This window comes from Vigna unguiculata, chromosome 9, assembly GCF_037176805.1.
Source record: "Vigna unguiculata cultivar grain cowpea cultivar isolate G323 ecotype 2 chromosome 9, ASM3717680v1, whole genome shotgun sequence".
Classification (NCBI taxonomy): domain Eukaryota; kingdom Viridiplantae; phylum Streptophyta; class Magnoliopsida; order Fabales; family Fabaceae; genus Vigna; species Vigna unguiculata.
In genome coordinates this window covers 17,216,173-17,288,261 of record NC_140800.1, presented here as the reverse complement: position 1 = coordinate 17,288,261, position 72,089 = coordinate 17,216,173, and the positions used below count along the sequence as shown (strand labels likewise).

The following is a 72,089-nucleotide window of genomic DNA, read 5'->3' as shown; positions in this document are numbered from 1 at the left end:
TATGTCTATCAACTTTTTTTTTTCACTTTTACTAGGTGCATAAAATATCGGTTCTGACTAGACCAATTTGTCCACCTTACGTTAGTTCACCAACCAATGTGAAATGTGTTGAATTTATTATATCGGTGATATCTAAATGAGATTCATAAATAACATAAGTAATCTTAAATAATCATGTAAAAAATAATTGTTGTACTAACATATCCAATCCAACTTGATAATATGTTCAAATTTATTTTGGGATTTTTCAAATTCAATCGAATACCCACTTTTTCTCAAAGTAAAATATATTTAATTAAACTCTTGTTAAGCTTCTTCTTATATGTTTTCTTCATATCATCTTTTGATAACATATATTCAACAAGGTATTAGTTTCTTCACATATTCCCTTTAATAACTACCAATTCATTAAATTTTAACTTCTCTCATAATATAGTAATTCCACTAATCATAATTCATTAAAAACAAGAAAATGTTATGAAATAAAGCGAATAACAGAGAAAATAATAGATAATAGAAAAGAGAAGAAACAATGGAGAATAGAGAATGAGAAAATAGGAAGCAACTCATCTGTGTATTATTATTGATAGGAAGAGTCCTATTTATAGATACAACATGTAATCCATAAACGAAACAAATCAACTTAGCTAATACAAATATTTACATAAAGAGTAATGAATCATATGGGTATCAATCATATGAGTAAATGTATCAAATCAATGGACAATCATTAATTCATAACACTCCCCCTTGAGTGTCCATTGATAAAAGAATGTACCTCGTTAAAACCTTACTAGAAAAAACCCTTTAGGATAAAAAACCTAGTGAAGGAAAAAGAGTACAACATTCTGTATTCTTTAATATAATATTGTTCATCACATATTCTATTTCTCCCCCTCATGTAAACTTACATCATTAAGGTGATGGAGTCCGAACTTATGAATCATTTGCTCAAAAGTTCTTCTTGGCAATAACTTCATAAATACACTTGTCATATTTTCACATGAATGAATTTTTGGATATCTATATCATCCTTTCAACTGAACAATACACTATTGTCTTCATATATGATTGTTGATTCCATCTTTGTCGGGGATAGTCACAAGTTTCTTGCACATGTTCAATTATAGACCTTAACCAAACATATTCACAACTTTCCGCGTAATTCTATATGATTAGACGATGTTGCTACTATGGTTTGTTTCATATACCTTCATGAAACCATTGTGCTACCACATGTGAACAAACATCTTGTTTGTGATCAACCATTGTGACATTGTGAGAATATGTAAAATAACATGCATATACATAACCTATTGGTCTGAATCTGAATCATTTGGATGGAATAAGCTTATACTCGTAGTACCCTTAAAGTAATGAAGTATATGTTTTACTCCAAACCATTTTCTTCTTGTAGTTGAAGAACTATATTTTGCTTAACAAATTTACAGCAAATGCAATATTAGATCGAGTATAATTAGCAATATTCATTAGTGTTTCTATGACACTAAGATATGGTGCTTCTGGACCAAGAAGATCTTCATTATTTTCTTGAGGTCTAAGAAAAGTCTTTATCAACATCTAACGACCTCACAACTATTGGAGTGCATAATGGACATGACTTGTCCATTTAGAACATTTTAAGCACCTTAATTATATAAGTCTCTTGATGTATAAAAACACCTTTATTTAAATACTCAATTTCTAATTTTAAATAAGACTTTGCCCTTCAAAGATCATTCATCTCAAATTATTTCTTTGAGTAATCAATTGTCTTTGTAAGCTCATTAGGAGTTCCAACGGTGTTTATGTCATCTACATAAACAATAATTATGGCAAATTCATTTTTGGATCTTTTCATATAAGTACAAGAACAAATAGGATCATTTCTATATCTTTCTTTTAATAGGTACTCAATAAGACGGTTATGCCACACACAACCTGATTGCTTTAATCAATAAAAGAGCATGTTCAATTTTATTGAATAACCCTCTTTGTCTTGTTGGGCAAATAAAATCCTTTAAGGATTTTCATATAAATATGATTCTTAAAAGAACCGTATGAATAGGTTGTAACATCATCCATTAGATGTAAATGCAAATCTTGTTGTGCAACTAGGATAATCGAATATTGTAATGTTGTTGCATCCAATACTAGTGAATATGTTTTTTCACAAATCAATACAAAGTTTTGTGAACGACCTTGAGCAACCAATTGTGTTTTGTATCTAACAATTTCACCATTCTTAATTTGAGTTTTTGCGCAAAAACTCATATGTACCTAACGGATTTCACAACTTCAGGTGTGCGAACTATACGTCCAAAAACCTTTCATTTAGCAAGCAAATATAATTATGCTTCTTTGCATATTTTCATTTTGGCCAATTTTTTCTTTGCCGACAATCTTCAATGATTATTGCTTATTGATCCACATTGTCATTTATAGCATTCATCGCTATATTATAAGTAAAAGTTTCGACAATGTTAACTTCATTTTGGTTCCATATTATATGATTCATGACATAACTTATTGAGATCTCATCATTTTCAATAATTTCAAGTACCTGAGGTTCTTATGGAACTGAATCATTAATTATGTCAAATGAATCTTTTGGGATTTCCACCTTTTCGATTAGGTCATCTTGCATTTTAGCTCCCTTTCCTATTCAAGAGTTTTTATCTTTGGAACCAATAGGTCTACCATGCTTCAAACATGTCCACATGAGTTTTTCAACCCTTTTTTTTTGCATCACAATAATGGTCATGTCAAACAAGGCAATCATTTTGATTTGTAAACTTCTAGTTTACCATGACATGCATTTCAATTGTACTAATAAACTTGTGGTACAAATTATAAGAGAATGTTGATAATTTCTCCAATACATTTTCTTTTTCAACTCAATCATAGAGATATAAAGATATTTCATTTTTTTTTCATTGTTTGTCTCAATATAATATTCATTTAGACAAATATAATTGAAACTTAATAAGTTTCTATGCAACTTCTTGGTAGAAGTATAATAGTTCTTCTACAGTCTTCAAATATATTTGTAGTACTATAAATAATACTAACATTGATGTCTCGCATTATCAAACAAGAGAGAAATGTATTACTCTTGAGAATTGTATAAGTTGTTGCACTATCAATAAGACATATATCTTTTGGTACTAGTGCAAACATTCGTTTTTTCATATAATCGTAAATATCAATATGAGATTTTTTTAACACTCTCATAATCAATGAGGTGATCAATGCTTCCATTTGCTTTAGCAAAGAAAATAATAATATCAAGATGAGTAACATACATATGGCCATAATCAGAATCACCATCTTCACAAACAAAGTGTGTTTCTATGTTCTTCTCATTATTTGTAAGATGCTTTATTGTACAATAAGTACAACTCAAATGACCTTTACCACCGTAATGATAATATATACTTTCATCTTTTTGTCAATATTTTCACATTTTCCTTTTCCCTTTTGCACATTATTGTGCCACTTTTGGTGACAAAATGTGTCTTTGAAATTTTCTTTATAACCATGTCCATAATCAATATCACGATCATGAAAATATAAATCAAATGTTACTGCATTCACTTCTGGGAATGGAGCATAACCAATTTGGACAGGTTTCTTGATTTTATATCAAAAGCTCATTGTTTTGTTCAGCCATACAAAGGCATGAAATAAATTCATAATATTTATTGCTGCATTCACTTCTGGGAATGGAGCAGATTAGGCGGATCTCATTATTTTTCATCAAAAACTTTATTGCTTTGTCCAGCCAGCCATACATAGGCATGAAATAAATTCATAATATTTGTGAAATCTCTTTTCACAATATTTTTGTCATGAGCAAATTAGTTGTTTAGATGTTTTTTTTTTCTTTATTTAATGGTATCCCAATATCCATTGCATCTAAATATATTTCAACATTTAAAATTCAATATAAGGAATTCTTCCTTGTAATATCAAGGGTCACAAATCCAAATTTTGCAAAGTTTCGCGTGTTTAGAACTAGCACATAAAATAATAATAATAATAATAATAATAATAATAATAATAATAATAATAATAATCACCATCATAATAAAAATAAAAATAATAAGACGGAAATAAAAATTGATAAAGTTAAACAATTCTTATCAAAAGAGGAAAAAAATAAGGTAAAATTATAATTTGAGAAAGGATTAGAAAGAGCCTGGATTGAGACACGCAGAGCACTGTCGTTAGAGAGAGAAAGCTTCCACTAGTCCTCAATTGGTTGGAACATCGTGTTGATAACGTGTTATGAAATAAAGCAAATAACAAAGAGAATAACAGATAATAGAGAAGAAACAATAGAGAATGAGAGAATAGGGAGCAACTCATATGTGTATTATTATTGATAGGAAGTGTCTATTTATAGATACAACATGTAATCCAGAGAGGAAACAAATCAATGGACAATCATTAATTCATAACAGAAAATATATACTTATACAGTTATTGAAATAAATTAAAAATATAAAAAACAAATTTATTTAAACCATATAAACAAATAGTAAATTTTAAATTTTTTTCATAGATTACGAGATGAAATTAAAATATACTAAGCAAAATTTGGTGAGTATCTATCAATTTATCTCACTTCTAGTCTCCTAAGCGGAATTTTTATATGTTAAGCTAATCTTATATAACGTTGCATTTTATTATATATTTACTATTAAGTATTATATTTAGTGAAAAACATATCTTTTTTTTTCACATTATATTATTGATACAAAGTATTATCAATTTTAATAGAGATTATTTTTATTAAAGAGTATATCCATTTTTATTATATTCTGAAATATTATATACATCCAATATATTAAAAGTGTTTTTGTTATTTTTTTTTTCTATGATAAAAATAATAAAATTATTTTATTTTACCCGTTTTTTTATTTCTTTTAATTAATTTAAATACATTTATTTTCCAATTATTCTCCGCTCCTATTTACGTTTTTCCCTCTTATTTTTCGTGTGCAATCCAAACAAAATATTAAAACTAATATTAAAAGCAATTGATATCACCCAAAACCCTAAAAGCAAATAGGTTAATAAGATGGTCCAACTTTAGAACCGAATATTTTTAAATTATGCTACAATAATAGAATTTCCTTTTTCCTTTATTCTTTTGCTTTACCTTGACGGCAGTTAAAAGCAAATGATATCATCCTAAAGGGACACTAATTATGAGCCAATTAATTTCACAAATTCTCATGGTTAATAGATATCTCTCTTTTCCACCTTATTTTAAAATTTCTCTTTATTTATATAACTGCAATTAAAAAAAACTTTTAAAATTATATGCAGTGTACCAAAAAAATATAATATATGTAAAATATATACTATTTTAGTACAATAATTAAACCCAAACTAAGAGAATGAAAAGGGGGAAAAAAAGTGCTGACTTTGTGGTTATGAAATCACAAGGTATAAATATAAGGAATATATGGGAAACTTCTTAGTACCTTCACAACATAATAAAGTTGGAAGTTTTTTTATGACCTTTTTCATTCTGTTCTTATCCATTCTCCAAGTGTGCTCGTTATTTTGTAATTAATGAAATAATTAAGCAGTTATCCTTAAGATTTAATACAAATTAGGAAAGTTATTAAATGGTTTTGATTTAAGAGTATAACTAGATTTGTTTAAACTGTAATTTTTTTTTTCTTTAACCTGATAAAGATATACATATAATGGATAAGACCAAGATTAAATATAAATTATTAACCACTTAGTGTATATATATATATATATATATATATATATATATATATATATATATATATATTGATTGACACTTGACGACAAAGATAAAAAATAAAAAAATAGTTTAGGAAATGTTTTGCAGATTTCAGTATCTTTAAGTAGATCTAGATCAGAGTTAATTACCCTAATTAATAACAAGTCATTGACTCTCCTAAGCTTTGGATTTTCAATAAATTGCTATTTGCATTCCCTCTTTCTACCACTACACTCCCCTTTCAATTATTATTTCCATGAAATATATATAGAAATCAAACCCCATTTCTTATTCACTTGCACAATGGCTAGGGTTTCACAACTTAAATTGCTTCTAACATGCACAATTTTTTCCCATATACCTTTTTCTATTCTATTCTCTTGCCTATTGTAAAATAGCATTGTCATGTTTGAAAAGAATGTAAACTTTAGGAGTGAACAAAATACATGAATTGAAGTAAATTATTGTAAATCTATACTAAATTTTATAATTGATATGATAATTCAGTTGAATTGTACAATAGTTTAAATAAATTGAACTGAACTACATCATGAGTTTTCTGAATTATTTTTAACTATATAAATTGTTTGAATCATTACAAATAAATATCCTATTTTGAAATATTTTTCAATACTATAAGTTATAATTCAGTTCAAGTAGTTATGTTTAGAATAATTTAATTTTCAAAAACTAAATATACAAAAAACAATTTAGTGCAGGTTTTTTGTTTTAAACTCAATGTAGTTTTCTTAAATAATTTGGTTTTTATGGAAATTAATTTACTTCAATGTTAAGTTGGTTCAGTTAAAATATTTTCTCATCTGAAAACCAACCAAAGTTCACAATAGATAGATAAGTGTGTAAAAAGTGTTACTCTAATCTATTCACATAATTATTAAACAATTGTTGGGTAGGAAGATTGCTCCAACAGGAGAAAGATGAAATGGACACAGTTGTGGAGAAGAGGGAGAGAGTGCATATTTGAAGGTATTTTTGAAAAAAAAAAATAATATATATATATATATATATAAAAGGTGAGTGGATTAGCGAAATAGGACGTGTATAAGCCTGATTTGAAGCAAAGTAAACCTTTCTTCCTGCACCTCCCTTTATTATTTTTGTACCCCATAAAATCCATAAATCACATTTTATTCATGTTTAAAAATTTAATAAAACTTAAAGCCATATTCTTTCTTCTCATCTCCTTATTCTCTTCTCACCTAATGCTCACACTCCTCACCCCATTCACTTCCAAGTACAACTTTCAACCCTTATCTTCCTTTTGGTGAGAAACTTTTGGAGTGAGTATTGTAAATGTTTATCCTTCTTTGCACTTGAAGAAGTAATTATTTCACTTTTTTCTATCCATTTTAGGGTGTGAAGATGGTTGTTCTGATATTAGTGATTTGAATGTCAATATGTATTGTTAAGTAATGCTTCAAAATACTTCATTTTTAAAAGTAAGATAGCTTTGCAATTATTTGTATAACACGTGTACTATGTATCTAACATGTGTGTTGTGTATGCAACATATAGTTCACCTTCATTTTGAATAACGATTCTTCTGTTCTCATTTTATAGAGCATTCTCTCCTATCTAGGTTATTCCACTCCCTTCTATTTGCTTTCTCTTTTATGTTCCAACAATTGGTATCCAAAGCGAAGATTGGAGAATGGGACTTGGTGCTGCTTTTCCTATGAACCTACCGGTTCTGAATGAAAAGAATTGGGAAAGATGGCGTGTGCAGATGAAAGCCATTTTAGGCTATCAAGAAGTGGCAGAGATAGTCAAAGATCACTTTTCGGCGTTGGGCAAGACTTCAACAGACCAAGTTTCACTTCTTACATGATCAAGTGAGCAAGAGGACTATAAAATTACAATACTGCAAGACAAAGTTTGAATTGGCTGACATCATGACTAAGGCTCTAAAATCTGAAAGATTCTTTGAGCTGTGAAGATCCTTGAATGTTTTCAGTTTCAATTTGTAAAATATTTTGAATCGTCAAGAGGGTGTTAACTAGTGCTTCAATATAATTTATTTTTGAAAGTAAGATAACTTTGTTGTTATTGTATAACACGTGTATTGTGTATCTAACACGTGTGTTGTGTATATAACATGTGATTCACCTTCATTCTGAATAACAATTCTTCTGCTATCATTTCATAGAGCATTCTCTCCTATTTGGGTTATTCCACTCCTTTTCTTTGCATAAAACCCTTTGCAACCAACCTTGCTTTGTATTTTGTAATTGTACCATCTGGTTTGAGCTTAACCTTAAACACCCATTTAACGTCTATAGGAACTTTGTCTTTTGGTAAAGTTACCATCTCCCAGGTATTATTCTTCTCAATATTTCTCAACTCATCCTCCATTGCAATTTTCCTTACACGGTTATTCAAATCTTCTTCAAGGTTAACAAGTTTAGCATCTTCCGTGAGTGCAAGATGTTGAACAAAATCTCCCTCCTATGAAACAAGAGTCTCAAAATACACTTGATAGTCTTGAAGAGTCAAAAGAAACCTTATATGTCTCACTAGTTTGCTATTTTACACCTCAAATTTCCTCGCTTCAACTCATGCACCTTGATTTTCCATATACACTTTCACTTTACTTGAATATGTTTTACTAAGTGATTCATCATACCATGTTCTGGACTCATCAAAGTGAACATCCCTACTAAAACACACTTGATTCAGTTGGGATTATATAATTTGTAAGATCCATTAGAGTTATACCCAACAAATATCAGTGGTTCCCCTTTATCATCCAACTTCTTCCTTCTTTGATTTGGTATGTGTTTGAAACACAATGAGCCAAAAACTCTGAAAATCTTTATGGAGGGTTTGACTCCAAATCATGCTTCCTTTGGTACTATTGAACTTAAACTCTAACACGTGTATTGTGTATATAACATGTGGTTCACCTTCATTTTGAATAACGATTCTTTTGCTCTCATTTTTATAGAGCACTCTCTCCTATCTAGGTTATTCCACTCCCTTCTGTTTTGCTTCTCTTTTCTGTTCCAACATGTGTGTTTGAAGAATGTATATCAGAATATACATTTCAAAACATATTTTCAAATTTAAAAATATTTTTCGAAATACATATTCTAAAATGTTCCAAAAACATGCATATCCATATTTCAAACCACCTATACCAAAACCACCACCCCTCTATCAAATAGAAAAGAAAAATCTATTCAATCGACAATAAACAAACACATGGGCTCTCGGAAAACTTCTCAACAACAAAAATGGAGATAAGGGGTTGTAGTTCGAGGTGAAGATGAGTCTCTGCAATTTAGTGACAAAAGAGAACGACGAATGAATATGGTATTTAGGTTATTCCATTTTCTAACAGGGGTAAAACCGGATTTATGGATTATATCGGGTGTAGGAAGAAAAAGAGGGAGGTGCAGGGAGTAATTTTCTAGGAAATAGATGACTTGTATCAGCCCAAACTGGAGTAGAAATATGAATGGGCCAGCTCGGTCCAAGAATAAAAATTCCTCACAAAAAAATTAAAAATCAAAGCATTAATGAACAGCACTACACAGTTTTAATCTTTGTGCTTACCCAAAAAATAAGTTAATTTATTTTCTGTTTAATTATTTTTTTGTCTTGAAACTTTGAAATATTTTTTGCCTCTATAAAATTGTTTTTAGTTTCTGTTCTTATAAAAAAAAAATTCAATGATGATGTAAGGAAGTATAGTCCTAATATTTTTCAAAGAATATATTTATTCACATTCTTTCTCTTTTGGGGTTTTCTATATATAATTTTTCATGTATTATTTATTTTAAAAATAATATAAACAAAATATAAGGTATCGAATTTTCAAATGATTCGGTGCGTGTCACGGTGACAAAATAATTTAAGGCCGTAAAAAAGTTTGACACCAACGTTCCTTGCATCACTAAAGTCAAAACTTGGTGATTTTAGAAGGCTAAAATTATATTTAAGCTATTTTTTTAAATTATCACTGTCACGTTGACTTGTTCAAGTTATTGATTGCAGGAGTTAATTATTTTTACTGATGTAATCATATACACTTGAATAACAACAGTACTATACTTAGCTGTCAGTGTAAAGTTCAACAGTTATGCAAATTTCAACGTTAAAATCAAATCATTGCATTAAATATTTTTAATGATGTAGTTATGTAGAATTAAATGAAGTTGAGAAATATAAAAATTTCTAATGACACACTTATTTTTATGGGTATTTTAACAGGTGTATTAAGGATACCAATTAATAATAATAATTAATATATATTAAATTTTATAAAATATATAATTAAGTGTGATATTTAATAAAATTTGATTTAATAATCATTAATGTAATTTTATTTTAATTAAAGAATAAAAATTTTTATAAGTATTATATATGTGTGTTTAATATTTTATTTAATGTTCATCAATACAGATTAAAAAATAATTAAATTATAAAATAACTATATTTTAATGTTGCTAAAAATTAAATATAATTAAATATAAGAAATTTTAAATTAATAGAAAAATCAACAAAAAAAATAGCGTTAAATATCTAAGATTACAAAAAAAGAAATAATTAAAGTATTAATTTGAGCAGAGACTTTAAAAATTCCAATATTCTTGTTTTGTATCAGAAAGTTATTCTAAAAATTAAAAGAGAATTTTTGTCTTTAACAAAAAAATCTATGATATGCATTCATACTATTTTAATTAATATTTTTAATTATTTCAACTTTCAATGTAAAAATAATGGTACCAATGCACATTAATTATTCCTTAACCAATACCCTTAAAGCACTTGTTAGCATTCTCCTATTTTTATTATCAAATAAGTAAGTTTATTATAAACATCATTGTTGAAGATTTTATTTAGAAAAAAAAACATGGAGGATTACACTATACTCATGATGAAATTACATGACACATAGTAAAAAAAATATTATGAAAAAAGTTTATGATGTTTTCACGAAAATCATTTCACACTTTGAACTCTATATATTAGAAGAAAAAAAAAATTCTTAGTGTATTAAAAAATTTATCATTTGTCAATCCTCTTACATTCCTAAAAACATCTTTAATTTGTAGAGGTTTTTGCTTTGGAAGATTTAGTATTAACTTTTTTTGGCCTGCTCTTACCAAGTTTGCTTGTAGTTTGAACCGACTCATCAACATGTTCAATATTAGAATCTTCTTTCTCATCAAGTATATTAACCAATTTAAAAGCTACTCTCATTTCCTTTAAAAAGTGAATCTCCTTAGTCAAAGGATTAGGAACTACCGTTAAACTACTATGAGTTGAATCTAATTGCTATAAACACTACAAACTATCTATAATGGGAGTGACATCCTTCAAAGAAGGGATACAAACCAAAGAATCACATTCCACTTGCACACCACCATATAGATTCTCAACAAGAGAAGAAGATCCATTCACAACACAAATATTATCATGATTACCCACAATTGACTCAGGTTGTGACTAAGCAACAAGTTGCACTTCCACCACAAGCTCCATCGTAAGCTCCATGACAGACTCTACCACTTGAGGTAAGGAGTCCTTAGTTCCATCTTGTGCACCAACCACTTTTAAAAGATAATGTTGTTGTATATTTGCGCCAACTGTTTTCTCCCTACCAACAATAACATTTTGTAACCGTCTACAATAAGATAGATCATGATCAATCATTTTACAATTTGAACAAAATAGAGGTTATCAATCATACTCCACATCAACAATAAATTCAAATCATAACCTTTCCACAAAGAAATTGATTAGGAAATCAAATAATAAATCAACATCAACCAAGGCACGTGCAAAAAGAAACCTCAAGACTTATTCTTGGTACATCTAAAGCTAAAGGTGTATCAATTCCATGTGCTATTGAGAAAATCGTTTTTGATTGTTAATACTCTAAAGAAAGACCATGAATGTGAACCCAACATTGAGTTTTTGAAAGTTTCAAGGAAGTTGTGACAAGTTTTTGTCCAAGAAAAAATATGAAGAATGTCAAGAGATAAATTCTAAGTTCCAATAGTCAAGCCAATTTACTTCACATGTCTTCTAAAGAAGAAAAAACAAATTTATAGAACCCTTTGCCAAGTGGAATTGCCTTCCATTGATCAAATGCTTCCAAGCTACATCAAGGTTTTTAAAAAGGTCTAAATGTGCAAGCGGTTTATCTCATTTTGTTAACAAAATACGCCTATGCAAAGGATGTTTGCACTCGTCCAAACCAACAAGATAAACTTCTTTAGAAATGTACACATAGATTATATCTCTCTTTATACAAGGAAAAGGTAATTGAGACAAAGGGATATAACACACATTATTAAGAACATAGGAAAATGTACATTTTTGTGCTCACACATTTGAAGAATATTTAGAGAAAGATGATTTTCCGTGATCTTGATCTCGAAAACAACTCTTGGGATATGAAACCTCGAAGAAGTCATACTTATGCCTCACCAAGCACATACAAAACAAGCACTCCATGTGATGCACTATCAATGCTCTGTTGAGTCTTTCGAGAGAGGATCACCGGGGAGATACAATATCAATAAGACATGAGCCCAACCCATACACAAGGGATTGAGACCACTCTCAACTCAAAATCTTAAGGCAATTCACATTGGTACTCCCTCTCTCGAGCAAAAGCATTTTAAGCCATGGGTACCCCTTACTTGTACTGTCGTTCATCTTAAGGGGTCACACTTACCTGACCCATTGTCAATAAGACTTTCAATATAGGAACTTGTCTGAGCCGATCACCACACAAACCTTTGGCTCTAATACCATTGTTGGATCTTTTGAGAGATGATTACCTGAGAGCTATGATGCACGAATACGATACGTGTATCGGATACGACACGTATCTGATACGTCGATACATTTATTTTGAAAATAATAGGATACGATACGTAATAGATATGTGATATATAAATATTGAAAAGTGTACAATAATTTTTAAAATCATAATAAATATATGATTGTAGGCAATAGAGACTATTTTAGTTACCAATTTAGAGATCAATTATATTTTTTTGAACTATTTTAGTAGGCAATAATGTTTAGTTTATAAATTGATACCTAAATTGGTCATTATATTGACTAATTATTTTTTGTCACTAAAATTGATCATTATTCAAAAAAAAATTTGGAGTCTACTATTTATCAATAAGTATCGATAAAGTATCCTAAAGTATCGGACACAGATACAAGTCGGACATAGATACGTGACTTAAGTTGAAGTATCGGTGCATCATTGCCTGGGAGATACAACACCAATGAGACATGAGTCTAACCCACACATAAGATATTGACACCACTCTCAACCCAACACCTTAAGGCAATGAGTTTATGGGTCTTCAACCTTATACAGTGTTTAACTTTCTTATTTTTACTCAATGTGAGACTTAGACTCACTCTGATTCCTAACACGTTCCATATACAAAATCTTCACCTCTTCAAGCCATCACTAAACAAGAGTTGATAGCGACTAACGTTCTTCAAATTCCCTTAGAATACATTCGTTTATAGGATTTGTGTTGAATGCGACATTGAAGGTATCGAATGACCTTTATATACACTTCATTTTTGTTTTACAATACACATATTTTATTAAAATCAATCCAATTTCAAGAGAATACAATTATTACAGAAAATAAAAATTTTCTTTTAATAAATAAGGATGATTACCATTTAATCTAATTTCAATAGAATACAATTATTATAGAAAATAAATGTTTCAGTACACCTAATAAGTCTCACATCGTTTAAGAGTCGAGGTCAAGCACAATTTAAATACTCCTTCCTCCCTCTACCCTCTGATGTGTCTTTTAAGGACAAAATCGTGATAGAGCTCCATGCTCCAATGCGGAAAATACCTCGGGAACACGGTGGTTGTTCCTAACGATGCCAATAAGTCCCACGTCGCTTAGGAGTCGAGGTCAAGTGCAATTTAAATACTCTTTCCTCCCTCCACCCTCTGAGATGCTTTTTAAGGATAAAACCGTGATGAAACTCCACGCTCCAAATTAGACAAGCTGTCAGATTATCCTGGATTGAGGGCTTGTTCCATTACACAATAAGTCCTAGTAGTTGTTCCTAATGACGATGAACTTAGATCGAGTTAGAACAATAAAATATTTCTTCTAATAAATAAGGATGATTTTTGTCTTACTACTTTTTTTTATGTGTATATTAATTTATTAATATTTCACAGTATTGTTTCTGCTTTATATTTTTCATTGCTTTACATAGAACTAAGTATTCATTATGTCTAATATTTATAATTTTACTTTTACAATTTGCATCTTATTAAATATATCTTATATTATTAAAGTAAAATTTTAGGTCGGGTTAAAAATAACATAACTGCTAACTAAAATTATCCTACTATTTAAAGTATTCCAAATTAAATATTAAGTTTAATCACTTATATAAGTATATAATATATATTTATAGCCTTCAAAGTTATAGTTAAATCTCCTAAATATATATAAAAATTTCATAATTTATGTCCACTAAAACTCTAAATAAAAAATTATTTAAAGATAAACAAAGTAAAGCAATGAAAGATTTACAGACACATGTATTATTGTCTAATATTTATAATTTGCTTCTTATTAAATATATCTTATATTATTAAGGTAAAATTTTAAGTATATCGTTAAAAAAAGATTAAATATAGATTTGGTTTCTATTTTTGTTGTTTTTATTTAATTTGGTCATTATTTTTGTTTTGTGTTTAATTAAGTTCTCATTTTCGTCAAATTTTGGTCAATTTAGTCCTTTTCACTAACGTGTTTATATAGTTAACATTTTGAACAGTACATGTCACGTGTAGTTGGCACAAGCAAACTTGAAGCAAAAAATTGATAAAGCTATGTGCATGAAGATCATAGGTGTTTGATGAAGATTGACGAAGATCCACTTGAAGATTAAGTTTTAGTGTGTTAAATATGAAAATAACATGTTAAATGTAATGTTTTAGTGTTATATCATGTTGGTTGGTTATATGACATAGGATAGATGTCTTGTGTGCCTTAGTGTGTCTCTTGTAATCTGTTAAAATGGGTTTTAACAGGTTAAAAGGCTTGTTGTATATAGTTTCTGGTATGAATGCATTCAGTCAGTTGAATTATTTTTCAATCGACTAATTTTACTTAAGTCAAGTGAAATCAGCTGACTGTACGGAAAATTCAATCGAGTGTTTTCACTTAAACTAGACTATATAAGCTCTGTTTTCGCGAGCAGAGGTGCGAATCTGAGTTTTTGAGCACGAAACTTTGTCATTCTTCTCTAGAAAGCTCTCTCTACAATACACAACTGCAACTTGTAGTTTGAAAATCTTGGTTGATCTTGGAGGCATTTTGGCTTGTGAGTAGCTTGAAGAACACATGTATGGTTGGCTAGGGACAACCACCATCAGGTTTGGATGTTCTTGTGCCTTTGGTTGGTTTGCCTGATGTGATTTCAGGTCTGTAAGTGTGATTCTTGCAGGGTGTGTATCTAGATTTTTGTAGGTCAAAAATCTTGCAATTTTCTTTGTTCAAAAGTGTAATCTTGGTGTGTGATTTGTAAAACTTTTGAATATAGTGGAAATCAGACTCAGGTTGTCCTAGTAAACTGGATGTAGCTCTATGATTGAGTGAACAAGTATAAAAACAATTGTGCAATTCTCTCTCCCTCATCTCATTCACTTTGAATCTCTTTAAAAAACTCAAGAAAACCAAGCAAATCGTTCTTTGGTGTGATTTAATGCGTTTTTGTGTAATCTGAGGTTGTATACTTATTAAAAATATTGTTTGGAACAAGTCTTTATGTAAAAGATTGTTGTTTGAGTTGAATTTGCAAATTCTACATTCTGTATAAATCTCCGATATTTTAGCTGACTGATTTGTCTTTTTAATCGACTGTTTCATAGCTTCTTGAACAAATTAGTTTGCTGTTTTATATTTTAATCGACTAAAAGTGTACTGGTCTGATGTATTTACATCCAAACTTTCCAATCTATTTGATTCAATTGAAAAGTGATTTAAGCTTTCGAAAAAGTTTTATAAAGCCAATTCAACCCCCCCTTCTTGGCTAAAATCACCATTTCAAAACTATCACGTGTCAACTCCTTTTTTCTTAAAAAAAAAGTTTAAATTTTTTTAATTTCAAACAAATTATCCACGTGTCAAGTCACAATTGTGCCACATGTCAATGTTAGTGCCACGTGTCAGTTTGTGGTTGTGTTATTTTTTTTTGTTCAATTTAGTTTCTATATTTGTTATTTTTGTTCAATTTAGTCCCAATTTTTGTTAGAATAAATCAATTTTGTTCCTTTCAAATAGACACCAAATCTAATATCTTTCATACAAATTATATTAATATTTTTTCTAACATTGACATTTTTATTAATTATTTTTTAAATTCAATTATAAATTATTAAATTTAATTATAAATTGAATAAAATTCTTATATTTAATTTCTAAATAGAATATAATTATTTAAAATATTATAAGAATATATAAATTTTTTTTTCTAATATTTATATTCTAAAATACTTTTAAAATTTATATTTAAAAATATTTTAAATATTCAAAATATTTTAGAAAAGTAAACTAATATTTCTAAAATTAACATTTAAATATAAAATATTTTAGATTTTAATATCTAAAATACAATAAAAATATTAAATATTTTAGATTTAAATGTAAATTTTACAAATGTTAATATATATTTTTTAAATTTTAATAATTATATTTTAATAATATTAAAATAATTATGTTCTATTTAATAGTTAAATCTGAGAATTATATTCAATTTATAATTAAATATATAATTTATAATTGAATGTCAAAAATAAATAATAATAATGTCAATTTTAAAAATTAAATTCTTTTATTTTAAAAATATTGGGCTAAATTAAACAAAAATAAAGAATATAGAGATTGAATTGAACAAAAATAACGAATATCGGGACTAAATTGAACAAAAAGAAATAATACAATCACAATTGTGACTTGACACGTGGACAACTTTTTTGAAATTAAAATAGTTTAATTGTTTTTAAAATCATTGAAAAAAAGTTAAAAAAAAAAATCAAAAGTTGACACGTGACATGTACATTTAAAAAACGTTAACTATTCAAACACCATTAGTCAAAAGGACCAAATTGACCAAAATTTGACGAAAGTGAGGACCAAATTGAATACAAAACAAAAATGAGGACCAAATTGAATAAAAACAACAAAAATCGGGACCAAATGTATATTTAAGCCTTAAGAAAAACTCATAACAGTTAACTAAAATTATCCTACTACTGATTAATTACTATTACAAATTAAATATTAAACATAATCACTTATAAAAGCATATATATATATATATATATATATATTTATAGTCTTCCATGAAAAATAATAGTTTAATTCTTATATATATATATATATATATATATATATATATATATATATATATATATATATAAGTTTCATAAATTAGGAGAATTTATACAATATAAAAGTTATACAGTGATTAGTCTACTCTCTAAATAAGTCATCAACAATCTACTACTACACATTTCTTCTACATGCACTATCTTTTGTTCATGTATAATATACGATCATTGTAGGTGAAAAAATCACAATACAACAAAAACACAAGGTAAGATAATAAAATTTTAACAATTTATCTGCTCAAATACCCACCAATACAAACATTCAAATTAACAAAGTCATCTATGTCCAATCGTCCAAGGCAACCAAATCGTTACCCCACCAATATCGAGTAGCGTAATCTCAGGCTTCATGTGCAACCTAATTGTACCCTTTAATCTTTGGGAGGTTTAATTGATCTCTTTCGACCATTGTGTCAATGTGAATCTCCCCATGGTGTTGCCACTATGCTCTTCTGTGGTTGCCTCCTTACCCTTGTCTTTATTCCTGTTCTCGATCAAACCCTTATTGACAATATTTTCAGATGTGGTGCTGTTGTTGACGATTGATGTGATCTGTTCGGCCGGCCCCTGACTTCCCAAAGATGACCCGAGCGATGAGGGCAACGAAGTAACGTGTCTATGTATCCCCTACCCTCCTGATCAGAGGAATCTTTCGAGCTGGAAACTTTAATAGGAGACATTATTACCTTAAATGGAAAAAGAATGAATACTGAGCGGTTTGAGAAATGTAGCAAGAAAGGAAAATGTGAAAATGACAGGACCCACACACTCCTATTTATAAAAAAACTTGGAGGACATGTGGCAGCACCTGGATTATCGGATCAAATGCCCTTTAACTGTTGAGGGGACGCAACACTTTGGATTTAACCTTGACACGACTCATGAGGCATTAATGTGACTCGCGAAGTGTCATATCCCCTTATCGCCAATGATCATATTTCTGCGGACGATTAGCGCTTAAACCCTTTTCACTTTCGGTCTCTAATCACGCTTAAGTCTTGGGGGCCTATGTACTATATGTACCGACTAGTACAACCAAACCGTATTGGATAGGATCGACCGAATGATTGAGGAGAAAACTTGTCGATCATCACTAAAGTTAGCTAACCACATAATTAGCCTAAACAAGTAAGTAAACAAGCTTAAAGAGAATTAGGCTGTAATTAGGCTGTTTAATCAAAAAGTTCATGGAGAAAACTATAAGTGTAGGTATAATTTATTGTTGTTGATACATTTGTTATGTATTTATTACAACATTAACTGCTTTGACCAATCGAACTTAAATTGATTTTAGTATTGGAGTATTTTAGCATGTACCCACACTACCCGTCGATTAGTTGATGTCCAAATTACCCAAACAAAGAGAATACAACATCAAAATGAACATTATGAAATTGTTTCAATAGACTTTTGACCTTACACCTGAAACAATAAATATATATATATATATATATATATATATTAATAATACAATATAAATATATGTAAATAATTTAACATAATTATAAAAATATTTGAGATGTTTCAAAAAAAAAATTGTTTCTATCCTTTCAAATTTCGTTATATTTCAATAATAGTTATTCAATTTTGGTAGTCCAAAAACCACTCCTATAATGTTGAAGAAGTTCATGGAAATCGGATCGAGATAGAGTTTTATCATTCTATAAATGGAAAAAATTACCTCTGATTTGATTTGCATTGTGAAGGTATAATTTGGTTGATCATCCACAATTGCGACATGCATGATATCATGTCCTCAAATTCAATTTAAAAAAGGTTGTATAAAGGAAGCAAAAGCAAAAGTGTAGAATACCGGACAATTATTCCTTAAACATAGGCACGATTCTGAATTATATATTTAAGATTTAAATATATTTACATTGTAACACGTGAGCTGCACATGCTGAACGTGACTGACAATGTAACACTATATAAAGCAGAAATTGACAGACCGGTTTGGCAAGAAGAAGAGACAACTCCGGTGGAGAACAGGAAACATACTCAGAGAGATTAAATTTTTACAACAGTAATGGCCACCCAAAACCAAAAACACTCTCTTCCAAACACCACCATCGACCCAAACACCGGTTTCTGTTCTTCTTCTAGAATCTTCCACAGCCTCCGTCCAAACGTCCCCCTCCCTCCGCCGTCTCAGCCGCTCTCCCTCACCGATTACGCCCTCTCCCTCCTCCCCGCCGCCGCCACCGCCACTGATAAATCCGCCATCATCGACGCCACAACCGGCCGCCACCTCTCCTACTCCCTCTTCCTCCGCCAAGTGAAATCCCTCGCCTCCTCCATCCAATCTCTCACCCCTCTCTCCAAAGGCCACGTGGCACTAATCCTCACTCCAACCTCCGTGCACGTTCCCGTACTATACTTCTCTCTCCTCTCGCTCGGGGTCACAGTCGCACCTGCCAACCCGCTCAGTTCCCCTTCCGAGTTGACTCACCTCGTCCGACTCACAAAACCCGCCATCGCCTTCGTCACCTCCGCCGTCGCCTCAAACATCCCCGCCCTCAAATTCGGCACTGTTCTCACCGACTCCCCGCTCTTCCTCTCCATGCTCGACGCCAACGTAGACTCACACTCACGCGCTCCCGGAGTCGAAGTGAGTCAGTCCGACTCCGCCGCAATTCTCTTCTCCTCCGGCACCACCGGGCGCGTGAAGGGCGTGTTCCTCACCCACCGGAACTTCATTGCAGTCACAGCAGGGTACTATCAGCTGAGGACCATCCAGCAAGATGCCGACGAAGCGGAACCGCACCCCGTGTCACTGTTCACACTGCCGCTGTTCCACGTGTTCGGGTTCTTCATGCTGGTCAGGTGCATCTCTTTGGGGGAGACGCTCGTTCTGATGCAGAGATTCGATTTCGAAGGGATGCTCAAAGCCGTGGAGAGGTATAAAATCTCAATGATGCCGGTGTCGCCGCCGCTCGTGGTGGCCCTCGCCAAGTCGGAGCTCGTGAACAAGTACGACCTGAGCTCGCTCCGGATTATAGGTTGCGGCGGCGCGCCGCTCGGCGAGCATGTCGCCGATGACTTCAAAGCCAAATTCCCCAACGTGGAAATTTCCCAGGTGACCTGCACTTAACCTTTTCACCACGTGATTGTTACCCTTCTTCGGATAATCAGGTCCCACTTTTTGGAGATAGCCAAACCTGTCCCACTGTCGTAGGACTCAAAAGGGAACTTCAAAAAATTTAATGCCTCATAAATTGTAAATAAACCTTACAAAAAAGTCCACTATATTCTTCTAACCTTATGGTAAGTAGGAGTAACTTTTTTAAGGAATTTTTAAAATAGTTGAGAATGATACGATGTAGATTTCTTGATATAAATAGTTGATCACAACTCAATAACATAGTTGATCACAAAACAAAGCCATAATTACTGTGTAGAGTAATTTCTCGTGTGATCTATTTTATTTAGACTGTTATATTTTAGTTTTAAATTGTTTTGAACTAATTTTTCTAATTTTTCTTTTTATCCAAAAAATAAACAATTGTGATTTATTGATGATTTTGTTCTACTTAAAACCCTCAAGACTTTTTATCCAAATATTTGTAAAATTACACCATAAAATTCAGACCATTATTATTATTTTTATTATTTTATTCCCTAGGGCTATGGTCTTACTGAAAGTGGAGGAGCAGCAGCTAGAACATTTGGTCCTGAGGAGTTTAAGCGCCATGGTTCTGTGGGTCGACTGTCAGAAAACATGGAGGCCAAGATAGTGGACCCTGTAACTGGAGAGGCATTACCTCCTTGCCAAAAAGGGGAACTGTGGATTCGAGGTCCATCAATCATGAAAGGTTATTTCCTATTTCCTTTATATTTCCTGAGATTGTTCTTTCGGATATAAGCATTTTCCAACATCATGGTATTACAGAATCCAATGTAATCTGAGATAAGGCCTATTCATTTTGGTTGCATTATACTAATAAGCAGTGAAGAAAAGTTCATATCAGTGGAGAAATCTAATTCACACTTTATAATCTTGCTTGTGTAGTATGTGTATGTTTCATTTATGGTGTGATGGTCATGGTGTGGATGCAGGTTATGTAGGAGATGAGAAGGCGTCAGCTGAAACACTGGATTCAGGGGGATGGCTGAAGACAGGCGATCTTTGTTATTTTGACTCTGAGGGTTTCCTCTACATTGTAGATAGACTGAAGGAATTGATCAAATACAAAGCTTATCAGGTGAGATGTTTTCTTTTTTTCAATCTTATTCTGCTACTTTTACATTTTTCTTACTGTTTTCAAGCCATTTCCAGGTTCCCCCTGCTGAATTGGAACACATACTTCTCACCAATCCTGAAATTGCTGATGCTGCAGTAATTCCGTATGGATCTAATCCCTTAATCTTGTGTGTGTTCAGAAGCAGATCGATTTACAGAGAACCAAAATTTCTCTTTTGATTTTAAACTGTTTGTTAATATATATCACTGGCTTCTCTAAAGTGAGCAATTTAAAGTAAATAGTATCAGTTGCACTGCATTGGTGTATATTATTTCAACAGTTCATTTTTTTATCATCGACTGAGATTACTTGCGTTATGCAAGCTGAGCTTAGAGAAGACAAATCCAATCCAAAACCAAAAAGTTGGTGTTGTTTGTGTGGGCGATGCATTTCCCATAACATAAATGGATTGGTCTTGTTACGAGGTTCACTAAATCTGCTAATCTTTTTTTGGTAACAGGTACCCTAATGAAGAAGCAGGACAGATTCCTATGGCCTTTGTAGTAAGAAAACCTGGAAGCAACATTTCTGCAGATCAGATTATGGAGTTTGTGGCAAAGCAGGTCTGCTTCTGAAACCTGGTGTTCAGTAACAAACACTAATAAAACCTAGATGCTCCTGTGAACAAGTCTTAGTTCTTGCCATGTTGCTTAAGTATGCTTATTATGTTAGATTACGAATCAAAACAGAACAACTACAAAAGGAAAGAATACGGAAGAAAAGAAAAGAATACGGAAGCATTGGGGAACAATGAAATATTAGTACCTGATCTTCCAACTATAGTTCCAACTATAGAGTACGTGAAACTTTTTTTATGATTTACTCTTCTTGATGGGAGAGGAAGAGAAAGGAACAAAGACCAGTGTAACTTTTGTCAATTACTTAATTTTAATATTTATAATTTGATTTCTTTATCAAATTACAATATCGCTAATATCTACATAATTAATACACAATTAATATATCATGACATTTAGACTATTAGCTGTAGATTTAATTAATTAGACCAGTTAATACTTTAACTAATAATATAGTGATCCAAATTGCTAACATATTGTTGATGCAGGTTTCTCCTTACAAGAAGATACGGCGTGTATGTTTTGTCAATTCTATCCCAAAATCTCCGGCTGGCAAAATTTTGAGAAGAGAATTAGTTGATTATGCTCGGTCCAGTGGTTCATCCAAATTGTGATCTAGAAAAGAAAAGCATGTAAAGCAGCACTTAACATATTTACTATTTCAAATACTTGAAGATTTTTAGGCTTTATCGGTTTTTAAGGGTTGGTTCTTGAAAGTTATTACAGATAATTGTGAGTTGTTCAGATGCAATAAATGCAGGAAATAGTGCGAAGCACTTCGCCGTACACCATGTACTCATTCACCCCTTTTTCACTTGAGAATTTCAGTGGTTTGGAGAGTTGTGATGTGTTTCATTTGTATCCATTATCCAAAAAAATCAATAATTTTTCTATTCATATACACACACATCACACAAATTTAATCATTTTTCTCTTTACAGATATACACAAATTTTGAAATGTTAAATATATAAAATATATTAAAATTAAGACATTATTTATGTATTGTTCCGGTAATTTTCTTTTCTCTTTGTCTTTGTCTCACTCTCCTTCCACTCTGATGATCCCTTCTTTTTCCTAAATATGTTCTTTTATATCCTTCCTTCATAACCGCTTTGGTACTTTGGTACTAGACTCTGTTTTCCCAGCATTCCCAGTATGCCACTGCTCCTTTATCTACTCCTAAAATTCCGCATGCAACTTCCTGAAATCTAGGGATTTAAACATCAGTTTTCTAAACTTCCCTATGGACTTATGAATTGAATCAGATCACATTACTAGGCTGGGCCCAAATGGACTGTGCTTATGAACTTTGTAAATGACACCGACTTCGTCGAGGTATTTGGCCCCTCCGATCTTTCCGACCTCCCTGAATCTCGATGTCCGGTATACAGCCCTCCAACCTTATTTCGTGCTAGCGTGACATAAGGTTGCTTGCTTCACCTCGAGGTTAATGACAATATCCTGGTAATGAGGTGACGTTCACCACTATTTGTCCTGTCCGCATTTATTACTCCTTACCTACCAAGCCACGTGTACATTCATTAGTTGCGCCAGATGTTCTCTCAATTTCAAATCCAACGGTTAAAATTCAAACCTTAAATAACCGTTCAATTTCCTTTTATTCATGCTTCCTCTTCCATTTCATCTATGCTTGTGATGAGTTCAAATTTTTGCCCTCATTTAATATTTAAATTTGGGGATTTAATTGAATTTTCTGTATTTAAAGATTGATTTAATTAGGATTTGTGATTATTGGATGTATTGAGCAAGTTTGGTAATAATGGCGTAAAAATTGATTTTAGTTGCATAAAATATTATTGGATATTCTAACGTTTGTTAATGCAGTTGGAATTTATTTTTTGTCATTAATAGTGTGGATTTGAAATATTCAAAGTTACAAAATAAATCCAAAATCAGGAAATTCTGGAAAAGAACAAATTAGGAGCTAAATGCACCCCTAGATTTTATTTGCACACTCCTTCTAAAGTGGACCACAAAAACCTGTTCTGCACCCTCAGTTTTCACTAAGTTGCACCCTTCCTACCACTTAAACTCCACTAAACCAGATCACGCCATGTGGCAATCCCCACCTTTCAAATCAGGCCAACCATAAGCTGACACGTGTCATAATCTTCCACTCACCAAATTGACCAATCAAATCTTGCCACGTCACCATCTCCCAAAATGAAATCCTAATCCTAATTTTCTCCTCTCCTTCCATCACCATGGCAGCCGCCGCCGCCAACCTCGCCAGCCACCGCAACTGAACCACCACGCCAGAGCAAAGCACCTGCATTCATCTTCTCCAGCAGCCACCATAGATCTTCATCACCGTCACCATTTTTCCATCCGCACCACCATCTCCGCACACCTGTTCGTCCGCACCAGCAGCAATGCCACTCACGCCGACCACCGCGCTTGCGACGCACTCACCAGCCACCATCGCTCGTTGCCGGAGAAGAACCAGGCGCGGCAGTAGCCACCTCCTCGTCGGCCACCATCTCTGCAGCAGACCGCGAGTTCTTCTTCCTCGCACCCCAGCCACGGCAGCCGCTGCCATTCCCGCACCACCGCGTCGCACTCCACGCATCCAGCAGCAGTTGTGCCGGCCTCCATCGCAATTCCACCTTCGCAGCGCGCAATCACCGCGTGCCACCATGGAAGCGCGAACCAGCGCACGTCGTGAATCTGCACCGGAAGCTTGAATCCACCATCATCCTTGCGCACCAGCAGCCATTGTAGAAGACTCCATCGTGAACGCGAACGAAGCAGATCGGAAACCTACCTCAGTTCACTCACGGACCAGCACACGAGCAGCTGCGGAAGAGATTCACGAACCACCACCGCGCCTTCGCCGGAGCTGCCACCACCGCGCCTTCGCCGGAGCTGCCACCACCGCGCCTTCGCCGGAACAGCCACCACCGCAACGCATTCAGACCATGACGGCAGCCACAAGCCTCCATGAAATCCTAACGCAGCAGCCAAGGGAGGAAGGAGGAGTAAACCCTAATTTTGGAGAGACTCTCTGTGCCACATGTCAGCCTCTGATTGCACAGTCAAATTGGTCAAATCTGGTCAACTAGTCAAACTTTGGTCAACTTCTGGTCAATATTGTAAAAATGATCAAATAAGAGAGGCAGAATTGGAAATTGGACAGAAATTAAGTTGCTAATTAATTAAATAAAGATAAAATATTTTAGCAACTGACAGATAAAGTCCAAGTCCAATTGAAGCCTATTTAAAGAGGCCTAAGGGAGCAGAAGAGGGGGACTTACAGACTTAGCAACTCTCTGGTTTTGGTAAATACCGTCATCCACCACATCTTTCCTTCTTCCTTCATATTTTCTTTCCTTCATCGTATTATTATCATGTATTTCATCAAAGCCATGGAGGGCTAAGCTTTTAGGGTTGACTCTGGTTTTGGTAAATACCGTCATCCACCACATCTTTCCTTCTTCCTTCATATTTTCTTTCCTTCATCGTATTATTATCATGTATTTCATCAAAGCCATGGAGGGCTAAGCTTTTAGGGTTGATTCCACTGTAATTTCTTAATTGGATTCTGAGGTTAGATGAATTAATTTATTTGTTCTTTTGATTCTTGTTGAGATTTATTTTTTTTATCTATGTCTTTTAGTTCTTAATCTAGTTAAAGCAATGATTTTTACATTATAGCAAGTTAGCATAGTGGTAAATATAAAGAACATAACAATCATATGAGTCTATGGGTTTTTGAATTTTAATTAAGAAGTTACTTTGATTAATTTTTAGAAACTTTCATATGATTGCATGAGTTCTTGCTAATAATTGAGAAGTTACTTTGATTAGAGGTAAAAACTTAGATTAGAATTAATCAAGAAGTTACTTTGATTAATTAACTTTTTACTAGATATAAGGTCTAAAAGAATAGACATGATTAGGACTAGTAAAGTTTAATTGAGAAGTTACTTTGGTTAAATTTACTAGGACTAATCTACAAAGTTCTTACTTTTAATTGAGAAGTTACTTTGGTTAAAAGTGAGGACGTCAACAAATTAATTAAGAAGTTACATTGATTAATTTGAAATCTTAAACAAGGAATCAATAACAATAATCTTTAGAAAACTAATGATGAATCCTATTTTGGAAGAACAGTGGAATTGACCTATTTACTATTACTGTTTTTACAATATTTTATTTGCGTATCAATTATTCTTTGTTTATCAAAACCCCATATTTTCATGGTTACTAGTTTTAATTGCATTTTTATAAGAGTCAAATATTTGAAATCAATTCCGTATTCGTTGTGAGACGACTCAGGGTTATCTTAACCCTAACTAGTTTGTTCACTACTAATTTGGCAATACTGAAGTTGCTAAAGTTAAGTAGTGATAATTTGATCGCCTAACGACAGTGATATCAGTTGGGTTCTGCTTCATCCTCTGGTTTCGCTCTGAAAACGCAACGCAACTTTTCCCAAGTATGTACCAATTTATCGGAAGCACTTTAAATTCCTTGGTGGATTCTTTATCAAACTCGCCTGCTGTTTTTGGTAAATCTCTTGATGAGATATGTGCTCTATTTTTTCAGTTGCTTTATTTGTTTGTATGTTCCTAAAAACCTTTCTTGAAACTATCTGTGTTTATGCCCCGTCCTTTATACTTCATATTTTATTTCTAAGTATCTGAATACAAAAATAAGGTTGGGGTTTTCTAATTGTCTGTTTCGGATTCCTTGCTTGTCCCTGTTCGTCCCTGTTTAAGTAATAAGATTGCATAGGATATTTTATCTAGTGAGGATGACTTCTTACGACTCTCAATACCCTTGGGCTCCTTTAGATCTTAAACAAGAATGTACTGGTTTCTGTACTGAAAAGAGATTTCAAACCTTTAGGGGTAAACAATCCTTGTGTAAAAATGACGAGAACGATGTAATTGTGGGGGTATGTGAGTTAGACGAGCCCGTATGTAGAGATGGTACTCTCCCTCCTTGGGAGACCTTCACCTTCATATATGCTACACTCTTCGAGAGGCTTGGGTTTCGACTTCCCTTCAACGATTTTGAGAAGGGATTATTAGCTACCCTAAATGTAGCTCCTGCGCAATTACACCCCAATAGTTGGGCTTTTATACGAGCCTTCCATATCCTCTGCGGGGGCTCGGTATCCGACCTACTCCTGCTATGTTCTTGTATTTCTTTGAGCTAAAAGGCGGTTCTTCCCGATCAGTGTGGACGTCTCTGAGTGGAGTAGGGGGTTGAAGCTTATTTACTTTATACCAATCCTCATATAAGGGTTTTAGGGGAGCCTTTGTAAAAATCTTAGCGCCGGCACACAACCCTACTTTATTAGAAGGGTTTCCTTTATACTGGACGAAAACACCTATCCTAAAGAGAGTTAGACCCAGCGGATCAGAAAGGTTGTGCAGAATTGGAGGGTCTAGAGGTCATTTCAACATCTGTAAGATCTTAGACCTCGAATATCGAGAAGTAGATTTAAAACTATTCATTGGTATATACTTTTACGTTGTATTCGTACTTTCTTAATTTTTAACTTTATTTCTTCTGTCTTTATTGACCCTTATTATATTTTATGATGTTAGAAAAACAAATGGCTTTGTCTCAGAAAGACCTGCTTCGACGCATCAAGCAAAAAGGGAAATCGAAAGAGCAGATTTTCCGAGCTCAAGGTCGGCCTTCGAAGATCAGTCTTGATAGCGATCCCGAAATACTCAAAGTGACTCCCAGCTAAAAAAAAGGAAATTTGGACACAGAGAGAATGAGTGTGAAATTTCCGAGTCCATTGGTCGTATGCCAACTATTGATGTGACTAGGACCAGTACACTTGTCGTCTCAGGGTTAAGAAAAAGCTTTTGGGACGAGGACTTTGAACATCTTGCTCATGGGCGAGCTCAGAATTTCTCTGTAGCCGATGGTACAGTACTTTCTGGGAAAACCACCACCTCGGCCCGAGAAGGTGTATTACGTTATCTGCATCAGGCCGATGCTTAAACACTCTTCTTAATTGATCGTATGGAAGCATTGGAGTTGAATGAATCCGCGCTGACAAACAGTCTTGAAAAGGCTAAGAAGGAAGCAACGCAACTCCGATCCGATGCTGCTGAGCTCATTAAGGTGCGCAAGACTCTAGAGGGAAAGGAAACCGAGTTGATTTCTTTGAAAACCAAACTTGACGAACTAACGCCTTTAAAAACCAAGCTAGATGAATTGACACCAAAGGTTGAGATTTATGAGACCCAGATACAAGAGCTGACAACGAAATGCCAAAATTTGGAAATGAGAAATAAGAGCTCACGGATCAACTTTGTGCCACTCTGAACCAAGGGTTTCAACTAGCTCTAGACCAAGTAAAAATACTCTGCCCTGACGCTGATGTCTCACTCGCGAGTATTATGAAGGAGGTGATAGAAGGTCAGCTAGTAGAGATAGGCGACGAGTAGGAAATAGAGGCATGTAATAGGTTTCATTTTGCTTGAAGAACTATTTGTTTGATTTACCTAAGTATCTTTCGAACGTAATCCATATGGATATTAATTTGCGAATTTCCATGCCTTGTTTAATTACAAGTAACATGATTGTGTTTATAAGAATCAGACAAACTTACAATATATTGGAATAAATTTGGATAATAATATAGATCAAGATGCTAAAAGGATTAGCTAAAATACCTGATTGTTTCCATTGCCACCAATGTTTCGTCAGCGAGGTAGGACCAATATAGACGTTAATCAAGACTCTTTGTTATGTGTAACCTAGATGCAACTGTTAGATGATTTGGAATGCTCGCGAGGAAGCATCGAGACCGAACCAAGGAAGCCATCAGTGTACTGAGTATTGTTCCAAGTGCGTAGTAAAGTCGGACCGAGACGGCCCTCATCGTGCCGAGGTTCGTTCCATGCGTGTAGCAAGATCGGACCGACGCAGTCCTCAGCGTGCTGAGGTTCGTTCCAAACGCGTAGCCAGGTCAAACCGATACAACCCTCAACGTGCTGAGGTTCATTCCAAGCACGTAGCTAGGTCGGACCGATACAGCCATCCGCGTGCTGAGGTGCGTTCCAAGCGCGTAGCTAGGTCGGACCGATACAGCCCTTAACATGCTAAGGTGTGTTCCAAGCGCGTAGCCAGGTCGGACCGATACAGCCCTCAGCATCCTGAGGTGCGTTCCAAGCGCGTAGCCAGATCAGATCGAAAAAATATTTCTATAAAAAAATTTAACACTTAGGTGATGAAAACCCACCTCATTAAAAAACCCTCCCTATTTTCGAAAGGGAAAAAAGTGTGGGGCTTTATTTGAACAATAAAAAATGTTTCGTAATGTAAAGTGATGAAAAAATAAGAACAAATTAAACCAGAAATTAGCTTAAATAGAATTGCAAGTTGGCTGCATTCCATGTTCTGGGAATGGTGGTTCCATCCAGTGTCTTTAACTTGTATGCCCCTCCCAAAAGAGCTTTCTTAACTCGGAACTGGCTGACCCATTTTGGCGACAGCTTGTCTTCTATTTCGATTATGTGAGCTTTCCTTAGCACTAGGTCACTTTCTTTAACGTCACGAGGCCTCACCTTAGTCTTGTATCGCCTTTCCACTTGTCTTTTTGTGACCTGACTTGTTATCCGAGCTAGTTCACGAACCTCTTCTAAAACATCCAAATTAGTGCGTATGTTTTGTTCTTCCTCTTCTTGATTTGTAATGGGCCTTTCTGTGGTATCCCCAAACTCTATAGGAAGAAGAGCATCTGTGCCATATACCAGGTTGAAAGGCGTCTCCTGTGTTGTAGATTGTGGGGTGTTGTGGTAAGCCCAGAGGATGCGGGGTATCTCGTCTGGCCAAGATGTTTTCACTGTCGTTATTCTTCGTTTGAGTGCCCTCAAGATGACCTTATTGGTGGCTTTGGATTGCCCATTTGTCTGCGGATGTTCTACAAATGAGAATATCTGTTTAATTCCCACTTTATTACAAAGTGCTCTAACTTGAGAGCTTGAAAATTGGGTCCCGTTGTCCGATATCAATCGGCAAGGTCTTCCGAATCTACATATTATGTTTTTCCATAAAAATGTTGCCACTTTGGTGGCTATAATGGAAGCCACGGGTTCAGCCTCTATCCATTTCGTCATATACTCGACAGCTACTAGGAGGAACTTCATCTGACGTGCTGCTAACGGGAACGAACCGAGTATGTCTATTCCCCAAGTGTGAAAAGGCCAAGGAGCGTTGATGAAGTGTAAAACTTCTGGGGGGGCTCAGAAAATGTTAGAATGTCTTTGACATTGGTCGCATTTCTGTACGTGTTCCAAACAGTCCTTTTTATAGTAGGCCAGAAATATCCTGCTCGTAGGACTCGTAACATTAGCGTGTGTCCTCCCACATGACTCCCGCATATCCCTTCATGCAACTCTAACATAATTCTTTTTGACTCCGTGTGACTTATGCATGTTAATAAAGGTCGAGCAAATCCAAAACGGAAAAGATGACCGTCTAGCATCGTGTATCTAGAGGAACTCCTTTTAATGCGTTGGGCTTCCTCTGGATCTGAGGGTAACACTCCATCGGACAAGTAAGTCTTTATAGGCGTCATCCATGTTTCTGAGCTATTTGCTATATTGGAGGTCGTGATATCAGCTCGGCCCGAAGTATTTGAGGTCAGAATCTCAGCTCGACCCGAAGTATCTATCCTTGGAGTCTTCAATGTTTCCTTGATCACTGATTTTTGTTGCCCAGGCTTAGTACAACTGGCCAGCTTGGATAAGAGATTCACTCTATTGTTGTCATCCCGAGGAACGTGGATAAGCTCAAAGGTACGAAACACTTTTGATAAATTTGTTATATACTCCAAGTACCGAGCTAGCTGAGGGTCTCTGGCAGCGAAATCACCGTTAACTTGGCCTGTTACTAGCAAAGAATCGCTTCTAGCCACGAGACGTGTGACCCCCATCTCTTTAGCTAATAACATTCCTGCTGCTAGAGTTTCATATTCTGCTTGATTGTTACTGGATTTAAAAGAAAACTTTAGAGACTATTCAATTAGAACACCACCAAGACCTTCCAGAACTACGTCGGCCCCACTTCCTCATTGATTGGAGGAATCATCCACCGATAAAACCCAGTTCGCGCCTATCTCCTCCGGATCGAGTGTTCCCTTGCCCTCAGTTGACGGTAGCGTTAATTCAGCTACAAAATCGGATAATGCTTGTGCTTTAATAGGACCTCGTGGTTCATATGTGATATCATATTCACCTAGTTCAATGGCCCATTTTACCAATCGACCGGTCATATCTAAATTCTTTAGGACTTGTGATAACGCTGTCGTCAAGCGATCAAATTAATACTACTTATCTATAACAACTTCAGTATTGTTAAGAAAGTAGCCAAAATATTAGTATGGGTTAAGTCAACCCTAAGTCGTCTCAATTGGTTACCAGTTGGTAAATAAAACCAATTAATTGTAGCCAGGGATGTTACAAAAGTAAAGTCTCAATTAATTGTAGTAAGAGTAAATACCTTTAACCAAAGTAAAGTCTCAATTATTGGTAAAAACTCATTTAATCATATGAAAGTTTTTAAATAAAATCAAAGTAAAGTCTCAATTCAATTTAAAAACCCTTTGACTCATATGATCAACATGCATATAGATTTAAAATCATTACTTTTTACGTGATTCAAAGATAAAAGACATAGATGAATTAAAACCTCAACAATAATAAAAAGAACAAAGAAATTATTTCATTCTAACCTCAGAATCCATAATGAAATTACATTGGAATCAACCCAAGAAGTTTAGCACTCCATGAAATAAAAAAGAAATAAAAGAAGAATAGAGAGAAGAAAAGAGAGAGAAACAAATTAGGCCCCCCTAAGGGTTCCTCAATTCCGACGTGCCGAGTTTGTCTTTCTTCTGCTTCTCCCTTAGCCTCTTTATATAGGCTTCAATCGGATTTGGACTTTATCTATTCGGTTGCTAAAATATTTTATCTTTATTTAATTAATTAGCAACTTAATTTCTGTCCAATTTCCAATTTTGCCTCTCTTGTTTGACCATTTTTACAATATTGACCAGAATTTGACCAAAGTTGATCAGAGTTGACTGCTGCTTTGACCAGTTGACCCGTTGACCAATATGACTGTGCAATGAGAAGCTGACACGTGGCAGAATGCACTTTCTCTCTCCAGACTAGGCTTTCTCTCACACTTTGGCTGCAAAAAGGTTTCATGGAGGCGCTGGTTCTGCTCCAGGTGGTGCGTCGTTCATGGTGGCTGCGGGACGGTGCTGTTCCGACGTGAACTGATGCAGGTGCCGCGACTGGTTCGTGTTTTCTGGTGAAGTGTTGCAATGGAGGTGATGGAATCTGGTGCATGCTCTCATTGTCACGGTGCAGGTTCCATGGTGGCGCTGGTTCTGGTCTGCGGTGGCTGACGGTGCTGTAGTGGTTGGCCTGATTTGAAAGTTGAGGATTGCCACATGGCAACATCTGGTTGAGTGGAGTTTAAGTGGTAGGAGGGGTGCAACTTAGTGAAAACAGGGGGTGCAAAATAGGTTTTTAGTGAGACCCATTTAGAAAAAGGGGAGTGTATAAGTAAAAACTGGGGTGCAGAAGTGATTTTGCCAGAACTTGCTGATTTTAGCCTTATTTAAAGGTGGTTTGTAACTTCAATAAATTTATTTTCCCACCTTGAATGAGCTTAATCTTAACTTCAGCTGCATCAACAAACGTTAAAATATCCAAAAATAATTTATGCAGCTAAAAATCACTTTTTAAAACATTTTTATCACACAAGCTCAAATAGCCTAATTATCAGAACTGTCAATTAAATCACTCTTTAAGCATACAAATTCAATTAAATACTCAGAATTAAACATTGAATGAGGGCAAAAATACGCACTCATCAACTTGCCTAATTGGGAGATCGGTTTTTAGTATTATTCGGAAGTGTTGGAAATAAGGCCGGAGCTTTCTAGTAGTAATCACAATCGTCAGTGCAGGTTTCTCCAAGGTGGGATAATTTTTTTCTGCCCCGTGCAATAATCGACTTACGAAATAAACTGGTCTCTGGATTCCCTCTCGCTCCTGGACAAGGACCGAGCTTATTGCATGATCGGTCACTGTCAGATACATTTGCAAAGGGGAGCCAATTTCTGGCCGAGAAAGCATTGGAGGTCGGCTCAAGTATTCTTTTAATTCTGTGAAAGCTCGTTCGCATTCTGAACTCCATTGGAACTTCGTATTTTTTTGCAGACATTGAAAATACGGATGACCTCTATCTTCGAATTTTGCCAAGAATCTAGCTAACGCAGCCATCCTTCCTGTCAGTTGTTGAACCTCACGTATACAACTAGGACTCCTCATGTTTATGATTGCCATGCATTTATCTGGGTTGGCCTCAATCCCTCTCTCGGTTAACATGAAGCCCAAAAATTTTCCCGCATTTACTCCAAAAATGCACTTTTCTGGATTCAATCTTAGTTGATATTTGTTGATGGTATCAAATAACTCCAGGAGGTCTTCTGTGTGGTTTTTTCCGCCAGCCGAGGTCACCACCATGTCGTCTACATAGGCCTCAACATTTTTTCCGAGCATGGGTTGCAAAATTATATCCATCATCCTTTGGTAGGTCGCTCATGCGTTCTTGAGGCCAAAAGACATTACTCGGTAACAAAAGTTGGCCTTTATTCCCATAAAAGCAGTCTTGTCTTCATCTTCTGGATGCATCCTGATCTGATTGTAACCAGAGTACGCATCCATGAAGCTAAGCAGGCCGCATCCGGAGACTCGATCTACAAGTGTGTCTATATTGGGCAGTGGATATGAATCTTTAGGACAAGCTGTATTAAGATATGTGAAGTCGACACACATCCTCCACTTCCCACTAGCCTTTTTTAACCATTACAACGTTGGCCAACCATTACGGGTATTGGATCTCCCTGATGTGCCCTGCTTCTTTTAACTTTAGTATTTCTGCAGCGGCAGCCTCTACTTTTTCATCATTAAGTCTCCTTCGCCTTTGTATCTTCGCCTTGTACTTTGAATTCACATTCAATCGATGGCATATAACGTCTGGATTTATACCAGGCATGTCCTGGGCCATCCATGCCAAATATATAAGGTTAGATTGCAAGACTTGGCATAGCTCGGATTCTGTCCGTGGATCTAAATTCGAACCGATTTTTACCTTCTTGCCCGATGAAATCTCTACTTCCTTTAAATCCCCTACAGGCTTCAGTCCTCGATGCTTGCCAAAGGACCTCAGATCTAGTTCTGTTTCGGATTCCCGTATTCCTTCTCTGACTGATCCACTCTGAGCTATGGCATAGGTCCTCCTGGCGTGTAGACTGCTCTCATAGCACTTTCGGGCGATCTCCTGGTCTACTCTCATTATAACTATCCCTTCTGTTGTGGGAAACTTCATTTTCATGTGGGTGGTGGACACTACCACTCCCAGTTTATTAAGGGATGGTCTCCCCAGCAGTAAGTTGTAAGAGGAGGGTGCATTCACCACTATGTACCTGACTACTATTGTTTTTGGTGCCTGATTGTTCGAAAATGTGGTTCGAAGATCGACATAACCATGCACCTCCACTAGTACTCTGTCAAAAGGTTGCAATTGATCCCTAAGGACTTGCAGACCCATAAAAGCGTCCCAAAACATCACATCAGCTGAGCTTCCCTGATCGATCAAGACTCGGTGTACATTTCTTCCCATCATCACAATAGACAAAACCACTGGGTCATCTTCGTAAGGGAACACATCCCTCATGTCTTCTTCTGAGAATGTGAGTGTAGGGCTCAGAGCAGCAGATTTTAAGGTCTCCATTGACATAACCCCTCAGGCATAACGTTTCCTGGCAAACTTAGTAGGACCTCCTCCTGCAAAACCTCCTGCTATCGTGTTAAAATCGCCTAGAATTGGAATTTCATCCATGTCCTCCCGATCTTCCGAACTGACGTATTTTAGAAGTATTCCTCTTCTGGGCAAACTCGCTAGCTGTCCTAAGCAACTCTCCGTATCGTGGCCATGCGTTTTATGAAATTCACACCAGGCCGAGGTGTCCTTCCCGAGTAGCCTCCCTGTTTCCAGAGGAAATCGCAAATATTTCGCGATGTCCTCTACCTTTATCAACTGAGCTTTAGGTTTAGTGAGTGCTGGGCAGGTCGTCCTCACCATCTTCCTGTGAGCGGTACGTTGCGTGGAATAAGGGGAGAATTTAACACTTGATCGTTTGTGCGGTGAGAAAGTCTCCATGACTTGTCGACAAGAATCTTTATTTTTACATTCTAGGCTCAGACGCTTTTCTTTTACCCTTTTCTTCTGCATGGCTTCCTTGGTCTCGATGTGTACTATTGCTCGGCTCCTAACCTCTACTAACGTCATTGCGGGTGATCGGATTAGGGATTCACTAAAGAGGTTGGCTCGTAGTCCTTTAACAAAGGCTCCTACTAGCATTTCTTCACTGGGACTGATGAGTCCCATACTCACGTCGCAGAAGCAGTTCAGGAACTGCTTTAGCGACTCTTTTGGGAGTTGTTTTACATCAAACATGTCGGCAATTTGCAGCTGCTTCGGTCGGTTTACTGCAAATCATTGCATAAAAACTTGGGCGAATGTGGAGAAAGATGTAATGGAGGCGCTAGGAAGTTTGCCGAACCACTTGAGTGCGGTACCTGTGAGTGTTTCGACGAACATTTTACATCGGATGGCATCACTTCCTCCTGAAATCAGCATCTATGCTCGGAATGCCTTGAGGTGGGCCTCCGGGTTGCCTTCTCCAAAAAATGGAGGGACCTTCGGAATGATGAAATGTGGGGCAATCAACTCCTCCATTATCCTTCTTGCGAGAGGATGTCCTTCTTCCTGGTCGATATTCCTGTTTAACATGGCATGATTGCCAAAACTGCCACGGTCTCTCATCCATGTGCGCAAATCTTCGTTGCATTTTCGGAGTTGTTCTTGTTGGCGTAAGGACTCCTCTAGGCGCTGACGGGATTCCATGGTTTCTTTCTGCAAACGCTCACTTTCTGCTTCGAGGTCTGCTCGTCGTTTTGCTTCTTGCTCTTGTCACCGGGTGCGTTCGTCATCTACTTGTTTTTGCATTTCTTCATTTTCGCGACGTAAACTGTCGATATGCTACATGACTTGTTCCATGGTGAGGGTATCTCCCCCATTCTTTCCAGAGGTCGTGACAGTCATTTTCTTCTGTGGGCAAGGGTGCTAGTTTTACCTGTCCCACGGTGGGCGCCAATGTTCCGGTTCAGAAAATGTGGTAGACCAAAATAATATAATTTTCTTTTCTCTTTGTCTCTGTCTCACTCTCCTTCCACTCTGATGATCCCTTCTTTTTCCTAAATATGTTCTATTATATCCTTCCTTCATAACCGCTTTGGTATTGGACTCCATTTTCCCAGCATTCCCAGTATGCCACTGCTCCTTTATCTACTCCTAAAATCCCGCATGCAAGTTCCTGAAATCTAGGGATTTAAACATCAGTTTTCTAAACTCCCCTATGGGCTTATGAATTGAATCGGATCACGTTACTAGGCTGGACCCAAATGAATTGTGCTTATGAACTCTGTAAATGACACCGACTTCGCCGAGGTATCCGACCCCTCCGATCTTTCCGACCTCCCTGAATCTCGGTGCCCGGTACATGTATATTTGTAAAAACAATTGGGAGGCCAAGTACACTAACATATAACCTAGTTTCGTCAGTGCACAAGGGGTTTGCTTAATATATGTTCATACGAAAAGATTGATGTCCTGTCATTGATTTTCTTATTTAATGTTTTAATTTTATTATAATTCAATTCAATCAAATGTAAAACAGTTTTGAAATAAATAAATTTTATTTGTTATTTTTCAAGATAAAAGGTATATACAATACAAATGAAATATTAATTAAAGCATAGAAATTTAATATTATAAAATACAACGCATTAATTTTGGCAGATGATTACATGTTCATTAAAATACATAAATCACAAGTTATTTTGGCATCGTAAATATAAAATACATAAATCTTAGAACATCTTAAATAACAAAATATTTTGGCATCATAAATTTGTCTTTTGGTATGCAGTGATTAGTGATGTCAATGGTTTGGCTACCAATATTGGTTACTTGTCATCTCTCGTGTTCTTTCGCATGTTCTATTATCTGTCGGTTAGATAAAAAAAGAGTTTTGGTATTTATATATATATATATATATATATATATATATATATATATATATATATATATATATATATTAATTTAAATAAAATTATTAAAAAAATAAGTTTTCAAAAAATAAATTTAGATAAAAGAATTAATTTTAAAGTATATTTTAAATAAAACTACGCTAAAAGATTAATGTAAATAAATTTAGTTTTTCTAAACAACATATTTAAATGAATTTGTAAAATATAAATTTTCTCTCTCTTTAGAAATAACTTCTATTTATAAATTCAAATGAAAAAAATATAAATATTTGAAATTAAATTTTAAATAACTTTTAATGATAAATATTTCTTTTTATTAATACATTTTTTATCACTTGATTTTGTAAAAAATATATATTTAAATAAAATTAATTATTTGTGGGTAATTAGTATTTGCGTTTTTGATATCACACATATGTAACTATCAATAAACAAATAATTAAATATTCATATCAATTATTCACAAAATTTATTAAAAATATTTATTTAGTACCTATTATAAATTTAATTTATATTACAGATTTTTTATCGACTCTAAAGCTTAAAAGAAAAAAAAAATCAAGAATTAAAAGAAAAAAAGCTGTAAATGATAAGAAACTTTTAAACTATTGGATAGAACATAATGTATACAAAATTGTTTAGGAGATATCGTAAAAACATTAATCCACTACTAAAGATTTAAATTTTAGCGTCAGTTGATTGTGTGGTTTAGTGGCAGTTAAAATCGCCACTATTTTTATTTCCGTTAGTTAACCAACTGTCACAGAATTTAACGCCACAAAAGTACCATAGTGTCGGTTTAATATAACCGTCGGAATAACCGCCATTAAAAATATTAAAGTCGGTTATAACCACCACTAAATTAATTTAAAGAAAAAGTTATCCGATATTTAGTGGCGATTATAACCGCCAACAAAATCAATTTATTTTAAAAAAAGTAATATATAACGACAATTATAACTACCAGCAAAATTATATATATATATATATATATATATATATATATATATATATATATATATATATATTTAAAATCAACTAATATTTAGAGGCAGTTATAACCGCCGGCAAATCATAACTTTTTTAAGAAAAAAAAATCGTTTACTATTTAACAAAAATCACGAATTTTGAGCTGTGGACAGAATTGTCATCCAATAAGGTGTTTTTAAGCTTCAAGTCTTGATGACATATTTGTTGTAGAAGAAAAAAATTAGAAAGAAAATAACCACAAAGGAAACTAAAAACTAACTGCCATCCGAAACGACTCATTCACAGTATAATTATTCTATTCACCTTGGAATGACAATAGCTAACTCCTGAAATAAGCTGCTGGAAGCAATATCAAGCATAGAAAACTAAGAGATAACCAGAATGAAAATAAAACAATTGAATTTCCAAACACTCAGTTGCCAACAATGAAGTAAGGGAAGGGAGAATAAGTAGTTTCATGCTTATGATGAGTATAGAAGTGGAAAAAGAATTGGTGGATAAATGAAAAGAGAGAAAGCGAACAAACCTCATCTTCATTGAATCTTCCAGCACTACAAATCCTCTCAAAGAGCTCTCCACCACTTGCATACTCCATAACAATACCCAAATGTGTGGAAGTTTAACCCCCCTGCAAACTTGAAATCACATTTAAATAACCTAAACATGATACAAATAGTACTCTCACTAAGATCATATCATTTGTCCAGACTACATACCTCCTTGAACCGAATAATATTGTGCTGGCGAAGACTTCTATGGTTTATGATTTCCCTGGCAACATTCTCATCAATCTAGAAAACACACATCAATAAACTCTATAATTTCTACAAATGCATTGGTTTCATCAACTTTATTTTGCATCTCTTGCAGTAAATTCTGCAGCTTTTCCATCTCCCGTGTATTGGATTCTTCTAGGTTCCTCTATAGGATCCCAAATAATTTTCTTTAAGGATGTCCTATGCTGAAATTGATCTTCCAAAATTTGTGTATGTGCAAAGCGTATATCTCACCCTTAAATTTTTCTCTAGTCGAAGACGCCAAGTGAGTTCCTCCACTTTTTTTTTTCAAGTTTCTCCTTAGTCTTTTTAAGTGCACCAGTTTCTCTTGCAGCCTAGCAAATGGACACAAATGTTAAGTCAAAGTAGAAAGAGAGATATCAAACAATTAGGAATAATAAAGTGAGGTTTGTGGCTTGGTGCTACTTTAACGTTAAAATATAGTCACAGAGAAGCAACTTAATTGGTTTCATTTTATAATTCATTAAACTACCAAAAAGAAAGTTGGACTTGAATGATTCATTGTTGATTTAACTGAGTTAAAGAGTAAATAAGTGGACAAACTAAATTATTGGAATCTTGACTTTAACTATCTCTGAATAAAGGAAAAAGCAAGAACGAGGTGGAAAATAACAAATGAAAAGAGAAACAAAAAACAAAAGTCTGGTTCATTAATTATTTTCACTTAATTTTTTCTATTTTGATTCTTTTGATATTTTTATTTTTACACCAAATGTTTTTATTTTTATTCTGTTTTTAACTTCCATTGTTTTTCCTAATTCCATTCACATAATTTCCCATCAATCTCTTTCTTTCCTAGCAAATGGACCTTAATTTCTAAAATTTGGCAAGCAAGAGAAAGTGAACCAAAGCATAAATAATGTATACATACTGAGCACTAATCAAGATTCTAGGGGAAATCTTTCAAGCAAAAAAGGCTAATGATATCAAATTTGCAAATTGGTTAACTGATATTAACATTCACAATACCTTTGAGAGAATGCAGAGTAGGGACAACACATGATTACGAGAGATTGAATCACCAATGAAAATGATTTATTTATCATAAACTTAAGAAGCTTCTTGGGATTGAACTTGGGCAATTCACTTCTTGGACTCCACCTCCAATACAAGTATCCCGAATCAGGACGTCCATTCCTCATACAATTTTGATGAGGTTCGACCATACGACAACTCTCATTAGTGTACACTGGTCCAAATTGGTCTAGTACCCATTCTCCCACAAAAAGATCACATGTTTTTGCAGGTACAAATTTAAAATGCCTATTATCATTGGCATTACAGGCTATCAAGATAAGCACTTCACATTCTTCAATTTATTCTAAGATTGTGCTTAGTTAAGAAAAAGAAAAGCTTGTTGCTTTAAAAGATTTGGTGTTAGAACCGTTGATTTGACTTAAATCCCCATCCTAGATGCAAATCTATAGTCCAAAGTAGAACCCTTATCAGGTGGAAACCAAAACTCATTATCATCCACAAACTGTTAAAACAAGACAGAGAAAAGAAGGAAATTAGATATGGCTCTTAATATTCGCTAAAATATATAAAATGGTTTTTTTTTCTTTTTCATGATGAGTTTCCTTATATGTAAGTTGCACATACCCGCAAGATTGAGCTTTGATACTCCACACGATTACACGAATATAATCGTCTTTCCTTTCAACTATATGGTGTTGTTGCTTCAATATATAAAAAGGATCGGAACAGGAATTTAACTTACATGGTTGAAAAAGTGCTAATATCTACAACCGAGTTACTCATTGTACTTGATGAGCGCTTCCTCCAAGGACATGACTTGCCGACCATCGGTGCGTGACAATATCAGAACCATGCTCGAGCATCCATGGTAGCTCTAACCTTCATTACATCAGATTCAATGTGTTTTTTCCCTAAACAATAAAAAAAAGCACGCGTATCGATAATAGAATTAGGGTTTATGAGAAGTTGAAGAAGCATCAAAAGAAAATCAAATTTGAATCGAAAAATAATGTACAGCAAGAAAAATCAACTTACGAAACGGGAAAAATGCCTAAAAAAATGAAATTGCTAGAAAAAAAAAGAATATGCCTTGGCTTCCATTGGAAGAGTGATTTAATTGAATTTGTATGCTTAAAGAGTAATTTAATTGATAGTTCTGATAATTAGGCTATTTGAGCTTGTGTGATAAAAATGTTTTAAAAAGTGATTTTTAGCTGCATAAATTATTTTTGGATATTTTAACTTTTGTTGATGCAGCTGAAGTTAAGATTAAGCTCATTCAAGATGGGAAAATAAATTGATTGAAGTTACAAAGCACCTTTAAATAAGGCTAAAATCAGCAAGTTCTGGCAAAATCACTTCTGCACCCCAGTTTTTACTTATACACTCCCCTCTTTCTAAATGGGTCTCACCAAAAACCTATTCTGCACCCCCTGTTTTCACTAAGTTGCACCCCTCCTACCACTTAAACTCCACTCAACCAGATGTTGCCATGTGGCAATCCTCAACTTTCAAATCAGGCCAACCATATGTTGACACGTGGCATTAATCCTTGCAAACACAAATGCACCAATTAGACATTGCCACGTCATCATCTCCTCCATCTCACACATGAAACCCTAACCCTAATTTTAGCCACCATGACCACCCTCTACGGCAACCGCCACTCTCGCCGGAGCAATCGCAGCAACACCGTTCGCCACTCTCGCCAACACCGCAACTCCACCATCTTCAACCTTCTGCACCATCGCGCAAATGCAGCGAGCCAACGAACCAGATCCGCAACCATCATCTTCTCCGCGCAGCCATGAGCGAGAACAGAACCATCTTCGCGCAGCAGCCATGAATAACGAATCAGATCTTCACGCACTACCATTCGTCGTCCCCACCACTACAGCACCGTCAGCCACCGCAGACCAGAACCAGTGCCACCATGGAACCTGCACTGTGACAACGAGAGCACGCACCAGATTCCATCACCTCCATTGCAGCACTTCACCAGAAAACACGAACCAGTCGCGGCACCTACATTAGTTCACGTCGGTACAACACCGTCTCGCAAACACCATGAACGACGCACCACCTGGAGCAGAACCAGCGCCTCCATGAAACCTTTCCGCAGCCAAAGTGTGAGAGAAACCCTAGTCTGGAGAGATAAAGTGCATTCTGCCATGTGTCAGCTTCTCATTGCACAGTCATATTGGTCAACGGGTCAACTGGTCAAAGCAGCAGTCAACTCTGATCAACTTTGGTCAAATTCTGGTCAATATTGTAAAAATGGTCAAACAAGAGAGGCAAAATTTGAAATTGGACAAAAATTAAGTTGCTAATTAATTAAATAAAGATAAAATATTTTAGCAACCGAACAGATAAAGTCCAAACTCGATTGAAGCCTATATAAAGAGGCTAAGGGAGAAGCAGAAGAAAGACAAGCTCCACACGTCGAAATTGAGGAACCCTTAGGGGGGCCTAATTTCTTCCTCTCTCTTTTCTTCTCTCTATTCTTCTTTTATTTCTTTTGTATTTCATGGAGTGCTAAACTTCTTAGGTTGATTCCAATGTAATTTCATTATGGATTCTGAGGTTAGAATGAAATAATTTCTTTGTTCTTTTTATTATTGTTGAGATTTTAATTCATCTATGTCTTTTATATTTGAATCACGTAAAAAGTAATGATTTTAAATCTATATGCATGTTGATCATATGAGTCAAAGGGTTTTTAAATTGAATTGAGACTTTACTTTGATTTTATTTAGAAACTTTCATATGATTAAATGAGTTTTTACCAATAATTAAGACTTTACTTTGGTTAAAGGTATTTACTCTAACTACAATTAATTGAGACTTTACTTTGATTAATTAAGCTTTTTATTTGGTGAGGAGATAAAAGAATATACATGATTAGGCATAGTAAATTTGATTGAGACTATACTTTGGTTGAATTTACTATGGATAATCTAAAAGTTCTCACTTTTAATTGAGACTGTACTTTGGTTAAAAGTGAGATCGCCAACAAATTAATTGAGACTTTACATTGATTAATTTGTAAATCTATAACAATAATTAATTGAGCAATAATCTTTAGATAATCGATGATGAATCTATTTTGGAAAAGCAATGGAATCAATCTATTTTCTTTACTATTGTTTTTATTTCTTTTTATCTTTTAAATTTTATTTCTATCTTTGTTTATCTTAATCCCCTATATTTTTATGATTTTATTTGACTAACTCTTTTGTATAGAATTTATAAGAACTAATTTGTTAAAAATCAATTCCGTGTTCGTTGGGAGATGACTTAGGGTTGACTTAACCCATACTAATATCTTGGCTACTTTCTTAACAATACTGAAGTTGTTATAGATAAGTAGTATTAATTTGATCGCTTGAAGACAACGTTATCAAATTTGGCGTCGTTACCGGGAAACATGGTTAGAATTTTTATCATTTTAGTTCTTATTTTTATTTTTATTCTTTTGATTTTATTTTTGATTTTTACTTTTATTTTTATTTTTATTGTTATTTTTTTGTTTATCACTAACATTTTCTTTTCTACATTTTTGTTCTAACATTTATTTTCTTGAGTTACTTTATTTTTTTTTTGTAAGCATAATTTTTGTTTGAGGAATTTTGTTGGGAAATTTGTGAAACTAGTTGGGAAAAACTTTGGCTAAGGAAAGATAAGGTACTTAAGTTGTCCATTGAGACGCACCTCTCTTTCCTGGAAGTCTACTCAACAATCTTTAAACTTATTTCTTTTCAGAAAACCTCTTTCAAAAATGCAAAATAATTTTTCATACAAAAGTAATCAACATTGTAGTTTTCAAATGGATTACAATTGCTATCCACAACAACCACGTGATTTTCAGCAACAAATTGTCGCACCTACTTCTGCACTTGATATAAGTGGGTTAACTTTACGACAATTTAATGATCTATATCCTAGATCATCTTTTTTGGGATGTGAGCAACAACCATATTCTGAGTGTCCACCTCAGCAACCATATGTTCCAAATAGTTTTCAACAACAATATGTACCACCACAGCAAGTTGAAGCAACCAATGGATCATCCTACAGGGAAGTTATGATATTAATGGGTGAAGTTATAGAGAAATTAGAGTCCATGGATGAAAGGTTGCGAGTTGATCAAAGATGCAGAAATATTGAGCAAGAGTGGTATGAAAATAAGCAAATATTGTCTGATATGTTGAGGGATGCAAGTAAGAACAACTTCTTAGAATTACTTGTAACTTCAATCTATTTTCTTTACTATTCTTTTTATTTTTTTTTATCTTTTAAATTTTATTTCTATCTTTGTTTATCTTAATCCCCTATATTTTTATTATTTTATTTGACTAACTCTTTTGTATAGAATTTATAAGAACTAATTTGTTAAAAATCAATTTTGTGTTCGTTGGGAGACGACTTAGGGTTGACTTAACCCATACTAATATTTTGGCTACTTTCTTAACAATACTGAAGTTGTTATAGATAAGTAGTATTAATTTGATCGCTTGACGACATCGTTATCAACAGGTAATTCCTTCGTGGGTAATTGTTTCCTACAAAATTATAAAATTCGTAAATATTTCCTACAAAATTGGTTGTGAAAAGTTTTTTATACAAAATATTTTGTAAAAGAATTGGCAATAATTTCCTACAATTTTTTTTTCATAACAAAATTTATAAGTATTTTCTACAAAAAAAAATTTCAAAATAATATTGGCATGAAATATGAGTTTTTTTAATAGTGTTAATTTTATAAAATATTTAAAAGGTTTTACAACAAAATATATTGTTGGAATAAAATAAATTTAAATAAAATGTTAGAAATTTATTAGACTAATTTAATATTTTTAAGTTAAATTAATTTAAAATTTTATAAAAAAAAGTTTAAGATTTTAAAGTTATTTACATTTTCTAATTATTTATATATATATATATATATATATATATATATATATATTATTGAAAAAAAAAACTTGTGTTATTTTAGACTTGTGAGATCTTGCATTCATTACTTAATATTATTTTATCTTATAAAAATAAAATTAATAATGATAAATAAAAATATAGTCACTATTTATATATTAATTGCGACTAATTTTATATTGATCATAGCACTTTTCATAACAGTGATAAAGTAAAATAAATATCACAATAATTATATTTAAAAAATATGAAAACATATATGTTTAGTTTGATGATATCTTTTTAAATTATTATTTTTTTATACTTTGTAGATAACAAAATCATTAAAATTAAATTCTAAAAGGATTAAGACTTCTAAATTTAATTATGTTGAGAAATTTGAAACATGTTCAAGTATTTATATAACACATTTTTTCAAAAACTAAATAAATCATTATTAAAATTGATATTGATTTGGTTTCTTGAATTTATTTTATATCAATATGCCGTTAAGAAGAGACATGAACATACTAATAATGCAAAACTCCTAAAAAAAAGAGAAAAATTAATGGTATTGGACAAAACATTTGACATCCAATTCCCTTTTTCATACTTTAAGCTTTGTGAAAAACATGTAAAAATATTTCAAAACTGAAATAATCGTGTGTCTATATATCACAAAACTCTTTTACAAGTTAAAACTTAGAAAGAGATATCTGAAGATAATTTAACTGTAATGTGGAAACATATGAAGATTAGTATAACTTTGTTAATGTGAATGTACTCAATTTTTATTTATGTATATGATGTATTTTGAAAATAATCTATTAGATACTTTTTATAATTTTATGACTTTTAAGATGCATTATGTTTGATGGAAGAGGATAAAGGACATGCAATGAAATGATTACAAAAACAATATATACATAAATTAAATGAGTACATTAACATTAACAAGTTATATAAACCTTCATATGTTTCCACATTACAATTAAACCATCTTCACATATCTCTTTTAATGTTTTAACTTTTAAAGGAGCTTTGTGATGTATACACACATTTGCTTCATCCTTGAAATTTGTTGTCTGTTTTCCACAAAGCTTAAAGTACAAAGGAGGAAATTGGATGTCAAATATTTTGTCCAATACCCTTAATTCTTCTATTTTCTTTGAGAGTTTTGCATTAATGATACACCTATGTCTCTAATCTATTAATAATACAATTCAAGGTAGCACAAAATGCAAGTTTTTCCATCAACCACGAAAAGCAAAACGAACATAATTAACTAAAAATAGAAATTTACACTAGTGCATAATGGGGTTTTTACAGCGCCCTATATGCCTCGGTTCACTTCCAAACGAGGCATATGAAGACGCGGTGGCACTTTTGTAATTTTTTCAAACTTTTATGCCTCGGTTGTACTTAGAACCGAGGCATAAACCCCCTAAAATTTTTATTTTTCCCGCTACATTGATATTTTTAAATTAGTGGCAGACTTTTATGCCTCGGGTCAATTCTAACCGAGGCAGATAGATGTTTATGCCTCGGGTCTATTTTAACCGAGGCATATTTGATTACTTTTCAAGTGGAATACGCCTCGGGTCACATCTAACCGAGGCAGATAGATGTTTATGCCTCGGTTTAAAATCAACCGAGGCAATAAGCCTTCTTCGGGTTTAAAATAAATCATGCCACTATTCATCTTCTTCGCATGGAGCAGCAGCCATTTTTCTCTCTTCCATTTTCGAACGCCATTGTTCCAGATCGCAAAGGTTCCTTCTTCCACGTAGTAGCAGTTTCGTCTCTCCACCGCCGGTCCACCGTTGAACGAGCCTCCTCCGTCACGCGAGCCTCCTCCATTGTTGTCATTGCAGAGGTTGCAAAATCGCCTCCATTTCGTCATTCAATCTCGCTTGTAGGTATGTACTTCTCCTTTTTCAAATTGTAAAACTCTTCTATGGGTTTTGAACGTCGATGTGTGTGTCGAAGTCGCGATTTGGCTCACGATGGTTAGTCGTGGGATGTTTCCGTTCAGATATGATAGTGAAGAGAGGGTGTTCTGCGTCGCCGGCGAGATGAATGAAGGCGTCGTGAAGTTGTTCCGGTGTGATGCGGTGGTCGAAGATGGTGGTCACGACACACTGGCGGCATTTAGGGTTTGAATGGTGGCTAGGGTTTCTGATTTGGGAGAAGGTTGAAGATGATGATGTGGCACACTGTGATTGGTGTAGGTGTGTGTACAAGGATCATGGCTACGTGTGATGCTGTTATTGGGTCAGAAAATACTTTTTTTTTTAAATTTGCGATGCACATTAGGCCTCGGTTCCCTCTAGAACCGAGGTAGTAACCCTCGCATATGCCTCGGTTCATAACCGAGGCATAAACATGTTTTTTTTTACCTCGCCTGGATATACCTCGGGTGTAAAACCGAAGCCAAAAAGTCAAAATAACCGCGACATAATCTCTTTCCTGCACTAGTGTTAAAACACTCTATTTTTTTGACAAGTGGCAACGTATGGCGATGACACATGTCAATGACTTTTTAAAATCCTAATTCTTTCACACTCCACTCTTCTCTCACTCTCTGCCGTCACCATCTGCTGCCTCCATTTGTTCACAACTTTTCTCTCACCCACATGGGTCTAGCTTATTGATACGTTTCAAAAAGAACCGCATACAAGTACTTTTTTTTACTGGCAAAAACCCGAGCTCAAAATAAAAAAATATTTTGAGCCCGAGTTTTTGTAGTCTAAGTATATCTTATTTTTATCACGAATTATTTTCCTTGGTTAACAACAGTTGTAGTTTTGCCAATAGTCGGAGGTTCTTTAATTGTCTTATTTCCCCATAAAGGAAATAAGATAATTAAATGATATACTTATTGTATATGTTTCATAGATCTCCTTCTAATAACCTATGGAGGGGTAGCGAACCCTACGCTACCACACACCCTACGCTGCCTCACTGAAACCCTCCATATTCATCACTCAAAATCTAACCTTATGTTACTCTTCGATCATCAACAAAACCCTCCATATTCATCACTGAAACCCTACCATTGTCTTACTCCACGATCATCTGAAACCCTAACCTTCTGTTACTCTTCGATCATCAACGAAACCCTACCCTTTATGGTTTTTCTATCATCCTTTTTGTTTATGATTTATTTATGCCTTCACTAATAAAGAAGATGATCGGAGAAGTCTTCAAGTCCAAAGACCAGGTTTTGGTTTTGTCTTCACTGTTTACTTCTCTTATGTTTTCTCTAACTTTCTTTGCTTTGTTCTTTTTGGGTACGCCTTCAGTAAATAGAATGACGAAGAGCTTTCCATGGTATTTTATTTTTCATGATTTCACATTTTTTAGGGTTTATTTCTAGATTTTTCAGATTGATATAGAGGATGCAAGTTCGAAGAAGATATAAAGGCATTCATAATATGTTACTCTCTGATCATCAACGAAACCTTGTACGAAATGTGTACACTGTATTTTCTGATTTCCATCATATTCGACCACTACTTCGTAAGGTTTTGGTGTTTTTTGTTTACATGATTATTTTTGTGTTTTTTCTATCTTCATTGTTGTTTATGATTTGGTTATGCCTTCACTAACAAAGAAGATGATCGAAGAAGTCAAGTCCAAAATCAGGTTTTGGTTATGCCTTCACAGTTTACTTCTCATATTTTTTCTTTATCTTTATTTGCTTTGTTTTTTTTTGGGTAAGCCTTGAGTAAACAAAATGATGAAGAACATTGTTACACAGGATGATATTCACATTTTGAGTGATTATTTCACATTTCTTTAACTTTATTCTCATCACCATATTCACGATTTCACATTTTTTTAGGATTTCACATTCTTTAACATTTCCATTATCCATTTTCAGGCGAGTATTCCATTATCTATTTTCAGGCGAGTATTCCATTATCCAAGTACATGTCTGTAAAATCCAATATTTTTTTCATCTTTTCCATTATTTTTCTTATTGTTGTATTGTTGATTCAAAGATATCATTTTAATGTATTTGTCCTTAAATTGATTTCACATTTTAATGTATCATTTTCTTATTGTTGTATTGTTGATTTCTTGGTTGTTGATTTTATTGTATTGTATTAGAAGTAACTGTATTAATTTTTAAGTAGTTTTAAAATGTTTTTACTTTTTGTGATCTTAGTTTTTCTGAAAATCCAGGTTATGCACTTAAATGCACACAATTTTATTTATATATGTTTGATTTCTGTATTGCTTTTGATTTTTTTAAAAGGACTTACTCATATTTGTTGATTGGAACCCAAGGTGGATCTGTTGTCTCAGGCAGTGTTGGAATTCAAGGCAAAGCAAGTAATGTTTTTTATGCAAAAGAGAGAATGCTGGTTACAATTTTATGCAAAAAAGATGGCCAACTGCTATGCGCATGCTCATGCTTGACGAGCTCAAAGCAAGAACAAAAGTTGTTGTCCATGCGATTGGATATGAGAACTAATAATGTAGAAGTTTTGAAAAACATAAATTAAATCAGTATGTATTTGCTTGACATTGAATTAGACAAAATATGTCCATGCTATCATTGTACCCAAGAATAACATTAATTGTCATATTTAATTTAATTTTACTACAAATACATCAACCTATATATTTATCTAAAAAAGTAAATATCACTTTTTCATATTTGTTAGATTTTTTTCTAAAGCTCTTTCTATAACGATAAAAAGCAACATACTTTGACAATCTCTATAATTTATGTTAGAAATATAATTTGTTAGTTAATTTAAAATAATTTTCTTTTAATTATTTTATTCAATCTTTTAATTTATTTCTAACGTTATTATTCTTTTATTTTATGTAGGTTTTCCCATATTTTATGTTGGAGTCCTCAGTTAACTAAAACAGTAAAAAATGTACATGACAACATCAGGTCACTTCTTTCCTTTCCCATATTTATTTCCTTTTTCATCTACGTTGGAACGATATTTGGAAACGTTTTTCAATTTATTTCTTATGTGATATAAAAAAGCTACATGATTGCATCATGTCACTTCTTTCCTTTTTCGGCTTTTTGTTCTCTTCATACCTTTTTTTTTGTTCTTTCCTTTTTCTTCCCTATTGTCTTCATATTTCCTTTTCTTCAAACGTTCAAACAAGATCTTTATTTGAAATCAGATTTTTATTTCCTTTTTCAAATTATGTTTCCTTCTTTTGTAAGCATTTAAATGTCAGGCAACTTTTATTTTTCTTCTGCTCTCTGCCATATTTTCCTTTTATTCCACAACATTGAGCTGTGTGAAAATGAGCTTTTTGTTTTTTTCTCTGCTCTTCATATGTTTGACCAGTTGCTTTTCCCAAATTTTACTCAATTTGGGAAACCAAACCCAAAGTATGCGTATGGTTTTGGTTTGAATGAATCTTTAGGCATGTGAAAAAAGGTGTTTTGCTTTCTTCTGTCCTTTTCATATGTTTGACAATTGCTTTTCCCAATTTTTACTGAATTTGTGTAACCAAAACCACAACATGCGTATGGTTTTAGTTTTGATGTATGATCTTTACAAATACATCAGACCATTCTTATGTTTTTAGGTTCTCTATATATACATCTATCCACACCTTCCCTTTTTTCACTATTGTCTAATTTCCTGTTTTCCTTACACCATGTCTGCTTTGTAAAAACAAACTCAGTCATTACAAGAACTAATCCGGAGAAGGAAAGCTGGAATATCGTTGCAAGAGTGGTAAGGTTATGGTTTGTTGAAGATTACACAAAAGGAAAATCTCCATTTTCCATGAAGATTGTTCTTCAAAACAAAAAGGTATTACACAATACTATAAACGTCTGTTATTTTCTTACTTTTCGTTATTGTTGTAGTTACAATATGATATTATTATGTCATATATGAAATTTTTTGTGCAGGGTGTCCTAATCCATGCGTTTGTTAGACGCACACTGATATACAAATTTCATTCTGAAATCAAAGATGATAAGGTTTACGCCATCTAATCTTTTAGTGTTTCATGTAATGGTGGTTCTTATAGAACTACAAATCACGCCTAAAAGATCAACTTCCAATTTGGAACCAAGGTCAATTTGGTAGAATCTACCTTAGTTCCCAAAATTAGTACTGCATACACCCCTTTTTCAACCATCAAAGCTCCTGGTTTTGACACAGATTACTTAGTTAATAAGTATATTCTTTTCTTTTTTTTTCTTCTTTGCATTAAACTTTTCATTCATGTTTTATTTTGTTATTTTTTGATTTTTTTAGATGTCATTGGAATGTTTACTGGTGTTGGAACAGAGAGAGAGTTAGAGAAAGGTGGTAAGAAGACCAAGATGAATGTCATCCTTATTGAATCAGATGGGTAAGAGCATTGTTTTTCTTTTATATGATGTTTAACATTAGTCTTATCTAACGAAATTGTACATCATGCAATAGTTATTGACTGTAGTGTACTTTATTTGGTCAATATGTTGATATGTTAAATGCATTTCTTGCCTCTGGAGAGGATCAATATGTTGTCATTGCTTTACATTATTGCAAAGTGAAAACCTTCCAAGGTAACTAACTTTTTGACATTTTGTACAACTGTAGTAATTTTTTAAAAAGTGTTTGATATGTTCATATATTTTATAGATAAAGTTTTTATTCAAAACTGTATGAACTGTATGTTTATTATCCATCAAGGAAACACAAGGGTCACTCCCCGTAAACCTCCATGGATACCTCTGTCAGTGTGGCTGCCAGAATAACTTTAGGAAGGTTCACTACACTGCATTTTTGTTCATAATCAGGTATGTTTACTTTACAAGAAGTTGAAAAATATGTTCTTTCTGCATTCAACTCTTTTTGTTCAATCAATATTATTCGTTCAAATGTACTCTAAATGTTTTTTCTTCCATCAGCAATGCATTTTTTAAAACTTTGTTCGAAACCTTATTTTTTATATATATAAAAATCAAAACTTTATTTTATAATCGTTCAAATCTATGGTTTTTTTCTCTTTGTTATGCATGCTTCATGTATGTCAAACTGTTTTTTCTTTGATCAGACATGCATCTCTTACTTACTATGTTTTTAATTTCTAAAAATGTTAAATTTCTTCAACAATCGTTCAAATTTACGACTTTTTCTTTTTGTTGTGTGTTCTTCATTTCAAAATGTTTTTCTTTCGATCACCGATTCATTTTTTTGTGCTTGGTTAGAAATCTTTCTTTTTGAAAAAAAAAATGTAAACTTTCTTCAATAATCGTTGAAATCTACCAAATTTTGCTTCCATAAGCAAAGATTTTATTTTTACCTTGCTGTAAATCTGACATATTAATTTATTTTCTAAAAATGTGAACTTTCTTCAATAATCCATCAAATGTTTTTGCTTACATTAGGCATGCATGTTTTTATTCCTTTGGATGAAATCTTATTTATTCTCTGTCTTTCTTTCATGATCAGTTTAATGTTTGCTTACATTCTTTTTATTACAGTCATTTTTAAAATGTTTTTCACCCTGTTTTTTGTTTATTGAACACTGGAATTTTAGGAGTTCAGTCATGTTGATCAAATATTTGTTGCTATGTTTGCGCAAGAATTAGGACCGGTTTGGCAATTGGAAGATATTAAAGAAAATCGCCATTAGTTAACTTTTAATATGGATGTCAATGATCCATTGGTCATTGACGGTTGGTCTAGCCTAAGAGTTTTTTATAAATTGGAACATATCCATCAAATTTTATTCAGATATGTTGGCAACTCAACATTCCAGATTACTGTATTCTCCAGCATGTCTGCAATATCGATTGCGACGAAGTTTCTTACAAACATACTTTGAATGTGAACAAAACATCCTTTTAGAATGAAATTGACAAAATCTCAAAGAAAGTGAGCCATCTGGTGAACAATGTGGTTTTATATTGTTTTTTATATGTTATTTTGTTGATATAAGTTGTGATTTATTTTTTTGTTTCTTTTTTGTTTCTTTTTACAGGACCTACCACTGACTTTGCAGCTTACGTTCGGAAACGTAGATTCAAGAGGTTAGAGTTGCAGGGATCGAAGAACACATTCATTGTTCAATGTAAGCTTTTGGTGCGTAATTCACCTAAGAAGTCAACTAAGATTGGGAAGGGATGGAAGGACTTCTGCAGATTCAATCGATTGAAAGAAGGGGATGTTATTGTGTTTGCAGCTCACAACCAAATGAGAAAGAAGAAAATAAAAGTCTATATATAAAAAAAATTCACACTACAAAAATTTTATATATTAGCTACGGAATATTTCATAGCTGATCCGTAGCTAAATTGTTTTGCGACAGATTACCTATCAAATTGCTAGGGAATTTTTTGTAGCTAAATACAGGTAGCTAATTAGAGAGGAAAATATTCATAGCTAATTTGTCGCTAATTCATAACTAATCCCTCTCTATTCCCTCTCTAATTGAAATGAAAAAGTTTTAAAATTTTTAGCTAATTCGTAGCTAATTCATAGCTAATCCCTCTCTATTCCATCGTTAATTGAAGTGAAAAAGTTTTAAAATTTCTAGCTCATCCGTAGCTAATTTGTCGCAATTCTGTTGTCGCTAATCTGTAGCTAATCTGTCGTAATTCTGTTGTCACTAATCCGTAGCTAATTTGTCGCAATTATGTTGTCGCTAATCTGTAGCTAATTTGTCGCAATTTTGTTCTCGCTAATCGGTAGCTAATCTGTCGCAATTTTTTCCCCGCTAATCTGTAGCTAATCTGTCGCAATTTTTCCCCGCTAATCCGTAGCTAATCTGTCACAATTCTTTTCTCGCTAATCCATAACTAATTTGTAACTAATTTGTTGCAATTTTTTTCTCGCTAATCCGTAGCTAATTTGTCGCAATTCTTATATCACTAATTTTACTATTTAACTTTTCTTTAATTTTACTTTAGATGGTATTTATGGTTTACATTATTGCACTTTCAAGGAAGTTTGCTTTTATTTTGTTTGTAAGACTGAATGCATGGTAATTTTGTTGTTTCTAATAAGTAGAAGCCATATCTATAACTATTATTTGTAAGTTAATTATGGTCAACTTTAATATTTTACTTAATTTCATTTTACTTATTTTCATGGTTCAAATTATGTATTATAGTTATGTATTACTTTTATATAAATTTCTTAAAAAAACATCATAAGCACTAAGATTTATTTTAATATTTATTTTATACAAACAATATTCAATTGTGATAATAAAAATGAATAAAAATTATTATTTTATAAAAACATTTTTAACATAGGAATTCAAATTTTTTGTAAGATTTAATTGATTTTAAAACAATACGTTTAAAGTCATAATAAATAACTCAATATCTTAACTTGCTAACTTGGTAATTGTTTTAACTTGGTATTCCTTTGTAATGTTTATTTACAAATCGTTAACTTATTCGAATACTATCACACAACATTATTTCTTTTATAAAAAAAATGCAATAATTTTTTTTTTGATTTGTTACTCTCAAACACGTGTTGTAATTTAAATAAAAATTTTTACAGTGTATTTATGTTTTAAAAACTTAATATTCGACGTATTCATTTTTCATCAAAGGACAATTAAAAATTGTTTGTGCTTTCATTCTTTTTGTTTGACCTGATTTTTAATTTTTTTTATTAGTTTCAGGGTACAGTAAATGTAGAAACAAAATTCTACTTTGATGGTTGGCTATTACCAAGCATAATACTTATGTGTTAGCCCAAAAAGGAATTATAGCACAAATGCACATTCTGAACAGAAGCATTGTAGTGTCTGCAAATCACCAATTTGGACATTGCAGATCAAATCTTTTTTCAAAAGGTACGTTGTTCAAAATATTGAATTATATGTTACAGTTTTCCATATCAATGACTTGGTTGTTCTGTTTTATAAAAAGATTGTACTTACATTAGCTAACTTAGGAATATTCAACGTGGAAAACTGAAATGTCCTTTCATCTATTATTAGCTTTTTATATTCAACACATCCTCCAACAAAATCTAATTATTAATCAAAATCTTTTTTTTATTCAACTTCTCTTGAATGTGTAAAGAAACATAACAGCAAGAGAATGCATAACTTCTAGACACTTTGAACAGTAATACACACAAATGGCTACAAATGATTCAAGAAATGCAAGAAGAAAAAGGAAGAGCATTGTCTCACAAAATATTTCAAATATGATGATGAACTCCTCGGGTAAAATAAATTTATTTCTCATTTCATTTATTGTTAAAACTTTTTCCAAATAAATACATTTACTTCTCATCCAATACAATAACATAAACATTCAAATGGTATAACAAAGTTGTAAATACCAACACAAATTTTTATTTTGTTCTCTTCACTACAGATACCAATCAAGAAAAATCCATTGACACTGAAGCATTTTCTTCTACAAATACTACACCTCTTTCTCATTATACACATTTTGGTAATCATTTTTTCATTCAATATAAACCGTTGTAATCACTGTCCATTCATTGACATTGAAGAATTTTTTCATTGTTACATTATGTTAATAAGTTACTGAATACATCATCTTACATATAAGTTGTGCTCTTAATTTTTTTTAGATATTGATATAAAAAATGCAACAAATGCAACTTCTTGAATAGACTAACACAACTTTTTGAATTTTTAAAAACTTACAGTTTTATATTTTTTAATATGTTTATTATTTGGATTCCATAGTTAGATTGCTTTTACTGCTAAAGTTTAACAGTTTGGGGATTATATAGTTTAACAATTTTTTTTTTCAAATGATTTTTATCTATTATGTTCTCATCTTACTTTTGAACAATTCTCTAGTATGGAATGAAAATCTTACCCCAAATTCAACTATCAAAAACTCCTTATCTCTCAATGAAGATAGAAATGTGCATGATCAAGCAATTCAATCTTCAAATAGAAAGCCGCTGTTGGAGTTGACCTATCGTGGTAAGTTTGTTCATTGAATTTAAAATTCATTCAAATTCCCAACAATGAAATTGGAATGCATAATGTCTTTGTCAATTTATCCATATTCAATGGACATGCAATGAAATTGACAGAGATGGAGAATAAATCATTGCATTTCATAATCAATCTCTTTCATGTTTGTTCTCATTCATCTTTATATTTAATGTAATCTTTCTATTGTAAACTGGATACATTTTTATTTAATTTTGTTTAATTGCAATTTATAGACATTGACCAAATTAATTATAAGTATGCACAAACAAGAAGGAAAATTATTAGGAATTAGAAGATTGCAGAAAAAAGTAATATCATTGCTGATAAATCTATTATTATTTTATCTTTATTTCAATTACTTTCATACTTTTTCTATTACTAACATTTCATTTAAAGAAATTCATGGTTCTACCTCCATTGGATCTGGAAAGGATTGTACTTCAATTGAAATCACCAATGGTCCAATTATGCACAAAAGCAACATTAAAAACATAGGTACCAATACAACTTATAACTTTGTCACTGTTTCACAGTAGTCAAATGTGAAACCAACAAAATTATTTTCCATTCAACTTAAGTAAAACAAATTCGTACAATCTAAAATTAAGAACACAATGACAAAATAATATATCATCAGTTTATATTTCATGTCTATATAAATGTTGAATTCAGTTCATGAATTTATGCATATACTTGCAGGTATGGTTCAAAGTGACTATCATAGTGGAAGAAGGAAAACGAATTTGTTTAATACATAACCACTGTTGAATACAATTACTAACAACTTAGATAAAGAATTTGTTTGTAGCAACTTCACTCCTGCTTCTGTGGATTCTTCTGCTTATTCTGAAGTTGTTAATCTTTTTGATGTTGAAGAGAACCAAAGTCGTGGTAATTTGTACTATTAACAAAATTAATTTGATTACTTTAATTACTTTAATTGTTACAAATTCATGTTGCTAATCTTGAAATCAATATTTAGACATATCTAAGCAGCCATCCTATGCCAGTGCAAGACCAAGTAAATCATCTCAATATTTAGAAACTGTAAAATTTTGTCAGCCTTCTCTTGAGGATGCTATTACACCTATTTCAAAGATATTGGATTTTGACAATAATTCTGATGAAGATGAAAATGATGGTAATTAATAATGGTTGATTTTAAAAAATAAATTAATATTGTATTTATTTTCCTTTATTAATAATTGTTTTTTATTTTATTTCAGATTACATAATTGAGCATTTCTCCTCTGATTTGTATTCAAGAGCTAAAATTCAAGGTGCCACACTACTTTTTAGTCAATTTATATTATTATAGTGTACATATAAATATAAATATGTTTTAGTTAATGACATTATTTTTTATGTACTTAGCAAATGTTGATGTAGGGGACTGTTCCATTGAGTGTCCCTATTGTCAAGCTCAATTGTGGTGCGAAGAAAGATCTGATAAATGCAAAAGATTAAAATAAGTTTATTTCTCTCTTTGTTGTCAAAAGGGAAAAGTCCAACTTTCATTGTTGAAGAAACCTCCACAATTGCTTCAAAAGTTGTTAAAAGGTGAAGACTCTACAAGCCAACATTTCTTACAGTACATAAGAAGCTACAACAACATGTTCTCATTTACATCAATTGGTGCGAAGATTCATTCCTCAATCAATGATGGATGTGGTCCTCCTCAATTTATTCTTAGTGGTCAAAATTACCATCGTATTGGAAGTTTATTGCCCGATAAAGGATCAAGTCCAAAATTTGCACAACTATATATTTATGACACAGAAAATGAAACAACAAACAAAGTTAGTCACTTTGGGTATGCCTACATACTTTATTTTGTTTTATGAATCATTGTGTATATTATTGATCCTTTTGTAATTTTACAGGTCTTTTATACAACAATCCATATTTGATAAATCATTGATCGAAGAGTTGAAAAACATGATTGACAAACACAATGTTCTTGCTCAATCATTCAGAAGAGTAAGAGATTTTATACATGATGATGACCGATAAGATTTTGGATTGAGGTTATTTAGACATCGCTTTAAAGATCCTAGAGTATACAATACGCCAATAGCAGATGAAGTCGCAACATTGATAGTTGGTGATTTGAGCACCTTAGATGTAGGAAGAGACATCATTGTCAAGAAAGTTTATGGTCAGTTGACGAGACTACATGAAACTCATACATGTTTCATTCCTCTGCAATATCCTTTGATTTTTCCATATAGAGATTGTCAAAGATATGTTCAAAGTAGAAAGAGAATTCATATTTCTTTACGAGAATTCACGTAGATTGTTTCAACAATTTTTAGTGGATACCTACACCATGATTGAAGCCCAAAGGTTGTCTTTTATAAGAAATAATCAAAAACTCATTCGTTTCGATATTCTAAATGGGTTACAAGAAACTGTTAACAAAGGTGAAACTGATCCTTCTTCCATTGGAAAGCATATAGTTTTGCCAGCTTCATCTACAGGTGGTATGAGATACATGTTTAATAATTTCCAAGATGTTATGGCCATTTGTAAGAGGTATGGCTATCCAAATTTCACTACAACAAATTTGCATATTTGCGAGGGAATAATCCCTAGCTAATCCCTCGTTGATCCCTCGCAAAACGTTTTAGCGACGGATTAGCGAGGACACCAAACCTTAGCTAAATTATAGGTAGCTAAATAGCGAGGGAACTAGTTCGTAGCTAATCCCTAGCTAATTCCTAACTAATCCCTAGTAAACTGGTTGTAGCAAATCCCTAGCTAATCCCTAGCAAACTAGTTGTAGCAAATCCCTAACTAATCCCTAACAAAATGTTTGTAGCAAATCCCTCGCTAATCCCTAGCAAACGAGTTGTAGCAAAACCCTGGCTAATCCTTAGCAAAATATTTTTAGCAAATTCCTAACTAATCCCTAGCAAAGTAGTTGTAGCAAATTCCTAGTTAATCCCTCACAAAAAAATTGTAACAAATTCCTCGCTAATCCTTAGCAAATTGATTCCTAGCTAAACACTCACTAATCCCTAGCAAAATGATTGTAGCAAATTTCTCACTAATCCATAGCAAACTGGTCCCTAGCTAAACCCTAGCTAATCCCTCGCCAATTGTAATACTTTATCTCTAACTAATATAGCAAAAATTGTAGCAAATTGCGTTAGGCAAACATATTTCATGCTCTTATTATTTTTGTAACTTATAAAACGTATTTAATTATCAATATTACATAAAAATATAATAAATCTTGCCATCCAATTTATATGAATCATGTCAAATTTTACCATATTCAAAATATTCAAAGTCAAGAACATAATGAAAGCTTTTAATCATAACAGTTAGAACAATTGTTGACATACATGATTAAAATTAATATATATATATATATATATATATATATATATATATATATATATATATATATATATATATATATATATATATATATATATATATATATATATATATATATATATATATATATATATATATATATATATATCATCTTCTGTTGAAGGTGCATGATCTGTTGTTCCAGCTGCAAATGCAAATCCCATTGCTTTGGTTGTTGATCTACCAGGAAAAGACCGAAAAGAGGTAGCATTTTCAAGTAATCCATGCTCTACACAATGAATTTTAAATTAGAATATAAATATTATTTATTTGTAATTTTCAGAACTCTTATTGCTGACGTAGTTACATAACATCAATTAATAAACCTGATATATCATATTATTATTTTGATCATAAAACATAATATTTTAGAATAATAAAAATAGTAACAAAAAGTTTTTTGAAAAATGTTATATCCTACTCTAAAACCTCTATTATAACTCTGGAACGCATATAACTTGGTATTTTTCATATCATGTTATTTATTCTATATTTTAATTTATTAAAAGTAAAATTATGTTATTTTAATGAATTAGTTCTCTCTTTCAATTTTTTATTTATTTTTACTTTAATATACACAGTTCTATATTTTTTAATTTTTGTTTATATTTTATTATTTATAATATCTCCCCATTTAATAAGTGAGAAATTAGCTTCGAAATACACTAAATACTAAAGTATAGATTTATTTTAACAATGTTATTCTTATACACATGAATATTACAATCACACAAAATCACAAAGGGATTTGATTCCCTTCCATTTGTGACATTAATTATACATATTTCTCCTTGAATATATAATTAGAATTTTTTTCCTACAAGTGTTGTCAACTAATGTTTCAAATTTTCATTTGGCACTGATATAGTTTGTTCTAAAGATAAGTGTCAAATATTGTTTCCACCAAGAATTAAATTTAAAGTGTCATCATGAGCAATTGCAGCACATAGAATTCATAGGAAAGGTGAGTAAATTTAGTTGGATCATTAGATAAGAGATTTTAATGAAACAAAATTTTAAACAAAAGACACCTATAGAAGCCAAACTGCAATTAAGGACATCATGTGAGTGAATAGCAGCAGTACTATATACTTAGTTCATGACTCTGACATGTGAATTTCCCACAGTACATTATATTGTCAGAGTAAATACATATATTTAGATTATACCTCAAAAGTTTAGTTATAAAATGATAAAAAATGAAAAAGAAAAGTATCCAAAAAAGAAGCTGAGATACTAAATCTACTTTACTTCACAAGCTCTCAGATCCTTTGGGAACTAGGAACCGAGAGTGTATGCTGACAACAACCTTTTCTTATTTCAACGTTATTCTAAAATAACTTCTGTGGTGTTAAGACAGATACGCAGTTAATAACATTTATCTTGATTAATGCGTTGTTTCAAATCATATTGCATCCTACACAATAAATTTCATATTAAACCATTTATAAGTGAAACGTAGTGACGTCTAAAGTCAGGAAAGACAATCAACATTAGTAAAGATTGATAGTAAAATAAGTTACATACACCTATATTGATTAAAAACTAAAAGAAAAGAAATGGACTTACAATTATCTCTGCAATAACTCTAGGTTGCTTTAAAAGTTTTAGAAGATATGCCTGAGAAGTAGAGTTAGATTTTCACTGTGAATGGCAAATATGGATATGAAACTTGCGAGAAAGTATTTCAACAATGAAATAAGTACACTTATTCTCACTGCACCTATGGAACGAAAGAAGAAAAGAAGCATTCCCAAATCGTAATGTCTTACTTCATCGAATTTAAAATGATTATAACACTAAGAAACTTGTATGCAAACTATTACAAAACTAAAAACTCAAGGAAAAGAAACAAATGATTACCTATTGCCGATGAAGGTAACGAAACATTTGCTCTAATCCCCCAATCTGGTGTCGTTCACATAGTAATGGCAATAGCACAACCTCCTCCTTCACTTCGACGAAACGCAACAACACTGACTCCTCTGTTCAAATACAGGATTTTGACAACTCCGAAATCGTCCCCCGATCTACCAAACAACAAGAAGAAGAACCAATCGATGAAAAGCAAGAAGGTGAACGAGAAATAACAGAGGCAAAGAGAGATAATTAACTTGATTAGAAACCAAACTCGGTGTAGACGACGTAGTCAAGCTGCAACCTCTCCAATCTTTCTTCCACCTCGTCACTCTCTTCCACGCTCTTTGCACGATTGCCTTCAATTGTTCCATCACTTCAATTTTTCATAGCTTCAATTTTTCACAAAAAACCTGAGCTTTCATGATTTAGAATACTTCATTATTTGTACAGTGATTTAAAAATTTGGGGTTGTATCTTCGACATGCTCAAGATATAAGATTAAAAGTTACGGTAGTTTATATTTTCAATTTATTGATTTTTATTTCATATTTAATATTATTTTTTATGTAATTATTTTTTATATAGGTTTTTATATAAATATTAAAAAGTTAAAAACTAATATTAATGATTATTTATAAAAAAGTAATTTATGTAGATATAAAAATATTAAATACTAATAATAATAATTATTTATAAAAAAATTACCTATTTACTAAAGTTAAGTAAATATTATATTAAATTAAGTTAAATATTCATATTTTATAAATAAAATATTTAAATATAATTTACTTTTACTTACAATGTATCTCAAATAATTTATTTAATATTTAAAAACCTAAAAAATAAATAAACATATAAAAGAAATAAAACAGTAAAATATAATAAATTTATACTAATGTAAATTAATTAATAATCCTTTTAATTTAAATCATAATTTATAAAGATATAAACAAATATTTGTAAATACTTTTTGCAAAACAATTCTAAAAAAATTACATTACATTTTTAAGAAACATATTCTATAATAAAATTTACAAATAGTTCCTATAGACAATTTTTTAAAATGTTATATTTCCTAATAATATATAATATAATAAAAATTAATTAATATTATTAATATTATAAAATTTGTATGTATTAATATTGATTTTCTACTGATATATTTTTGAAAAAGAATTTGTATTTTTAAAAAAAAAACAATTTCCAACACTTTATAGATATTTTTATGAAAAATAGTTCACAATAAAAAAATAATTCTAAAACAATTTCATGAATATTTTATAATAAAAACTACAAGTATTTTTTGTAGATATTTATTTTAAGAAAATCTGCAACAAAATTGACGTGAAATAACATTAATTATTTACAAATAATATTTTATAAAATTTGTAGAGATTTCTTGTTAAAAATAATTTCAAAAACTTTCATGAATATTTTTTATGAAAAATATTTTATAATAAAATTTACAAATAGTTTTTGTTAATAGAATGATTTACCTCTCTCCAAATATAACTAATTAACTTCAAATTAATTACGGATTCTTTTTTATTGATCTCATGCTAAATAGTGAGGAATAATTTTTCACGCTAATTTCTCTAGAAAATTAGTTACATTTTTTTTTGTCGCTGATCTCTCTCTAAATAGTGAGGAATAAATTTTTTCTCTAATTTCCCTCGCAAATTAGTTACAGAACATTTTGTCGCCGATTCCTCGCTAAATAGTGAGGAATAAGTTTCCTCGCTAATTTTCCTCGCAAATTAGATACGAAACTTTTTTTGTCACTGATCCCTCTCTAAATAGCGAGAAATAAATTTTCTCGCTAATTTCTCTCGCAAATTAAGTATAAAACTTTTTTTGTTGCTGATCCCTCGCTAAATAGCGAGAAATTAGTGAGAAATAAATTCTCTTGCTAATTGCCTCGCAAATTAGCTACAGATTATTTTTGTTGCTAATCCCTCGCTAAATAGCGAGAAATTAGTGAGAATCTTTTTCCTCGCTAATTTCTCTCGCAAATTAGCTTTTTTGTTGTAGTGTTTGTTTATAACAATCACATGTAATGTAAATTGGCCTGAAATTCTTGATTTTGTAAAATCAAGAGGTTTAACTACTTTAGATAGGCCAGTCATTATTTGCAGAGTTTTTAAAATAAAATTAGACCAAATGATGACAGATTTCAAGAAGAATAATTTCTTTGGCAAAGTCAATGCAAGTACACAAACTACATTTCCATCATTTAGACTTTTTTACTGCCAATTGTTTTGTCTAATAATTATCTTCAAATTTTAGGTATGTATATAGTTGAATTTCAAAAGAGAGGTCTGCCACATGCTTATATATTATTATGGTTGAGTGACTCAAACAAGTTAGAAAATGCAAAGCACATAGATGAAGTAATCTGATGTGACCCCAACAAGCCCAAGCTCAAGTGCATCAACAAGCCCAAGCCCACATCAAGGCCCAATCACTAGAAGCATGATGAGAAAGATTCATATGGACCTCTCATAAGATGATCAAGTCAATCATGGGCTTTTTACATTATTCACATGGGCTAAAGAAATCTCTAAAATATGAGATGATGCATGAAGGAAGTAGTATGGATTTAAATTGGGCCATTGTTTAGGCCTTGTTTTTTTAGATAATAAGTCAAAAAATGTGTAGTTGAATTGATAAAATTAGGCTTGACTAAGCCCAATAGGAGATTTGGCCATGAGCTACCAAAGGTCAAAGGTGGACTAAGTGAAAGTCAACATTCCTTCATACACCTCATGGATCATGCATCCCATGGAGCTAAGTCCACACTCCACCCATGTGCCTCCTTCATCCAAGGGCTAAGAGAGTGTCTTCTTTTCAAAGTCTTCATCTTAAGGCTAGGAAGATACCTCCTTCTCCAAGCCATCATCCAAGGGTGATGATTAAAGCTTCTCCTCCAAGCTTGATCTAAGGGCCAAGAATTAGTCTAGCTTTTAGGCTCACATATAAAAGCCAAAAGTAGACCATTTGTACATTTTAACTCTTGAAATTTTTAATAGAATGTTTGTGTTGAGATCACTCCACTCTTCTATTATTTTGAGAGCATACATGGCTAACCTTCTCCTTCATCTCCTCTAGCCACCTTCCATACCATAGCTCCACTTCTACTCTTCATCTTCACCAAAAACCTCCATTGCATGGAGCTCTTCTTGCTCTTATCTTCATTTCTATTGCATTTCATCTACTTTTTGTGTCTTCCATGGATCTCCTTCCTCTCCTACACCAAGGATGTCCATCAATTGGTATCTAGAGCCATCCAAGCCTTTGGTGCATCCATCCTCTTGGTTTGGGTAAGGTTCTTGGTCCATACTTGTGTCTTGTTTTAATTTCCGTTGTCTCTTTTCTCCCCTGTTTTCTTCAATTTTTCTGTTGTTTTTTTTCATGTTCTTGTTGCTCTCCGCCGTTTGACATTGAGGCTATATGAATCTTTATTGATTCATCTTGTAGTACTCCTTGCTTCATTGGTGCAAATCTGTTTTAGGTTCCATTTTCGTTTTCCAACACTTATTCTTTTCTTCCTTGCTGTTTTTCTTCATTTTAATCGGTGCATCTTTTAATTTTCAGTTCCTTATGTTTTGTTTTGTCTTAAGTCATGTTTTAGCACTTTCATACATCTTAATTTTCGTTCATATAGCTGAATTCTGCACTTGCTTGATGAGAACCAAGTCCTACATCACACAAAATGAGCCATGAACTTCAAGTGATGCTTGTGGATGTGTAAGGCAATGGTCTCACTGTTTTTCATCCATTTCACCAATTGGATTGTGCTTTTGAGTGTTTAAGATGTTCTTCTATGATTCATACTTGATTTTAGATCATAATCAAGTTTATTCATCTTGAATTTTCATAGAACATCTTCAATTTCTGTGAGCAATTCTGCTCCCGTTTGTTTTTCCAGTTTTCACTGCACAAACACCTACTGTTTGAGATTTTTCATGACTCACTGCCTGGTCCAAATTTTAATTTGAATTTTTCTTCATTTAGCTAACATCCAGACAAAAAACACAAAAAATAATCATTCAAAAATGTTGAGTAGAAAAAAAAAATGAAAAATCGGCGTAGTTGAGGCAAATTTTCACGTTTTCTGGCGCAGTGGTCTCGGGAATTTTATGTTTTACTGCTATTTTTTGCGTTTTGTGGTGCTTTTAAGTGCTCTTTGTTATTCTAATTGATTCCTTGATTGTGTACTCTATATTGGCTTGAGTTTGCCTTCAATAGAAGTTGAATTTATTCCCTCAATTTGGCACAAAATTGCAATGAGTACAGTGGTTGTTTTTTAGCACTTTTTCTTCTCTTTTTTCAGTTTTTTCATCTATTCTAGTGCATTTCTAGGTTCCTTTTTGTGGTGCTTGCCTTTCTTTCCAGCCTTTAATTTCTTGCTTGTCACTTCTTGAATCTCCTTCTAGTCATGTTTCATTTCAATTCTCTTTTGGTTTAGCATTTCTAATTAGCTTTTCTTGCTTTCTCCTTTGTTTGGGTTCATATACTTGACTCTTGGTTATTGGTTGTGATTGATGATGCTATGAAGTTTAGAATGGATTATATGATTTGGTAGCATCTTAGGTGGTGGATATTGAAGTAGAATTTTAGGTTGTGTGGTTATCCTTTTCCTCACCTATTGAGAGTTTTGGACCTATTCATTTGAGAGTGTGTGTGTGTGTGTGTGCTAACTCCATTGCTTGGTATGGTTTTCTTGTCGTTTTGTTTTTTTGGTGCAGGTTTGGTAGTTGTTTTGGCCTTAAAACCAAGGCTATAGTTACTGTTTTGCACTTCATTTTGGTGGCTTAAGGTGCTTACAAGTGCCTTACTTGGTGGTGGTCTTTGTTCAAATCAAAAGGAGGCTACAAGCCAAGCTCTTGGCTCTTGATTTTGTGCAAATTGGTAGCACTTTGGCAGCACATTTGGAGTTGCATTATTTCTTATTTTTTGGATTTACTTCTTTGTACTTTGTACTTCTTTTTGGCACATCTTATTTGGTACCATTTTGAAGCCTCCGTGATTGTGAAATTGCATCTTTTGAGCATCAAAATTTGAGATATTAAGTGAACCAATATTGCTTTCAAGTTCTAAATTGTATCCATGGCCTACTTAGGTGTCTTGGGGAACCAAAGGTGTTCAATCCCATCTCCTAAATAGAACCTTTTTCATATTATAATGCAACGTTTTAGTAAGTGAGTGTGTTGAAAGTTCTAAGTGCTTTCTCACTTTGCTTTTAGGCTGCATAGATTAGACACTTAGTGGTTTTAATTTGTGAGACCAAAGTCTCTAAAATTTTTGCCATTTAGGGGTCCGTTTTTAGTGTTAGTCTTTTCTTTTCTTTGAGTCTTGTTTGTGTTTATTTATGCTTAGTGTCTCAAGTGATTATACTTACTTAGCCTTAGACAATTGTGTGATCTTTGAAACCTTTTGCAAGTACATCTTGGCAAGGATTGGCCTTGGTACTTAAAAAGTCTTTCAGACTCACCTCGCCTAACCTGGAGGTCTACTTGTGCTTGGTTTCGTCTTTCACCTTTTTGTTAAAGTTCTAAGTTCTTTCAATCACCATGAGCACTAGAAGGGCTACTCGTGCTAGTACCCAACATCAACAACATGTTGATGAAAACAACCTCCACACATGTGGTGATGAGGAGGTTGAGGTTGATCCTAGAGTCCTAAATAATCTCTCTCAAGAGGTTAGGGACCTTAAAATTCAAATGGCTTCCATGCAAGCCAATCTTCAATTAATTGCCAATCAACTTAACCCTTCCAACCTTCATACTCGTGCCTCTCCTAGGCCTTCTCGTGCCCCTTCAAGGCATGAGTATGATTTTGAAGAGGAGGAAGATGAGCGCATCAACCTTAGACAATCGCCTCGTGTAAGAAGGCAAAGATGCATACCTCCTTATCCTAAAGAAGTCAAAATTGATTTGCCTCATTTCTATGGAAAGGATAATGTTGAGGTTTTTTTTGATTGGGTTGCAAAAGTGGAACAATTGTTTGAGAGTCATGTTGTGGAGGAAGAGAGGCATGTGTCTCTAGCTAGTCTTAGCTTTCAAGGGCATGCTCTTAATTGGTGGACTTCTTTAGTCCTCTAAAGAAGGAGAAAAAGGGTACATGATATTGAGTATTGGAATGATCTTAAGGAAGCCCTTCATGCCCGCCATGTTCCCTCCTACTACAAAAGAGAGCTCTTGGACAAGCTCCAAAAGCTCCAACAAAGATCTATGTCTATAGAAGAGTATAGACAAAAGATGGAGCTCTACATCATGAGAGCCGAAATTGAAAAAGAAGAGGAACTTACCATTGCTAGGTTCTTAAGTGGACTCAATTACAACATAAGAGATAAAGTTGAGTTGCTCCCCTACCGCAATTTTAATAATCTTGTTCAAATGAGCATCAAGGTGGAGCAACAACTTTTGAGACGTCCTTCTCGCAAGGATTCTCCTTCTTTTTCAAAAAAATAATTTTCAAAAGAAAGATTTTTCAAAAGAAAAAGAGTCCACTCATAAGAGCCTTACAAAGGTAAGTGACAAAGGTGAATCCTCCACCAACAAAAGAGGTAGTGACATCAAATGTTTCAAGTTTCTAGGTAGAGGTCATGTGGCCGCCCAATGCCCTACCAAACGCACCATTGTGCTTAAGGGCAAAGACCTCTACACTAGCCAAGAGAAGTCATCTTCAAGTGACTCCGACACTTCTCATTCTAGTGATTCTTAAGAACGATCATATCCAAATGAAGGGAAACTTTTGATGATTAGGAGGCTTCTCAATAACCAACCTAGCCTTCCTCTCAATGATCAAAGAGAAAATATTTTACACACAAGATGTGAGGTTTTGAAAAACACTTGCTCTTTGATCATTGATAGTGGGTCTTGTTGCAATTGTTGTAGCACAAGATTGGTTGAGAAGTTGAATTTGACTTTGTTACCCCATCCCAAACCTTACAAACTTCATTGGCTTAATGAAGATGGGGATCTCAAAGTTGAACATCAAGTGAAAGTCAAGTTCTCCACTGCGAAATTTAAAGATAAAGTTTTATGTGATGTAATCCCAATGGAAGCTTGCCATATTCTCTTGGGAAGGCCTTGGCATATTGATCATGAAACTTTACACAATGGCCACACCAATGAGATCACCCTCCAACATCATTCAAAAACTTTTGTGTTGTATCCCCTCACTCCTAGCCAAGTTGCTAGCGATCAAGTTCAAATGCGAGCTAGGAGAGAGGAAGAGAGTTCTAAGAACTCTAATGCTTTTAAAGATTCTAAGGACAAGACAAAGGTAGAGGAAGTTTCTTCTTCTAAGGATGTTGCTCATGAAGTTCTTTTAACTCATACACACTCTTCATGATGAGCAACCTCCCTTCCTCCTACTTTGTCAAGCAATCCTTACTTGTCTTGAACATCCTTCTCTTAAGGATCTACCTCCTTCCATTCGTGCTATCCTTCATAAATTTCAAGATATTTTTCCAAAGGATGGCCTCCATGGTCTCCTACCTTTTAGAGGGATTGAGCACAAAATTGATTTTGTCCCAGGGGCAAGTCTTCCTAATAGACCCGCCTATAGGACAAACCCAATTGAGACTAAGGAGATAGAAACTCAAGTGAATGAGTTGCTAGACAAGGGATGGGTTCAAAAAAGTTTAAGTCCTTGTGTTGTGCATGTGTTTTTGGTGCCCAAGAAAGATGGAAAGTGGCGCATGTTGTAAGACCCGTGAAAATTAATTAATTAATAAATGCGGGTAGGAAGAGCCTTTTTGGCATTAAATATTGTTTGATGTGACGTGGAAAAGTGCTAGCTCATGTGGTTGATAGTACTTTAATTGTGTGAAAGGACTTATGTTCGAGTCCTATGTATGCCATTTATGGGTTATTTGATTTATTATTATTTTGATAATATGTTTGTGAATAGTGAGTGAAATCATAATTATAGGATTATAATAGTTATCACTAAATATGAATTGGCCTAGTGGTTGTGCTTTGACCTTATGAGTGGTATGAAATGTATCATTGTTGAATTTGGACACGAAGTTGGTAGTCTGAATGAATAGAAACCATGATTATGAGGGTTGTTTGTCATGTTAATGTGTTGGTAATGGTGGAATGCTATTTTGGTATGATTTTGGTTTGGTTTGGCTGAATGAATAGAAACCATGATTATGAGGGTTGTTTGTCATGTTAATGTGTTGGTAATGGTGGAATGCTATTTTGGTATGATTTTGGTTTGGTTTGGCATTGTTTTGGGTGAATTGTGTGCGTTAACAGAGAGGAAACTCTGCTAGTCTCGCCCAAGCGAGTCCAACCTCGTCTAAGCGAGAGTTGCAAAGCCTTGTTTTGGTTTTGAATCGCGCTTCTCGCTTGGGCGACTTGTGTCAGGGTTGAGTGACCGAGACTCTCGCTCAAGCGAGAGAGGCTCGCCGAAGCAAGGTCGCGAGGAAGCCTGCACGTGTTGAGCACGACTTCTCATCCAGGCAAGGGGTTTTGAGGTGTTGAGCGATTGATACTCTCGCTCAGGCGAGAATGGCTCGCCTAAGCGAGGTTGCGAGGAGACATTGGTGCTGATTACATTGAGATTTCATCCAGGTGAGGAGATTTGGGTGTTTGAGCGAATGGGATCTCGCTCATGCGAGAAGGGCTCGCCTAAGCGAGAATGGCTAGAAGCCAAGCTAATATGCACTATTTGGATTGTTGGCTTGATATTTTTTAAAGTGTAGTGACCATATGCTTGTGTTTGCGGTGTTTGGGCTTGAAGGACTAAGTCCAATAGGGGTCTGGGATGTGCTTGATGGTTGGATGCATGATAGGCATGGAACTGTGTCGTTCTTATCGGCTGCTAAGTGGCAAGAAGACCTTAGTATGGTGATTACATGAGTCGAACACACGATGAACAAGGAACTATTATGTTTCCGTCGGCTGTTATTGGGCGAGGAGTCCATAGTATGGTGATTGCGTGTGTGCCATGGTCCAAGCGAGGGAGGCTTGGATGATTTACTAAGAATGAGGAGTCTGTAGGGCAGGACTATGAGCAGGATAGGCTCATAGGGTTGGACCACGAATGGATTAGTTTCGTGGGAGCACAGTGAAGTCCCAAGACCTAGTTCATGCATATGACTCATGAAGGATTATGAGATCAGGGAATGGGTAATTTGAAAATAATGAAATACTTTAGTGATGTTATTTTCTTTGGGATGGATGGCATATTATTTTATGTGTGTGTGTGTGTGTGTATATATATATATATATATATATATATGTATATATATCTGTGCATAGCTCACCCTATCTGTGTGTGTGCGGCGATGATCGGATAACTTGTTATCCGGGAGCAGAAGATTTGACAGGTGAGCCAAGAGATGCTTAAAGGCGGAGTGCAGGGGCTACCTGGGCTTTTGAAAAGATTTTCATTTTAAGACTTTTGATGTAATTTTAATTATTTTGAATTTTGGTGGATTTTGTAATAATGTAATTGCGAACATTTGAATTATGTTACAGTTAAAGTTTTGTTTTAATTTCCCGCGTTTTTGGGAAATGGACTTATAATAAATGGGATTTATTTTCTTATTTTTATTTAATTATTTAAACCCGTAATATCCTATCGGGATGTTACAATTTTGGTATCAGAGCAAAAGTTTTGAAAATATTTTAAAAATATTTTGGGGCTTTTGAGGAGTGAGCTTATCGTTTGATTGTGTGTGATTTAGTTTCATGTTGGTAAGAAATGCAGGTAGGGGAGCCTTTATGACATTTAATGCTGACTTTCATGATGTGGAAATGTATTAGCTTAATTGGTTGAAAGTATGTGGAGGTGTTGAGAGGACTTGGGTTTGAGTCCTATATATGCCAAATTGTGTGTTATTTGATTGTATTATTTTTTATGATATGCTTGATCATGATGAGTGATTTTAAATTCCTAGATGTATAGGAATTATCATGAAACATGAATTGGTTGAATAGGTGTGTATTGACTTCACAATGGCATGGTTGTATGTTCAAACCTTGGTAAACATGAATTAAGCTTCTTTTTCCTTTTTGCCAAATTTCTTTTGGGCATGAATGTGAAGAGTCAAACACCCTAGCTGGAAAAACTATTAATAATGACTCTTGAATGACAATTAAAATTATTTTCAATGCATTTCCGTTTTTTAGCCATTAAGCATAATTAAGGGATATTTATGAGCCAAATTAAGGGAGAGAGAGTGGATTTTTGGTGGCTCCAATTGTAGAGTATTGTGAGGAGAGAAATTTCAGAGTAACGTGTGATTTAGTGAGTGAGATGGAGAGTTGAATTAAGGAGGAGCAAAGGAGGCCATTGGTGATCAAGGAAGGAACTCTAAAGTAATCCAGGTTAGGGGAGTTTCAACTGTTCTTTCATTTTGATATGTGTAATTGCGTGATATAATGATGTATGAAAGCTATCTCCTTAACCAAATTATGCTTAAAATGTTCATGTTTCTGGAAATTTCCAAAAACCGGTTGGCGACTATGTACTTCCCGCCAGGCGACGCGAACTGGCTTGCCTAGTTGTTCTGTTAGCTTGAGTTCTATGATGTAGGTAATTCTTGGTTGGGGTCTTTATATCAAATTATAAATTTGGTTACGTGTTTACATGTATGAGATTGTATGAACTGGTGATAATTGTATGATTCTTTGCATGATTGGGGAATGGGTTCATGTTAGGGTTGAGAAGGAGGGAATATGTTCTTGGCTATGATTAATGTGCTGTTTTCATGAAAGTATATTATATTTGGACAAGAATGAAATGGGTAATTTTGACAAGACGTGAAAAATATGACACAATGGATGCCTGAATTGACAACTGAGATTTTGGGATTCGTACTGGTGCAAGAAAACTGGGATGAACCCAAAATTTTTATGCACTGCCTAGCGGCACATGAACTACCGCCAGGCGACACATCAATGCATATTTGTATTTTTTTTCTATTTTGTATTATGCGTCCTTGGGTGTTTAACTAGAAATATTGTGCATAAAAATGTTGAATTGGGCA

General features: G+C 33.4%; 3 protein-coding genes and 1 long non-coding RNA gene across 6 annotated transcripts; 1 reads left to right on the top strand and 3 right to left on the bottom strand.

The window, feature by feature from the left end:
- Positions 1 to 19,167: 19,167 nt before the first annotated feature.
- LOC114196041 (4-coumarate--CoA ligase-like 9) lies at positions 19,168 to 22,871 on the top strand. The gene is made up of 6 exons (XM_028086539.2): positions 19,168 to 20,289; positions 20,836 to 21,025; positions 21,270 to 21,415; positions 21,490 to 21,557; positions 21,915 to 22,017; positions 22,521 to 22,871. The coding sequence occupies exons 1-6, from the start codon at positions 19,240 to 19,242 to the stop codon at positions 22,644 to 22,646; spliced, it is 1,683 nt and encodes a 560-aa protein (XP_027942340.1). The 5' UTR covers positions 19,168 to 19,239; the 3' UTR covers positions 22,647 to 22,871.
- A 7,340-nt stretch (positions 22,872 to 30,211) lies between these two features.
- LOC146883639 (uncharacterized) lies at positions 30,212 to 30,964 on the bottom strand. The gene has a single exon (XM_085666668.1). It carries the CDS (start codon positions 30,962 to 30,964, stop codon positions 30,212 to 30,214), a length of 753 nt encoding a protein of 250 aa, XP_085522794.1.
- A 2,966-nt stretch (positions 30,965 to 33,930) lies between these two features.
- Positions 33,931 to 34,839, bottom strand: LOC146883638 (uncharacterized). Its single transcript, XM_085666667.1, has one exon. It carries the CDS (start codon positions 34,837 to 34,839, stop codon positions 33,931 to 33,933), a length of 909 nt encoding a protein of 302 aa, XP_085522793.1.
- A 3,506-nt stretch (positions 34,840 to 38,345) lies between these two features.
- On the bottom strand, positions 38,346 to 42,131 carry LOC114162452 (uncharacterized). Of its 3 annotated transcripts, XR_003599204.2 has the most exons (5): positions 41,304 to 42,131; positions 40,610 to 40,896; positions 39,977 to 40,487; positions 38,927 to 39,321; positions 38,346 to 38,838 (listed from the first exon to the last, which is right to left on the bottom strand). It is a non-coding gene; the product is annotated as an uncharacterized LOC114162452 (long non-coding RNA). The 3 variants fall into 3 exon arrangements; XR_003599202.2 differs by having other exon boundaries at positions 39,977 to 40,896; XR_003599203.2 differs by lacking the exon at positions 41,304 to 42,131 and adding an exon at positions 41,021 to 41,169 and having other exon boundaries at positions 39,977 to 40,896.
- Positions 42,132 to 72,089: the final 29,958 nt, after the last annotated feature.

Excerpts from the sequence above, each read along its gene's own strand:
- LOC114196041 (XM_028086539.2), top strand. The coding sequence starts at position 19,240 with ATGGCCACCCAAAACCAAAAACACTCTCTTCCAAACACCACCATCGAC. Across the intron at positions 21,026-21,269 it reads AGGTCCATCAATCATGAAAG|GTTATGTAGGAGATGAGAAG; the intron begins GTTATTTCCTAT and ends GTGTGGATGCAG. Across the intron at positions 21,558-21,914 it reads GCTGATGCTGCAGTAATTCC|GTACCCTAATGAAGAAGCAG; the intron begins GTATGGATCTAA and ends TTTTGGTAACAG.
- LOC146883639 (XM_085666668.1), bottom strand. The coding sequence starts at position 30,964 with ATGGGGGTCACACGTCTCGTGGCTAGAAGCGATTCTTTGCTAGTAACA.
- LOC146883638 (XM_085666667.1), bottom strand. The coding sequence starts at position 34,839 with ATGGAGACCTTAAAATCTGCTGCTCTGAGCCCTACACTCACATTCTCA.